The sequence below is a fragment of the Cupressus sempervirens genome, chromosome 5 (assembly GCF_028749045.1).
Source record: "Cupressus sempervirens isolate cs-2001-9-10 chromosome 5, ASM2874904v1, whole genome shotgun sequence".
NCBI lineage: Eukaryota > Viridiplantae > Streptophyta > Pinopsida > Cupressales > Cupressaceae > Cupressus > Cupressus sempervirens.
Genome location: NC_143122.1, coordinates 180929894 through 181001982, shown reverse-complemented (window position 1 = coordinate 181001982; position 72089 = coordinate 180929894). Strand labels below are relative to the sequence as shown.

At 34.8% G+C, this 72089-nt stretch overlaps 1 protein-coding gene and 1 pseudogene across 3 annotated transcripts; both read right to left on the bottom strand.

Moving 5' to 3' along the window:
* Nucleotides 1-30408: 30408 nt before the first annotated feature.
* Nucleotides 30409-34931, bottom strand: LOC149555012 (oligopeptide transporter 7-like). 3 transcript variants are annotated; one of them, XM_089829042.1, is made up of 7 exons: nucleotides 34807-34931; nucleotides 34007-34512; nucleotides 33126-33223; nucleotides 32191-32760; nucleotides 31838-32093; nucleotides 31342-31524; nucleotides 30409-31234 (listed from the first exon to the last, which is right to left on the bottom strand). In XM_089829042.1, exons 1-7 carry the CDS (start codon nucleotides 34814-34816, stop codon nucleotides 30617-30619), a joined length of 2241 nt encoding a protein of 746 aa, XP_089685168.1. In that variant the 5' UTR covers nucleotides 34817-34931; the 3' UTR covers nucleotides 30409-30616. The 3 variants fall into 3 exon arrangements, with proteins under 3 accessions (XP_089685168.1, XP_089685167.1, XP_089685169.1); XM_089829041.1 differs by having other exon boundaries at nucleotides 34623-34907; XM_089829043.1 differs by lacking the exons at nucleotides 34007-34512; nucleotides 34807-34931 and adding an exon at nucleotides 33338-33988.
* A 12981-nt stretch (nucleotides 34932-47912) lies between these two features.
* LOC149555011 (putative xyloglucan endotransglucosylase/hydrolase protein 10 pseudogene) lies at nucleotides 47913-49740 on the bottom strand (annotated as a pseudogene).
* Between the last annotated feature and the right edge of the window lie 22349 nt (nucleotides 49741-72089).

Sequence of the window (72089 nt, the reverse complement as noted above, 5' to 3'; positions counted from 1 at the left end):
CCTCATCAAAGATCGCTACCCTATGGCATTTAGTGACCCTTAGGGACATTTTGATTCGGTGTGCCCTAGAATGTCTGAGCACTCAACGAGATAGGATGAGCTTGGCTATAGGGTTTACCCAGCCACTCAAAGCTAACATAATAGACATTTTGATACCATGATGAAAGGTGAGAGAGATTTGGTAGTTGGCAACTTTGTACTGGCCAACACTACAAGTTTCAGCATCACCTGAGATGGCATCGCAAAATTAAAATAGAGTAAGATCTCCAAAAATTGAGAGAGTTTATTATAGGTCTCTACAACATAGTCCTATAGGAACTATAATTGCACCCATACCTTGCATGAGCTCTGAGATATGCCCTATCAAAGATTGTTGCCCTATGGCATTTAGTGACCCTTAGAGACGTTTCAGTTCGACATGCTTGAGAATGTTCAAGTTCTCAATGGGACAATAAAAGCTTGGGGCTAGGGTTTACTTGGCCACTCAAAGCTAATATAATAGACATTTTGATCCCACGACCCTTTTTCCACTAAGTTGCAAATTTGAGCAACTTGTACAACTGTCAACAATGCAACTTTGCACAAAAAGTGCAATTTTTACATTTTTCACTTGATTCCACTTCTACGACTTGGAAAAGGTTCAACAACACTAAAATAACTAATTTCCAAATGCTTAGCCCTTCACCAATTCCCAAATTCTTATAAAGTTGTCAGCATTTTTGCAATTTTGCTTTGACAACTTTTGCAATTTTTTGCAATTTTTGACATCTTAACTCCTAGACACCTAAAACTTAACCTAATGACTCTAAGAACCTTTATAACCTTCTAAGAAACATAAAAATCCTTTTTTCCTTGAAAAATTACCTATATTTCTTATTTTTGACCCCTTGGTTCAATTTGGCACTCTGCCTTATAATGGCACCTAGAGTCCAATTAACCTTAAATCTTGGGTCTTATTACATCATTTTGCAACCTTGTTCCTAATTCACAACTAGGATGACACCTATCTATTTGTCTTGGTGCCCTGCACCAATGATCATCCAACTAGACAAGTTTGGAGTGCTTGGGCACATGAAAATGCATTAAATTTTTGCGCAAGGCACCAAGGAAAATTGATAAAGATCCTAGTTGGAAATTAGGTACAATATTTCAAATTTTTTTAATAAGACCCAAGATGTAAGGTCAATTGGACTTTAGGTGTCAATTATAAACCTAAGTGCCAAATTGAACCAAGGGGTCAAAAATGTGAAAAATAGTTAATTTTTCAAGGAAAAATGGATTTTCATGGTTCCTAGATGATTTTAGAGGTCCTTAAAAGCATTTTGTTAAGTTTTAAGTGTTTAAGAAGTCAAATGTGAAAAATTTCAAAAACTTACAAAAGTTGTCAAGCAAAATTGCAAAAATGCTGACAACTTTGCAATTTTGTTGCTTAAACATGTAAAAGTTGCAACCACCACTTGAAATGTGGTTATAACCATTGTGATGGAAATATATATATGAGATGATTGTACATACCTAAAGTGGTGTTGGTTGTATGAATTTGAAGTGTTTTGGAGCAATAAAACCTGAATTTTTTGCCATTTTCCCTTTTTTTTTGTTGTACTACAGATGTTTACAGACCGTAACATGTGAAAGAGTGATATGGTTGGACAGATATTTGAATAAACATTCATATACATTTTTTTTCAGGTTTTTATCTATTCATTTGTGCAAGTTATTGATGTTTTACTAAGGGTTGCCTAGTTAGTCTTGTAACATGACTAGTTTGCATTCATGAACCTCTAACTTGCAACCCAACAATAGGACCAAGCTGATTTTTGGTGGGAAGCAAGTTAGAGGAGTATTTTCACATATGGAAAAGTTTCAAGGGTAGGAAATGTGGTTTTCTATTTTTTCTTGCAGGCCCTAGGCTGAATATCACCATGTTTTTAGCCTTATTTTAAAGAAGTGGTCTAGAATTCCCAAACTTGTCACTGTGACCCAAGGGAAGGGTGGAATCATTTTTTGGCATGGTGAGGAAGAATCCCAAGTGTCTATGTTGATTATATGACCCCATCTCTTGGCACTTTCTTTGGAAAGCCAACCTAATTAGGCCTATTAGGACTGTGAACCTAGTTGGTGTTTGGGTATGCTAGAGTAGAATCAACCCATAAGACTATGGGATCTTCAAGAGTCTAGAAAAGGGTATCTAAAAATGTATTTTTTTTCCACTTTGTTTAGAGATTTTGGGAGTTAACCTTGAAAACTAGAAATAGACCTACTAGGATTCCTAGGCCTAAATTTGGGAACTAGGTCTATTGGTGGTGTTTGAACCTTGAAATTGGATGAATCCTAGTGGGATGGGTCTAAGTATGACAAAAGAAATCTTTTTTTCAACCCTTGAAAGCATTTTCTCTAATTTTCCCTATTTGACCTAGTTGAGGGCTAGTGTCCCTAAAGCCTAATTGAGAACCAAGTTTGTTGTGAACCCTAGGGAGAGGGTAAGACCTTAAAGAGGTGGAGTCCACTTGGAAAGATAGAGGTCAACATTAGGAAGAGGTTGGTAACTTTTCTTGGAAACCTCTTGCTTTGAAACCCAAGCCTAACCTAGCTAATTAGGCCTGTGGACTTAGTCAGGGTTATGATATGTTGGAGTGGAGTCAATCTCAGCAAATTTGGGATTTGAGAGAAATTTAAAAAGGGTATCTAAAAGTGTGATTTTTTCCTTAATTCTTTTGGAAAGTTTTGAAGTTAGTGGCAAAAATTAGGGATTGGAGACCTAATAGGATTTTAGGTCCTTCCTTGCAATTTGTGTTGTGGGTTGTTGGGAGTGCAACCAGTGATAGATTTTGCTTAGTTGGGTTGTGACTAAGTAGTTTCTAATCTTTGTTGGAAGTTGTGTGACCTAGAATCATAAAATCCCTATTTTACCCAAATTTAGGGAACTTGTCCATAAAGGCTTGATTTGGGTCAAATTGCTTTGTGCCATACTTGTGTATGGTGAGTCTTAAAACCCTCATAGCGGCTCCTTGCAAAGGTATACACTTGTTGAAGTGGAAAAAACCAATTTTTCAATCCTTTGAACATCTTCAGTGTCAGTTTTGGGGTTGGGTCTTAAGGTTGTGCATCCATTGTTAAACTTTGCATCAAATTATATGAAACTTAAATACCTCATTCAAGATCTCATTGATGATAAGAAAGTTCAAGTGGATGGACTCATGACTAATACTGATCATAAGGTTTTCAATGAACCCAAGTACCCAAGAATGAACAAGTAGAAAGTTCTAGGAAGAAAAATAGGATGCAAAGATCAACTACATATGATTGATCCAACTTGTGAGAACATAAACATGATTAGGTCTAAAGGGAAAAAGGAAGGCTACAAATCAAACATTGATGAACCACTTATGATTATCCTTAAGGGTTTGGATTCTTCTACACAATCACAACCTTACAATCTTGAGACTAAGAGCAAACAAACATAACAATCTATGGTCATCCTTAAAGGATTTGACCCCCAAACCCATACATATGCTAAAAACTTGAATCTTGTGACTAGCAGTGAACCAAAGATCATATACTTTGGTCTTAACACTTCGAAATAGACAACGTCTGAAAAATTTATAAGATGGGTTTTATAAGTTTATGATTTGGATATAAATTTGTTTTGGAGTTTATCTAAAATAATTACAGATGACAAAACAAATAAAAGATAAAAGCACGTTATTCATAATATCATTATTGGTAACAATGTTCCAAATGCAAAGAATTATTTGTTTGAGCTTCTAGCAATGATCAAGCAGCTTATTGAATGGCTTGATGAGTCTTAGAAATTTCTCTCATTGTATCCTTGCTTTTGCCAGTTTGAAGTTTCTGGTTAAATGCACACAATCATGACTTTACATCACAAAGCATTCACATTCTAACAATTTTCATGTTCTTTCATTACATTTGATCTAAACAACAAATTCAAAACTTTCACTTATTCAAATGACTAATCTAAAAATGGGTCCTATTAAAGAATCTAATATAAATTCAAATAATGTATCTAGATTCTAAACAAATCAAAATTTAAAATCTGTGATTTAAGCTTATCTCATCACTTACACATAATAACAATACCCACCTTTTCATGTGGATAGTCTTGGGGGAGAGGTTGCAACATTGTATTTGGATCCAATTGATCACTCTCTCTCTCTCTCTCTCTCCCTCTCTCCCTATTCAATCTAATGAACCAACTGGATCTACTCTACATTTTACTGTCTCAAGTATTGCCTCATGGTCTGACTCACAAACTTTCCAAAGAATATTATTATGTGGGTTTCCACCATATTTTATCAAGTGGATATTTGATGCAACAACAAGGTTTGAATAATGAAGAATCCTCCTCTCTATTTGCCAATCCTCAAATAACCACAAGTTAGGGTTCTTCATAGAATAACATCTAAGCCATGTACCAATTACAACCACTACAGCGATATGGTACTCTAAACCTTCACCATCTATAACCGAGTGATCTCATTTTTGTTTGGCTTGGACATAATGACACAAATAATAATCTATCCCTTCTTCATTGTCTTCAGGTGCAATAATAGCAAAAACATGGCCTATAGTGACAAATGTACAAAATGCGGTCATTAATTCAAAAAATACTTAGGTAAAAGTTATAAAGTTACATATTGAAATTACGAAGATATATAAATATATATATTACCAGGTTGCACTAGATCAAACAAGTGGTCAAAGTCAATAGATGAATCCATCTCTACCATTTCCAATGCTTATGGGGGATGATAGGTGTCAATTGGGTCCAAAACCTGTATATCCCATTTGTCCACCCATTCAATTGACTCATAGTCATTCCAATTTTCCTCTGCACATGATGGACAATAGCATGCCATTTTTTATGTGTGGATACTCCATGAACCTGCATCAAATCTTTTAAAAGAGTGCAATTCACTGAATCCTGTTAGTGTGTAGCAATCCTCATATGGTGCCATGTTAATATTATCTATCAACCAAAAAAATCTACAAACTGTAGACTCGCCTTCCTTACCTTGACCCCATTGTAGTGTTACACCACTGGATGATGGATTTTGCATCTATCAATATTGCTCCATCTTTGTACTTAAGTTCTTCAGGAGCTAAGGCTCTTTTGATGCATGCACCTGTACCATTGTACTCTCCCTTTCCATGACCGGCCTCTATGAACTTCCACATATATTGAATTCTAAACAACTTGTGCATCCTGCTCAACCAATAGAACATCTGTGTATTCTTGAATGGAGATGCGCACTTGTTTGACCAAATAATGTGTTGACAATATGTTATGCCCCTATTAGCCAAATCTCCATAAAATAGTTGAAAAAAACCATGTACAAACTCTGTAGAATGTGATCGATCATCGCTGATGTAAAAATGGTACTCCCTCAAAATCTTCCTGTCATCCTCTATACTTTTTGGTGAATGCATGAATGTTATGTGAATTAAATATGGAAACCTATTGAGAAGTATAATACTTTGCTTGCACCTCATTTTGTGGTTGTAGTGTGTAGTTCTCTGTGAAGTCTACAATTGAAACAATGGTATCCAATAGAAACTTATCCTTGCACAAATTGAATTGAAAATTCAGCCAGCGAACTCTATGTGTATGCCTTGCATACTTGTAAATAATCTTTTCACAAAAAATCATCATGAACTCATACACTAGAATATTTTCAATGACTAAATCACATCTTTTACCCTGTTTTCCATCTTTTAAAGCATATGTCACTATCTTAAATTTTTCATAATCTAGTATTTCATTTCCAATTGCATGTGTACTATCCATATGTTCACAAGTTGATAAAAGTTGCAAAGAACCACAAAATAAGCCTATACCATCCAAGCATGATGTCTTGTAAAATTGTTGACCATCCACTATTTCACATAAAATGTTGGATATGAATTTCCTTAAAGATCTTGGTGGCTCATTTATGTCACAATACTACAAAACAAACTTAGAATGCAAAAACACACATATATGCTTGAAAAAATCAAAATGGTTAGAAAATTCAATATGTATCCTACAACAACAAGTTGTGCATGTGTGATTTATCTTCACAAAAAAAGGTTTACCCATCTCAAAAAATCTTTAACTTATTTGAATTTGAGGATACATACCAATAAATTTTACAAACAATTGAGTCTGAGTTGAGTCCAAAAAATGTTTCGCATGTGGGTCACAATTTTGGCTACCAATCCTCCTTCTTACAACATCTCTTTGATTAGGGAAAACATGTGTGTTATTTTCCAGAAATCTTTGATCAATAATTTCAAAGCTTCACTAATTTCTTTATCCTTCTGTGGTAATCTACCACTAAATGTCCATAACTCATTTTTTGTTGGATCTTCCAATCTCTCATGCCTTAGCATGACTCTCCTTAGAGTACCTCTACCAATTTTCAATATTTTTCTTTTCTTTCTCATGATTCGAGCTTTCTTCATTTGGGTACTTACTATTATAGATGTAAGTACTCCTCTTGTGATACGACTATCTTTGGTGCATGATTTAGAACCCACTTTGTCATAAACACTCATTAGATTCTTTACAATGTTTTTTTCATTTGAATTGTCCATTGTTCTTAGCCCAAGAATCTTCATGATAGGCCTTAATTAAAATTTCCTCATCATTTCAACAAACAATTGCCATTGACTTGTAATATTTAATTCTTCAAAGAATAATCTTCACATACGATTAACTTTTCTTTGACAAGTACACTTGCTAATCTTGTCAAGCATTGATTTCAAAATGTTAGTATCAATATCAATCAAATATTTTGGTCTTCTAAAATGAATTCTAGAAGGTGTTATAATCTCTTCCATTCCCTCAACATTTTGAACATCAACATAAGGTTGAGTGTTTTGCATACCTTGAATCGAAGATGATGTGCCTTGGCAATAAGATGCAAAAGATGGAATATCACCTACTTGATATGTTAATGGTGCGCCTTCAACATGACATGATGGAGTGTGTACATCATCGGATCTACAAATTAGTGTCTCTTCAACATGAGAGGGTGATATGACTCCAACATTGGAAGATGGTGTAGCTTCACAATTCAATTGTCTTCTTGAGCATAATAGTCTCATTCGTTCTCTTTGTCTTTCCAATTCTTCTTCTTTGTTTCTTTGTATCGGTGGTTCTTGACCCTCTTCAAAATTCAATTCTTCATTATTGCTTTGCAATTTTCTTTGTTCACATAGTAGTTTAATTTTATCTCTTTTAATTTCCAAATCTCTCTCCCTATCTTCATTTGAGTTTTTGGTTTCTTCCTTGGCATGATGATGATTTCTACATGTCAAATTATTCAAACATCTAAATTACTTACAATTTGTAAATTACGTATCATTCAAATACATATAAAAATTACAATTATTTCAATGAATACACAATATATATGAAACAACTTGCCAAATTTATAACCATTTCCAAATAACAATTCATTCAAACATACAAATTTCAATGAATTCACTATATATTAAACAACATGTCAAATTATAATCAAATTTGTCTCTATATATCAACAAACAATATTTAAAAAGGACTACACTAACCTTTTCTATAGAAAGAATATTCAAAAAGCCGATCCAATGATTGAATTTGGTGTTTGCTAGCTTTAAAAAGTCTTCAAATAGTGTTTGCTAACTTCCAACAGTTTGAAACTTGTGTTTTCTATCAGAACAAAATGCACAACAGATAAAAAGTAGAATATGGATCAAAAGGGACCCAAAATTTCTTTTTTTGACTATTTTTGGTGATTTCACATAGTGCATACACACTATGTCAAAACACATCTCTTCCTATCCCACCATCCCCATCCCCTACTCTATCTCTCTCCCTACTCTCTCTCTCCTCTCCCATCCCCTACTCTTTCACTCTCCCTCTCCCATTGCCTACTCTCTCACTCTCTCTCTCTCCCATCCCCTACTCTCTCACTCTCTATCCTCTCCCATCACCTAATCTCTCTCGCTCTCTCTCTTCTCTTCCATCCCCTACTCTCTCTCTCACTCTCTCTCCTCTTCCATCCCCTACTCTATCTCACTCTCCCTCTCCCACCACCTAATCTCTCTCACCCTCTCTCCTCTCCCACCCCCTACTCTCTATGTCTCACACACTCCCATCCCCCCTCTCTCTCTCTAGCTATTCTCTCTCTCCACTCTCCCATCCCATACTATCTCTCCCCTCTCCCATCCCCTACTCTCTCTCTCCCCCTACTCTCTCCCCTCTCCCATCCCCTACTCTCTCTCTCTCTCACTCTCCCTCTCCCACTGCCTACTCTCTCTCTCTCACACATCCCATACTCTCTCTCAAGCTCTCTCCTCCCCCATCCCCTACTCTCTCTCTTTCTCACACTCCCATCCCCCCTCTCTCTCTCCCTCTCCCACCACCTACTCTCTCTCTCTCCCATCCCCTACTCTCTCTCACTCTCCCTCTCCTACTCCATCTCCCACTGCCTACTCTCTCTCTCTCACTCTCTTTCGCATCCCCTACTCTCTCACACTCTCTCTCCTCTCCCATCCCCTACTCTCTAGATCTCTCACACACACTCTCATCCCCCTCTCTCTCTCCCTCTCCCACTGCCTACTATCTCTCTCTCACTCTCTCTCCCTCTCTACTCTCTCTCTCCCATCCCCTACTCTCACGCTCTCTCTCCCACCCCATTATCTCTCTATGCCACCCCCTACCTTCTCACTCTCTCTCACTCTCTCCCATCCCCCCTCTCTCTCTCCCTCTCACACTCCATCTCTCACCACCTACTCTCTCTCTCCCTCTCCCACTCCCTCTCCCACCACCTACTCTCTCTCTCATCCACTATTCTCTCTCTCTCTCAGGCTACTCTCTATCTCCCCTCTCCCATCCCCTACTCTCTCTCTTTCATAGACACACACTCTCATCCCTCCTCTCTCTCCTCTCTCATCCCCTACCCTCTATCTCTCCCTTTCCCACCGCCTACTATCTCTCTCTCACTCTCTCTCCCTCTCTACTCCCTCTCTCCCATCCCCTACTCTCACTCTCTCACATCCCCTACTCTCTCTCTCACATTATCTCCCATCTCCTAATCTCACTCTCTCTCCCCCATCCCATACTCTCTCTGTCCACCCATAATCTCTCTCACATTCTCTCCCATCCCCTAATCTCTCTCTCTTACACACATTCCCATTCCCCCTCTCTCTCCCTCTCCCACTTCCTACCCTCTCTCCCCCATCCCCTACTCTCTCTCTTTCACATACACACACTCCCATCTTCCCTCTCTCTCCTCTCCCATCCCCTACTCTCTAGATCTCTCACACACACTCCCATCCCCCTCTCTCTCCCTCTCCCACTACCTACTATCTCTCTCTCACTCTCTCTCCCTCTCTGCTCTAGTCTCTCTCCCATCCCCTACTCTCACTCTCTCTCTCCCATCCCCTACTCTCTCTCACACTCTCTTCCATCCCCTAATATCTCTCTCTCTCTCTCTCTCTCTCTCTCTCTCTCTCTCTCTCTCTCTCTCTCTCTCTCTCCATCCTGTACTCTCTCTGCCACCCCTACTCTCTTTCACACTCTCTCCCATCCCCTACTCTCTCTATCTCTTACACATGTTCTCATTTCCCCTCTCTTTTTCCCTCTCCCACTCCCTCTCCTACCACCTACTCTTTCTCCCCCATCACCTACTCTCTCTCTCTCCCCCCTCTCCCATCCCCTACTCTCTCTTTCACACACCCACACACTCCCATCCCTCCTCTCTCTCTCCTCTCCCATCCCCTACTCTCTAGATCTCCCACACACACTCCCATCCCCCCTCTCTCTCCCTCTCCCATTGTCTTTTGTCTCTCTCTCACTCTCTCCCTCTCTACTCTCTCTCTCCCATCCCCTACTCTCTCTCTACCACCCCTATTGTCTCTCTTACTCTCATACTCTCTCCCATCCCCTAATCTCTCTCTTACACACACTCCCATCCCCCTCTCTCTCCCTCTCCCTCTCCCACTCTCTCTCTCCCATCCCCTACTCTCTCTCTATCTCTCTCTCCCCACTCCCATCCCCTACTCTCTCTCTTTCACACACACACACACACACCCATCCCCCCTCTCTCTCTTTTCTCCCATCCCCTACTTTGTCTCACTTGCTCTCGCTCTCCCACTCCCTCTCCCACCACCTACTCTCTATCTCACTCTCACTCTCTCCCTCTCTACTCTCTCTCTCTCTCTGCCACCCCCTACTCTCTCTCACATTTTCACACTCTCTCCCATCCCCTACTCTCTCTCTCTCCTCTCCCATCCCCTACTCTCTCTCTTTCACACACCCACACACTCCCATCCCCCCTCTCTCTCCTCTCCCATCGCCTACTCTCTAGATCTCTCACACACACTCCCATCCCCCTCTCTCCCTCTCCCACTCCCTCTCCCACCGCCTATTGTCTCCCTCTCTCACTCTCTCTCCCCCATCCCCTACTCTCTCTCCCCTCTCCCATCCCCTACTTTCTCTCTCTAACACCCCTACTCTCTCTCATACTCTCACAATTTCTCACATGCACTACTCTCTCACACACACACTCTCATCCTCCTCTCTCTCTCTCTATCCCTCTCTTGCTTCCTCTCCCATTGCCTACTCTCTCTGCCATCCCCTACTCTCAATCTCTCTCTCCCATCCCATACTCTCTCTGCCACCCCTACTCACTCTCTCACACTTCCTCTCTCCTATCCCCTACTCTCAATCTCTCTCTCTCCCATCTCATACTCTATCTTTGTCACCCCTACTCTCTCTCACACTTCCTCTCTCTCCCATCTTGTACTCTCTCTGCCACCCCTACTCTCTCTCCCATCCCTTACTCTCTCTCTCTCCCCTCTCCCATCCCCTACTCTCTCTCTCTCTCTCTCTCTCTCTCTCTCTCGCTCGCTCTCTCTCTCTCTCTCTCTCTCTCTCTCTCTCACACACACACACACACACACACACACACACACACACACAAAAACACCCCCATCCCCCCCTCTCTCACTCTTGCTTTGCCTCTCTTCTTCCCTCTCTATGCACTATTTAGGTCTCAATAGTGCATGTGTACTATAGCACGCATGCACTATTGAGACCCAAACTTAAAAAGCTTTAAATATTGCATGCGCGCTACAGTGTGCATGTGCTATAAGGCATATGCACTATTCAAACCTTTGCATTCTACCAATCTATCCCAAAGGTTTGGAGTCTATAAATTGGTCTTGTGTGCTCTCCTTCAAGATTCCACATGGTTGAACATCGATAAGATCAGGTTACATGAAATTGTAGGTCTCTGTGTTAGCTTTATAACCATATAATTTATTTTTTATTTGAACTATTTCAAGCCTTTCATCTATAATTTATTTTGAATGTATGTCCATTTTTTGTGAAAAACCAACATGTACTAATTGGGTTGTAGATTTTATCTCATTCATCAAATTTTGCAACAACTTAGTTTTTTAGAAACTAGACTCCATTCTACACATTTTGAAAATAAGAAGTTTTGATTTTAGATTAGTTTTCAATCATTTCTAGGGGGAGCACACAGATATTTCATGTTTTTGGGATGTGTCTAGTTAAAAAATTCATTAAAAAAAATACACATTATAAAATTACCTGAAAAATATGGGATAAACTACATAGTGTTAAGTAACATTTGATTGGAGTGATTAAAGAATTTCAAAAAGAAGTTAAAATTTTAGGGGGGCCACACTTTGTACTATGTTATGGTTTTTTGGAATAAACAGTACCACTTTCTGTGGCCCCCTTTTTTGAGGACCTAAAAGTACTAAACCATTTTGAAAAAAATTAGTAGTTTAGAAACTAGATTCAAAGGACTACTACTTTTGTTTTTTTCATATCTTAAAATTTTGACCGTAACTATCTTCAAATTCTTGTTGAAGTTTAGAAATCGCTGATTTTAGAAAAAAAAAGGTGTCCATTTATACCCCCTTTTGGCACCACAACTTGGTGCACTTACCCTTCTATCAAAGCCAAAATTTCTACCTAGTTATTTGTAGCTTCACCAATAGCTTTGGCTATTTTTATATCTCCTTCCCTTCATCATTATGTATACTACAACCCAACCTACCTTTTTAGGATTACCTCTCTATGTGCCATAAAAATTAAGCTTAAATCATCCCTTCTTTAGATCCTTCTATACACATTATTTTCTACTATTAGATCTAGGGGTTTCCTCCTTACCAATAAAGGGAGGCAATTTTAGGCCTAGCCAATTGTTAGATATATAGATGGAGTAATTGGGGGGGTGAGGGGGAGGATCAGTTACCACAAAAATATTTCAGATCCCTTGGATGTTAACAATAAAATTGACTGGTGCTAATATTTGGTAAACACACAAAAAATGTTGTAACTTGGTAAAATTAGAGTGTGATTTACTTTTAACTGATCTTAAACATTCATAGTGATTAATCTTGTAAACATAAAAGAAATAACATGAACACATGAGACACTAGGATTTAACATGGAAACCCAATATGGGAAAAACCACCAATGTAACTAGTTACTATTTTTCACTCTTCTGTAGTGAGCCCTATTAGGAGCCAGCCTGGTTAAAGGTTACAAAACACACTATTAGGTGTGACCTTATTAGAGGATTTAATCACCCTATTAGGAGTGGCCTTGCAAGAGGTCTTAAAAAAATTCAATGGAATTGTCACATTGTTAGAAGATTTATAATTGGCTATTAAACCAACTCTGTTAAGAGATTTTGGAATCACTGCTACAATGGTAAGAATGAAATAATGAAATGACCTGAATGAAATGCAACTAAATTGCTGATTACAAATCTCTATTATGTTTCCTACTAGATCCTTCCTAATTGAATATTACTTTGCTACTCCACAAGGATATTTGACAATCCTTCAAATTCACTCACATACTTTCCTTCTCAATCAATCAATACACTTGCATACGATTTCTCTCACACTAGAATCTCAACTTGACCTTTCATTTATACCATCTAGATTATCAAGTCGGCTCAAATACAAATTACAATGACTAATAAACATTACCATAATCAGCTAGAATCAATATTTGAAATAATTAAATTTCATATCCCTAATCAACAAAATTCTTCACTGGCCGACTGTGCTTGGTAAACACTGGTTCTAAAAAGATTTCCTATGTTGACCAACAGAAGCTTGGTTAACACTATGAACTTGCAAACTCCTTTGGCAACCAAGTAAACTTGGTGAACACTAACTCTGACCAAATTTCCTTTGTTAACCATGAGAACTCGATTAACACTACTTTTTGCCATAATTTCTTTTGATGCCCAAATGAGCTAGGTAGACACTGTCTTTGCAGAGTAATCTCCAAGAATGCTCGGTAGACAAAAAAAAACTATCTTGCTGACCAACTAAGCTTGGTAAGTATAGACTGACAACTAATATGACATTTATGCAACATCAAAGACAACACACAATTAGACAATTGTACCCAACAATCTCCATTGATGGCAATACAACATGTCATAACACAATAAAATTTGAAAACAAGACTTTCTCAGATAGAAAGTTTCTCCATTTAGATTTTTATACCACAAGCTTCTCATGCAGTAATATCTCTCTCTGTGAATGAATTATATAACTTCTTCTCAAAAAAAATTTCAAAAAGATATGATAGTTAACTCTCCTCTTTGACAACACATACCAAATGAGTATCAATGTACCTTGAGTATTGATTCATATGCAATGTTCTCTTGACTATATTGCATCAACTAATAGATCTTCAACTAGGTTCTTGTTGATAGATCACTAAAACTTTATTAAGTGAGCTTCAGATAGGGGAATGACCCTAACTTAGCTCTTAGATACAAGAATGCATCCTTAGGTAATGGCTTGGTAAATAAGTTATTCCAATCTGATTTCTTTATCCTGCACCAATTCTCTGACAAAATGATATTTTATAGCAATATGCTTGGTTTTGGAATGCATCACCGGATTCTTTGATATGTTAATTGCACTTGTATTATCACAAAACATGACAATTGGTTCTTTGATCTCAACCTTCATGCCTTCCAACAACTGTTTAAACCAAACAATATTAGAACAGTTTATTGCTGCTGCAACATATTTTTCTTTTTCTATCGATTGGGATGTGCAATTTTACTTTTTACTTGTCTAAGATACCAACCTTTTACCAAGAAAGAATGCTCCACCACTTGTGCTTTTTCTATCATCAATATTTCTTGCCCAATCAGCATTAGTAAATATTTTTAAGTCCAGATTTCCTCCAAGTTTATACCATAAGCCATAGTCTTTAGTACCTTTCAAATATCTCAAGATTCTTTTGATTGCCATCATATGATTTTCTCTAGGTTTTGTCGAGAATCTTGCTACTATACCAACTGCAAGAGCAATATAAGGCCTTGTATGAACTACATACTATAATTTTTCAATCATTGATCTATATAAGTTCTAATCTACCTCTTTTGAATCATCATTTTTGGTAAGCTTTAATCTAGTACACATGGGGGTTCCAATTCATTTTGAATCTTCCATACCATAATTCTTGAGTATCTCATTGATATACTTAGACTAAGTGATGTAGATACCATTCCTGCTTTGTTGTATCTGAAGTCCAACAAAGAACTTAATCTCACCAAACATAGACATGTCAAATTTTTTTTTCATTTGCTCTAAAAATTCTTTGCATAGATCATCATTCCCTATAAATAAATATCATCCACAAATATTTCTACCAAACAATCTTGTTATCTAGTCCATCCTTGATGTACAAACTATTATTATCATTGGTTCTCTGGAAACCAATCTATATAAGGTAGTTTGCAACCTTTCATACCATGCTCTAGGAGCTTGTTTTAGACCATAAAATGCTTTGTGTATTTTGTAAACCATGTCCTTTTTGTCTAGATCAACAAAACCTTCTAGTTGTTCAATGTAGACTTCTTCATCAAGAATACCATTGAGAAATGCAGATTTAACATACATGTGATATACCTTAAATTCTTTATGTGTTGCATATGCAAGTAAGGTCCTCACACCTTTCAATCTTGCAATAGGAGTAAAAGTTTCACCATAATCAATTCCTTCTTCTTGAGAGTATCCTTTACATACTAATCTAGCTTTTTTTCTTGATACCTTACCATCTTCATTCAATTTATTTCTAAATACCCATTTTGTTCCAATCACATTTTAATCTTTAGGCCTAGGTTCAAGAGTCCAAGTTTTTTTCTTCTCTACTTGCTCTATCTCTTCATTCATAGCCCCAATCTAACTTTCATTTTCCAATGCATATTTAACATTTCTAGGTTCAAAATCAGCAAGTAAACATTTATCTTTTATCTTACTTCTTGTCATAGTACCTTCTGATTTATTTCCAATAATTTGGTCTAATGCATGATGTCTCCTAACATACTTGGCCAATATAGGTTCCTTTCCTTTTGAATGAATTGCATTGTCATCCTCTTGAACTTCAACTTTTGGTTCTGGTTGCTCAAACTTCATAGGCATTGGCTCAATAGCTTCAGAATGTGACTCGGGTCCTTGTGACTCAGTTTGAACTTCTTGTAACTCGATGATTGAGGAAGACTCAAGAGTAGAAGTTTCATTATTGACAAATGTGTCTTGCAATGTATCAGGTTCAATGTAAACAAATCTCCTACAATTGTCTGGTTCATTTTTATTTCTTCTTCAGTCCTTTCTACAAACTCATCAATTCTCACATGTGCACTTTCTATGGTTTTGTGAGTAGACAAATTCAAACATCTATATGCCTTACTTCTACAAGAATATCCTAAGAATATACCTTCATCACCTTTCACAACAATTTTTTTTTCTAGATTCTTTCAAGATATAAAATTTACTTCCAAATACTTTCAAGTAACTTACATTGGATTTATAGCCATACCATAACTCATAGGGAGTTTTATATGAGTCCTTCTTAAACTATACTCAGTTTAAGTTATGAACTATGGTGTTGATAGCTTCCTTCTAGTATTTGATAGAAATGTTCTTTTCAATCATTAGAGTCCTTGCACAATCCATGATAGATCTGTTTCTCCTTTCAGCTATTCCATTTTTCTTAGGAGTTCCAGGGGTTGATACCTATCTTTTGATTCCTCTTTTAATGAAAGAGTTATTGAATTCATTTGAGATAAATTCACCACCTATGTTTGATCTTAAGCATTTAAATCTTTTCCCTATTTCCTTCTCTACACTTGCTAGATACCATTTGAATTTCTCAAATGCTTCTGACTTCTCTCTTAAATACATAACAATCATCATTCTAGAGCAGTCATCAACAAAAAGAATGAAGAATTTTTCTCCACTATACCTTTCTATTCGAATAGGTCCACACAAATTAGTATGCACAATTTCCAAGATATCTTCAGCTTGATAGTTTTTTCTTTTAAAATTGGTCTTTCCCATTTTGCCAATCTGACAATTCTTGCATAAACCAACATCTGATTTCTTCAAATTAGGAATGCCTCTTACTTTCTTGAATTTTCTTATTTTCACCATGTTATCAAAATTACATGACATAACCTTCTGTGCCATAACCAACTTTATTCAACTTGAGCAATAAAACATGAGCAATCACAAAGATCAAGATAAAATAGGTTACCTTTTGTTTGTTTCCCTAATCTAATCAGTTTTCCTTTGTCATCTAATAGTCTTGCCTTGCCATGCATGAATTCCACCTTGAATCTAATGTTGATTAGCTGTGCCACACTCAATTAGATTATGTTTTAGTCCTTCAACCTAGTAGGCATTGTCACATAAAATTTCTTCAGTTAATTAGATTTGACCTTTCCCTTTTATGCAACAAGGTTCATTTTTTCCAAACCTTACACTACCACCATCATAGTCTTCAAAGTGTTCAAACTTTGTTTAATCACCAATCATATGATGTGAACATCTACTATCTTTGATCCATGTATCATTTTTTCTCACATTGGAGATAAGTGCCATCTTATCTTCTTCATCATTAGATTCATCTTTTATAGCAACATAAACTATTTCATCTTCACTATTATCAGAATCTTTAGCCATAAAGCATGTCTTCTTACCTTTGTCCTTGAATGATTTGTGATTTTTGAAATCCTTCTTGCCATTGCACTTATGACTTTTCTTCTCATCTTTGTTTTCTTTTTTTGGGCACCTAGTAGCAATATGACCAATTTCTTCACATGAAAAATAGATTAGGGGAACTTTATCTTTGTATTTTCTGCTGCCTCTAGAATATTTTCTTACAAGTAGAGCTTCAACAACTTCAAGATCACTGTCAAAAGTTTCCTCTGATTCTTCTTCACTTTCTAACTGTGTGTCCTTTATTTTCTTTCCTTTGTCCTTAAGTGAAAGGTTAGCCTTAAATGCAAATTCAATATTCTTGGAAGCTAGAACATAATTGTCAAATTTATCTATCTCAAAGGTTGTCAATCTTCATACTAAGGTATCCAAAGTTATCTTATGATTTGTCTCACACCTCCTTTCTTCAATAGCAGATACTCTAATTGCATAGATAGAAGATACTCTAATTGCATAGATAGGAAGAAATGTTTTGAGAACTTTACTTACAATAGTTTCTTCCTTGATATCTCCTCCAAAAGCTCTAATTGCATTGACACTAGCTTTGATTCTTTCCACATATTTGGCAATATTTTCATCTTCTCTCATTCTCATTTGATCAAATTGTCCTCTAAGGCTTCCAGCTTTGGCTCTCCTCACATTTTCATCACCACCATAGATGTCCTTTAGCTTGTTCCAAATTGCAAAGGTGGTTTTGCGGTCCTTGATATCATCAAATTCCTCATAGCTAAGAGCATATGCAATGTCTATCATCATAGTGTTATGATTCTTTTTCTTAGCAATATCTCCAACAGATAATGTACCAGTAGGAGTTGTGTATTCTTCATCAAGGTATTTCAATCCTAAATCACCAATGGAAGCTAGATGAAGTCTCATGAGTCCTTGCCATGCTGAAAATTTATCTTTGTTAAGTTTTGGAATTTCTCTCTTGTAAAACATCCTGATCTTTAGCTTAGGTCCTTAAAACCTTTGCTACAAGCACCAAAATCTCTAATGCCAACTGTTGGAAATATAGATGGAGTAACTAAGAGGGCGGGGGTGGATGAATTAGTTACCACAAAAATATTTCAGATCCCTTGGATGTCAACAATAAAACTGATTGCTGTTGATATTCAGTAAACACACAAAAAATGTTGTAACTCAGTAAAAGTAGAGTGTGATTTACTTTTAACTAATCTTAAAAATTCATAGTGATTAATCTTGTAAGCATAAAAGAAATAACACGAACACATGAAACACCAAGATTTAACATGGAAACCCAATATGAGAAAAACCACCAATGTAACTAGCTACTATTTTTCACTCTTCTGAAGTGAGCCCTATTTGGAGCCAACCTAGCTAAAGGTTACTAAACACACTATTAGGTGTGACCTTGTTAGAGGATTTAATCACCCTGTTAGGATTGGCCTTGCAAGAGGTCTTAAAACAATTGAATGAAACTATCACCTTGTTAGAGGATTTACAACTGGCTATTAAACCAACTCTGTTAAGAGATTTTGGAATCACTGCTACAATGGTAAGAAAGTAACAATGAAATGACCTAAATGAGATGAAACTGAATTGCTAATTACAAATCTCTGTTCTATTTCCTACTAGATCCTTCTTGATTGAACATTACTTTGCTGCTCCAAAAGGATATCTGACCATCCTTCATATTCACTCACACACTTTCTTTCTCAATCAATCAATACGCTTGCATACTCTTTCTCTCATACTAGAATCTCAACTTGACCTTTCATTTATACCATCTAGATTATCAAGTCTACTCAAATACAAATTACAATGACCAATAAATATTACCATAGTTAGCTAGAATCAATATTTAGAATAATTAAATTTCATATCCCAAATCAAAAAAATTCTTCATTGGCCAACCCTACTTGGTAAACATTGGTTCTAAAAAGATTTCCTATTTTAACCAACAGAAGCTTGGTTAACACTGCAAACTTGCAAAATCCTTTGGCAACTGAGTAAACTCGGTGAACACTGACTTTGACCAACTTTCATTTGTTAACCATGAGAACTTGGTTAACAATACTTTTTGCCATAATTTCTTTTGATGCCCAAGTGAGCTCGGTAGACACTATCTTCACAGAGTAATCTCTAGGAATGCTCAAAAGACAAGAAAATTTGTCTTGCTAACCAACTGAGCTTGATAAGCACAAACTAACAACTAATATGACATTTGTGTAACATCAAAGAATACACACAATTGGACAGTTGCATCCAATAGCCAATGACCTCACATCTTGTCATCCCAATGAGTCATCATTGTTAGTCTATAATTAGAGTTCATCAATTGATTATTAGTTAATTCAATAATAGAGGGTTTCATTTTGTTGACAAGTTGTCAAACCTCAAATTTTCTATCTTAAAATACTCTTATATTCCTTTCCTTCCATTGTTCCCAAAGAAATATGGAAGGAGAGGAGATCTATATTATTTTTTAGATACCATCCAATTGTAAGAAGGGATAGGTCATTATCATGTTGATAATAGAGTCTGGGAAGACCAAACTCCATCCTAGCTAAGAGCATAAACATTTCCAATAAAAGTTAGAATAAGGAAAACTAAGGAATAGATGATATGTAGACTTCTCCTTTGATTCACATAAAGGTCATCTACTAGGATCCTGATATCCTAATTTCTTGAATCTTTTTTTTGTAAGGGCCCTCTTGTGAAGGACAATCCAAGTAAACACTCATAGCTTGGGAAGGTAGAACTTTTCCCAACTTAATTTTATAGGCATTTGGCTTATAGAATAACCTAGTGAGGATTTTATCATCTTGTAACCCATCTTGAAGCTATGTTATCCACTTTTTCAACGTTCCTAGATAAGAGCATCCTTGCCCCCCTAAACAAGATATTACTAGAAAGAAATAGATTCTTCAAGAGGTCTTTCTCCCTAGAAAGAATATCCTCCCTCTCTAAATCTTTCCAATGCCTTACAAGCCCATCCTCTTCAAATTCCACATAACCCATGACCATTCCTATTTGGACTCCAACTAATCCATGGAATGGGAGAGGGATGGGTATTTATCTAGGGCCTTATAACCTCCCCATGAATCGTACAAGAATAAAGCCTCTTCCCCATCTCCAAGATTCCATGACAATTTATCTTGGATGATAGATTTGCATTGTAGCATAAAATTTGAGACTCTTGATCCTCTAAAGGGATTGGCTTCTAAAAAAAATAGACAAGATTAGGAGAGGATAGTTGTTTGTGAGTCAAAATCTTTACCCACTTAAGATTGGAGAATTTATGCATAACCTAGCTCCTAAAGCTAGCACTTGGATTTTAATATTCTTAATCTCTACCCCTCTTAGATCTTTTGAGCTAAAAACTTGAACCCAATATAAAAGAGAGAACTTCCTTTTCTCCACATTGTCTTACCAAAAGAAAGATCTAAGATGTTTATTGATTTATGTAAGTTTTCAGCTTGGAAGATCTATGAAATAAAGTTGATAGATAGGTTGGGTCATTAATATTGATTGAACTAGGGTTAACCTATCAGTTGATGGGAGCCACTTACCTTTCCAACTAGCCACTTTTCTTTAAAGATTTTATATAATCAGATCTCAAAGCTTAGTTGATCTCAAACTAGAATTCAAAGGTATCTCCAAGTACTTACAAGAGAGAGAGAGAGAGTCTTTTTTAAACTCCATAATGACACATATCTACTACTCAATTCTTGGTTGAGTATTAAAGAAAAAGATATATGATTTTCCCCTATTAATCTCTTGTTCAGAAGCCAAAGAGTATTGTTTTAAAATACCTTTCAAATTTGAGGCTTCCTCAACTAAACTTTGGTCATATATTATGGTGTCATCTACACAATATTGATTAGTTGGGTCTAGAGTAATAGATCTATGCCCTTGATATTACCCAAGTATCTAGCCTAAGAGATATATCTTTCTAGAGCATCTCCCATAAGGATAAAAAGGAAGGGGGAGATTGTATCTCCCTATCATAATCCTTGGGAAATACTAAAGAGACCTACTGAAGCACAATTAACCAAGATAGACAATTTTAGAGTTGAGATACATTCAAAGATTGGCTTCATCCATTTCTTAGAAAATCCATAAGCTTCTAGACATTTAAATAAAAATATCCAATATAATCTATCATATGCTTTCTTAATATTTAATTTGATAAGGATGCTTAGAGTTTTATTATATTGGATAGAATGGATAGCCTCCTAAGCTATGATAATACCATCATATATAGACCATCATGGAACAAAAGCATGTTTTTCCTCATTGATAAGGCTAGGTAAGATAGTTTTAAGTCTAATAGCTAGGATCTTGGTAAAGAGCTTGTATAGGGTATTCCAAAGAGCAATAGATCTAAATTCATCAAAAAATTTCATCTTCCTTTTTTTAGGAATGAGGGCAATGAAAGTATTATTCATTTCTTTAGAATTTTTCTAAAGTTCTTAACTCCTTTCAAGGATTTAGTTATGTCATCTCCTATAAAATCCCAATATTTCTAAAAAAAGATAGCAGGGAAACCATCTGGTGGTGGAAATTTATTTGGGTTCATTTGGTTGAGAGAAACTTCAAGCTCTTTCTTAGTGAATTTCTACAACACAATTTTATTTTGTTCTGAGGAGACTAAGTTTGGGGATATTAACAAGGACATCATGTTGAGCTTTAAAGTTGGAATAAATTGTGTTGTTATAGATACCCTCAAAGTAAGAGATAGCTTCTAAAATAATTTCTTCTAGGGGTTCCTTAATGATAGCATCAACTCCTTTAATGGATGTTATGTAGTTAATCATGCACCTTTGGTTTGAGCTATTATGAAAGAACTTAGTATTTTTATCACCTACCTCTAACCAAATTTCCCTCAAATTTTTTCTCCAAAAGATCTCTTCTTTGGCTAGGATATCTTTGTATTGCTGCATCAACTTCTTTTCTTCTAAGAACTGAGGTTCTCCCCTCTCATGTTTTATAAATTCATTGTTGAGAGACTCTAGTTTTTCTTCCAATGTGATCGTATCCTTGAAGATATTTCCAAAGTAGTCTGAACTCTATTCTTTCAATTTTCACTTAATTACCTTTAATTTTCTCACTACTTGGAAGAGTTTAGAGCCAAAGACCTTTGTTTCTTCCCAACATTTCTTTATCAAATTAAGGCAATTGTCATCTTTAAGCTACATTTGTTCAAGCTTAAAAGGACAACTATTGGGACACTTATCCTAAAAAAATTTTAGTTTAATAGGAAAATGATATGAACTTGAAATAAATCTGCCTTTTGTCTAGAAATAAATAGAATCAATTAATAGATCCCCATGGATAAAGAATCTATCTAGTTTTTCTTAAATATTGTTGAAACCCATCCTTCTATTATTCCAATCTTGTTAACCTAATCAAGAAATTCCCTAGAAGCAAAGGAGAGGTGTTTTCTACCTCCCTTCTTCTCTAAGGGATTAATGATCACATTAAATTTTCCTCCCAAAATAGAAATCCCCTCTCCTACCATACTTATCCTTTCTTCATGTTCCTTCCATAGCCTAACTTTTTCTTGATTGTTGATTGGACCATATACATTGAAGAGATTATAGAAGACCTCAAATCTAATGCCTTTAAGTGATCCTTGGATCCAATACTTATGAGATCCTAGGGAAGAATTAGAAACATTCATTGGGTCCCATAATATAGTAAGACTACCTGAGGCTCCTTCTTCCTAGGAGTTCCTTACTTCCCACCAGTCTAAAGACTTCATAAATTTATCTATACCTACTTTAGCTAATTTGGTTTCTTGAAGAAGAATGATATCAACTTTAGTAGTTGAAATGTGACACTTAAGAAGTCACTACACTTGTTAGGGGCATTAAGTCCCATAACATTCTAGTTTAGGACATTCATGATAATATGAGAAGGACCTTCCCCTTCCCAACATAAAAAATATCAGTTAATTTCACTTGACCTGTAGCTACACCATCTTTGGTCCTAAGCTTTTGAAGGGATTTGTGCCCCCACTTTTTTAAATATTTGGAGCAATTTGGATTTGTCTTGCTGGGAAGAGAGGCAACAAGACCTAGAGTACCTAATTCTTCCACTGACAATGGATCTTGATCCAAAATTTCTAGATCTTCATCTAGGACTAAGAGGGGATCTTCCCCTTCCACATTTGCACTATCAAGTATCTTATTAATCAGGATTGATTTATGTCACTTAACCTCTTCTTCATTAAAAATATCATCTAGAAACTGATCCATGAGATCATCTACCACCATATTATTTAGAGCTTCCATAAGAATATTTACTTCTTCTTCTACTATGCCAGGAAATTCACATGTTTCTTCCCTTTGAGGGCTAAAAGGAGGCTCCAAATTTAGATCATATTATACATCGTTGTCCAAATCCGGCTCTACTGAATCTTTACAATCTTGACTAGATGGCTAATTTGTTCGTCATGTAAAAGGATCCTCTTCTCTAGGGTTCTCTGGTCCAATAATCACCAACTTCCAAGGAGGAGGAAAATCCCTGATCTCTTCTTCCCAATCTTCCTCCAATGAAACTGAGAATCCACCTCCTTATTAAGGGTAATATGAACACTAGGGGCATCAGATTGGATTGATGGACTACTGAGAGTCGGGGTCAAAAGATCAACATAGTTAAGTTCCTCTCAAAAAAATCCTTCTACAAACCTAAGTTCAATAGAGATTATTTTTCCATTAATCTTTATATCCTATATATTTGAGGTTTTGGATATTAACATCTAATTTCACAATAATTATCAAACCAAAGCTTTTAAAATTTGACTCAACAAATCCTTAAAAAGGCCCTACTTTGGTACAAATGAGTCTGGGTGTATCCTTAACTAAGAGTTCTATAAGAAGGTTTGGAAGCATAATTTCCCTCTCAACTTCAAAATTAATAGAATTTTTGGAATTAAAAAGGGTCTCTAATCATTAAACTTAAAGGGTTAACCATTAAAAATAGGAGCATCTCCATTCCAAAGATTATTTTTAACTCTAAACTATCACAAGCTATACATAGAAAATCATTATCCATAACTACTAAATCTATATGATTATCTAAATAATACCTAATCCATTAAGCAATTAAAGAGATGCCCATACTTTGACTAGTCCATCGGGGAGGAAATTCATGATTCTAACATTGATGCTAAATATGTTCAATCATAACATTGACATTGAATATGTTCGTGTTACCTCAAAGATTTAAAGACAATTGGTCTGGCTTACTTTTCTCCATATTAAATTTTGCAGGTCTCTATGTTCCCCGAGCTAGGGATGTTAGATTTGAGCAATCTGAAAGGTTAGGGCCCAAATTTGTAGTCTTAAGCAAATTACCATTCCAAAGAGGGGCGAAAGATTTTATCCTCTTTTCAATCTTTCTATTGTTATTCCTTAGAGAAGCCCTAACCTGATATCTAATATTTCCTCCATCTATTCTTCTATAAATTTTTGTTTTGAAAGATTGTCTTCTTTTGGATCATCTAGAACGAAACTCAATCCAACCATTTTTCTCTAAATCTCTAGCAGGGAAAAGATTCAAGGACTAGAAAAAAAGTTAATGCATATTAAGTTGTTTTAGGATTGGAAGAGAGTTGTTTGGCCGATTAAGAGACTTGTTCATGAGAGAAGATGGCATGGCAAGGTTGAGGTGGAAGAGTTTGGTTTTTTTGATCAGTTTGTGGAGCCTAATATAGAATCTACAGAGCAATTACAGATTGTTCCTAAGGATTTTCCTAACCTTGTTGATGTTGGGATAGAGGTTGGTTTTCATGATTAGTTGGCTGAGCCTGACATGGAAATTGTAGAGCACTTGGTTGTGAATGATCTAGTTGCTGTTGGTGGTGAGTTGTGCATTGCAAAGCATCTTGTTATGAGCAATGAGGTTGCTAGTGTTGTAAGTTTGGCATGTGTTGATGGAGATCTACATATTGCTACTGATGTGGAGTTTTTTGATGCTAATGTGATGTATTTTGCTACTAATGTGGATTCACTAAGTGTTGATGTGGATGAGGGTTTGCTAATGAAGCATTATGTTCAGTTTGTTCTTAGGAGTAAGCATGTTAATTGGGTGGTTGAGATTCTAGTGTTTGACAGAATGATGCAAATGTGGTCATCTGATGTGCAGATTGCTTTTCTTGTCCCTATTGGAGTGGAAGCCTTTGGTGAAGATGAAGTTGGTTTCTAATCTTTCTTTGGGCATCAAAGTGTGGGACACACTTTTCTATCTACTTGGGGAGTCTGATGTAGGAGCATCTTGGCTTTTCTTGCAATCCTGCATGTTTGGAGGGATTTTGATTAAGTATTGAGGAGCATCGAACTTGGATTTTGGTGGAGATATGTTTTCATGGTTAGGGTGTTGGAGACACATTGGAGAACCTTTCCTCATGATTTCATAGAGATTGGATGGACTGAGTTGAAGTTTGAGCTATTTGAACCTTACTACTGAAACTACATTTTTTTGGTTTCTGGGTGCCTATTGTAGAGCATGTAACTAATTATCCTTAATGAATGAGAAGTTGTGCACTTCAAGGATTGAAGAGGGCCTAGATTATTTCCTTTTATCAAGTGCACAAGCTCTAACTCTTTATAAGTTGGGAGATATAGCAATTCTCCTACAGTATCAATTTCTGGCAGACTGTGCGATAGTTTTCTATACCTGAATACTACCTATGGTTTGAAGCACGAGTTCTAATTTCATTTAAGAGTTTGTAGAGGACCTAGAATACTACCTATGGTTTGAAGCATGAGTTCTAATTTCATTGGAGCTAGGAGATATCGCGATTTTAGTTGGATATCAATTTTTGGACACTTAATTGCTATTGTAGGCCGACTTGTGGCTTAGATTAGTATAATTAGGGGTCTTGGGGAGTCTTTTAGTCATTAGGGAGTTGGGGATAGAAGGAAGGATAGATGTGAATTTGAAGAGCTAGAGTTGCGGCTTAGGAACTAGAGGATCTCTTGGTGGACCTGCAAATACAAGTGTGGATTCTTCTTGGTCTTCTTATCCAGTTGTGTATCTGAACTAGTTGAGATTGGTTGTAACTTGGATCTTGTAGAACTAATTTTGTAATTTGATGTTTGTATTTGGCCCTAACCTGGAAGGCCTTACAACCGGGCATACTGCATGTAATCAGTTATATATCTATGAATCAAGAATTGTAACTCGGTATCAAATCTTGCATTATTATTGCTTGTTGTTGTGTTTTCGTTGTGTGGTTGTATAGCTAGGGGCTATGAAATCTCCTTTGGGGACTCTCCTGCCTTGCACTACATCATTATGGAAGAACCTCTTACACTTAGAATTGAGAAATAGAAAGTCTTGAGCACCGGATTAACTTTCCTCCACTCCTCCTAAATCGACTTGCTCCTCTATTCCAAACAAAATCACTCATAAAATACATAAGTTTTTGAGAGACAACTATTTGTACATTTATCATTTGAATTCAAAAAGTGGCATCATTACTGTCTCACCAGAAACAACACACATTTTAGAAATGAGCTTTGGACAAAAAGCATGGTTAATGAGTATTTTATAATAGAAAAGATAAGTTGTACAAGAGAAGCTCTTGACTTATATGCATTTAATTATTATCTTTGAACTACCTTCCTTTTAGCTTATGCAAAGGGTCTTATTTTAATACTTTACAAGAAATAAAAATTAATAGTATATTATGGTGTAGGAATGACATGTTTAACAAATGCATATGTTTGATAGGCAAGACTATCAATGGATATAAAAGAGTGATAAAGAGAGAGAGGGGTAAGGGTTATATAAAGATGGTAGAGAGATATAAAGATGAAGATGAAGATAGGAAGTGATATATAAAGAGAGATAGAGAGGGAGGGTTATATGGACAAAGAAAGATGGATAGATTGTGTGTGTGTGTGTGTGTGTGTGTGTGTGTGTGTGTCTGTGTGTGTGTGTCTGTGTGTGTGTGGTGTGTGTGTGTGTGTGTGTGTGTGTGTGAGAGAGAGAGAGAGAGAGAGAGAGAGAAGTATGAAGAGCAAAAAAAGTGAGATAGAGGCAGAGAGAGAGTGTAGACGAAAGATATAAACATATAAAGAAGAGAGAATGAGAGAAGTAGAGAATGATATAGAGAGAGAGATAGAAAGGGGGAGATATGTAGGGATATAAAAGTATAGAGATAGAGATAGAGATAGAGATAAGGAGAGAGATGTGGGAAGAAATATGTAGATGAGATATTTAAAAGTATACTAAGGGGGTGATGGAAAAAGTTGATTGATAAAGAAAGAAGATGTATCTAGATATGGAGGGGGGAGAAGAAGATAGAGATAGAGATGAATATATAGTGTGAAGATGAGAGCAAAATATATAAAGAGATAAAGATATAGATTAAAAGATAAAGATAGAAAGAGATCTAGGGAGATATAAAGGGTGGCATAGAGAAGAAGAGAAAAACAGAAAGAGATATAGATGGTAAGATATATTGATAAAGAGATAAGGAAATACAAAGAGGATGATAAGAAGAGACATGCAAAAGAATAAATACTCAAATGATCTTCCATGTACTTCTACGACATACCTATTGCACACTAAGGTGTGATTGCTAGTTTTAACTCTTTTCATATAAAGTTAAACAAGTCCTATCAAAGCTTGGGAGGAATTTTAAGCAACTTTGTTATATATGTCCTTTTGTGAAAAGGTCAAACTTCTCATGTGAAATTCTATTTCTCTCAATTTCCAACAACCTTACCCATTTTTACAAATTTGCCTACCTACTTCTTTTTCTCATCCACCTTGATTTTTTTAACCTTTTCTCATTGTTGGAGTGGTAATTTGATTTTAGCAATTCTTAACTTGTGAAGAAAAAAAATAAAAGTAGACTTTTTGTTTTGTAGAATTTGGTTCACTCTATAAAATTTCTTTATAAGATTAATTAGAATAATTTTAATAATGTTTTCGTTTATCTATGTGTAATTAGTCTAGACAATAGAATAAATATTTGAACTATTTTATTTTTAAACTAACTTTCAATTATTAATTCCTTTTTCCTATTAGATAATTGTAATTTTCCCTTGTTTATTATTATATATATATATATAAAAGGAAGACTCAAGACTCTTTCCCGAAGGACTCTGGCTCCGAAACGAGGGGACTCTTTATCTGGTCTCTGATGCTTTCTCAAACCCTAAACTTTACAGATGTTGATAGCTCATGTCAGATCTAAGGCTCTAATAAACAATGGTTTTGCAACTGATGAAAACAGTGTGAATGGATTGTAGAGTACCATCTGTGGATTGGGCTATGTGCAGGCGGATAAGTGGCCGTCAGGAAGATGGAAATCGACCTCATGTTTTAGTTTAACTAGCAATTATATCAAAATCGCGCGATTGGAGATGGTGATGGCAGCGAACACAACATAACCCATGACAGGTAAAGGGTAAGTGATTAACACAATCAGGTCGTGTGTAGAAGCTTTTCACAGCAGCAAACGAATCAAAATTACGCAATTAGGGTTTAGGCTGACGAAGTGACATTATCCGCGGGACACGGTGACATAAAGATACAGATTGCGCGATCTAGGGTTTCATGATGACAACAGTATGTTAATTGCGCGACAGAGAAATCACATGGAATCGCCAATTTCTCCTCGTCAGTAGTCCGTGTAGAGAAAAAATGGTGCCATTTGCCTATGTATTTGCTTGACATCGACTTCTCAGTCAATAAAAAGGTTTTAGTGGTGGTTCCGGCAGCATAAGCTTTTATCTTTTTGTGCATATTTCTGTGACCATCCAGCTGATATACTTCTTTTCAGGCTCTGAGCAAATAATCATGGTTTCAAAATGTCTAACGTACGATTTGTCTGAATTTTTTTGATCGTATGAAAACTCTTGAAGTTTCTTTGCTTTTGCCAAAACCTCTGACTGCAGCAATCGAATCATCAGGACTAATCGAAAAGATTTAGTAGCGCTAACAGATGCGTCAACATCAAACTCTGCCAGTTCTTTGAGAGAATAAACAAAGAATATTTATGGAATTTATCATTTACACTAAATTGTAATTTCATTACTGACATTATTTACCTATTTATGCCGGGGCTTTATATCTAAACTATTTTTAAAATCAGAAGTCTTTTCTGATGTATGCCTTCGAATAACAAAATAAATAGCAATTGAACAATAAAGGAACAACTAAGCTCAAAGGCAGTAGCTCGTCTGGTTGAGAGCGGAGGCTTAAGGCTGTGGGGTTACCTCATAGTCTCGGGTTCAAACCTCTCTCTAGATTAGATTGGTGGGACCATTGTACAAGCTCACTGCCCCACCCGCAGAGGATTAGTCTTGCTTCAGCTCGGCTCTTCTAAACGCTGGGCCGGGCCGCGGGATACCTCTGCGTTAGCAACTAAATTGTATTTCGCTACACCGGGCTGGGCCATGGGGATACGTCTACGTTAGCGAACACCATAAAAAATAAATAAATAAATAAAAATTGACAGAACACAGAATATGCTGTTGAATTGAGCGTGAGTTGGCATCTGTACCTTTGCCTGAAAGTTCTCTATATTTGTATGTTTTGGTAATACTATGTGATATATAATGCAATTCTCTGCCTTGTGCTCTGAATATGATTAATTTCCTTTGTCTACCAGATATTGCAGTTCATTTCAGATTTTACGCTCAAAAATACTCAAAAATACAGATTGCCCATATTTCCAGCCAGACTTCTGCTGAATCCAAAATTAAAGGCATTTAAGGGTATTAAATTTTATTCCCGTTTCAGGGGTATTAAATTTTATTCCCGTTTCAGGTTTCTGTTCAACATTAGTTTTAGATTTCAGGAGTTATATTGCAATTGCATTTTTGCAATTGACTTTACAGCTGTGACATTAGTGCTATAAATTATATAATTTCAACTGGAATTTTTTTTTCAAAATATTATAGTTTTAGAAAGAAAGAGAGAAATTATATTGATGAGAGTAGATAATCAATATGGGAAGAACAAAAAAAAATAGGTATAAAAATATATCATGAATGAATAAAAGAAATTATATTAATGTTTGCTGATGATCAAAAGGGGAAGAACACAAGAAAATAGATCACTCATCTGTTTCCTTATTTGACTAACGAGGTAATTATATGATTATATCCCGAGGATATAAGGCAGAGACTCACTCAATTAGAGCTCTTATTTTTCATTTCCTTAAGAATCCTTACGCAACGCGTTAATATTTTCCTTGAGACTCCTTAAGCTACGTGTTAATATTGATTTCTGGTGTACATTAAAAACATATCTACAGAATACACTCTACAAGGAAGAAGATTGTTGGTTAAATAAAATTATACAGTGAAGAAGGCTAAGCTAGATTACATGAAAGAATAGGAATTAAACCAAAAAGACTACAAGAAAGGAAAAAGTAAATAAAATACATAACAGAAATTGCTTACAAAAGTTCTAGAGAGCTTTCTAATGAGCAAATTAGATAAAGCCTGTAAGACAATTACATTTGGAATTTCAAGAATTGTAAAAGCTATTCAAAACTTTTGAAGTAACCGATTGATTTCACTTTTTCCTTTCCAAAAACCAAATTTTCCTTCAATTTTGCCTAAGAAAAGATTGGACAATCATCAACTGATACGTTCTTCGCGGTTGGGCAGGAAGCTAATGGGCAACCATCTAAATGCGTTCCCCACCACTCCAAAGATACATTCTCCAGGCCCAAACAAACATAGAGAAGTACACCCATGAATGCCAAACCTGCATCCAGTCCAGCTGAGAGCACGTAGTTATGTCTCTGCCACCATTGTCTGTGATATCTGTATATCACAAAGCTGAAAATAAATCCCATAATCAACCAGCTAGTGAAATTTACTGCAGTAGCAGGAGGCATGAGTGATGTTGCTCCAATAAGTACTGGCATATTTATATTCTTTATCCATGTTTTCTCGGGCCACAACTTCTGTAATAGCCATGCCAAGATTGGGGCTATGGCTCCTACTAAAAAAGACCAGTTAACAGCACCATATTGACCAAGCCTTCCGAAAATTCGCCCTGGACCAATCAGTCCCCAAACCACAGATGCATCATATATCACTTGGTCCACTGGACAAACCCATGGACTGTTATCTGGTAATACTGCTGTGTTGCACAGATTGGGAATGTTATCAATCATCCACCACGCTGTTACCATGTATACCAGTGCAGCAACACTTGTCCCTACCATCTGCATAAATATGTACGGTGAGAGAAATGTCAAGGAGTATCCTCGATCATTACAACGAAAGTAATTAACTGAATCATAGAAATGGCATGGGATGCTGAGAGCTTTACTTGTGCCATGAACATGGAACGTGGAGGGATCTTCATGTAGTGACCAAGTTTGAAGTCTTGGAGAAAAGTTAGGGCTTGGCTGATGCTGATATCACTCAAAATCTTGAAACAGATATTGGCCACTGGTCTGCCTGGGGAGATGTAACCAAAAATGTATTCAGAAATGACATTCAAGCCCAGGCTCTGCATTGGTTCCAGAGGACAAAGAGTAGGAGAAAGTTAGATGAAATCTTTTCTAGCATTTTGATGGGTCATGAAATGTGATCCCAAATTTTGATGTGTGAGCATTTTGAGGATGGATCATAGAAGGTGATCCAAAATTTTGACGCTTCAACATTTTGATGATAAATCATGGAATGTGTTCTGAATTTTTTTATTAAAATTTTCACACAATTAAACTATCAACCTCATGAACTGTGGAAATATTAAAGTACATTTATGCAAGAATTCGCAGCATGATTACTGTCCTCTTTTCCAAAATGGATGTCTTTGATACCTTATCCGTAGTAGCTTTTATAATGCCAATTGGCAGAGTAAAGAATATGGCAAGGCAACATGAAAGGAGCACTCCCCACCACCGCAATTGAAGCTGATCCTTAAACCATTCACAGACTGTAATGGTGACTGCTAAAGTCAAGACAAGAATTATGAAAAACCACCACTCTGGTACTGCTCTGTACTTTCTCATGAGCCTAGAGTGCACATCCATTTTCCTCTCTTTGAAGTTATCCATCCTGAGATTCCATATGTCTCTGCCATTACAAATCATGAATCATTAAGACTATCATTTCCAAATCTAAAACAACGATGTCGGAATTATATCAGAGGGAAGGGGACAGAAATTATTACTTTCCATGGAAGATGACTGCATGCATGACTGTAGCAGACAATGCTGCAAAGGCTATGCTATAGGAAAAAACAAAAAATGTGCTCAGATGTAACTGGCCATAATTCTCATAGGCCTGCTCGTCTAAATGAAGATTGGAATCAACTATGGCAGAAATGTTGTAAATTTGTCCTGTGGATGTGAATAGATCCTTGGAAAACATGGGGAAGACTCTAGCATCATAAACACCGAACCAATAGGTCAATGGTGTAATTACATACATTATGAGCACAAAGCCAACGGCCACATTGGCTACAGCAAACCAGGGTGTGGCCAGTGGACTTCCCAGATATGAACAGATAGTTGACCAGTCTAGCCCAACAGCACCCAGACCTAGCCCATGAAGACCTGAACCAACTTGCTGTGCAATAACAGATCGAGGAAACATCCAGCACAGCCATGAAAATGATGTCAGCAGCGGAAAAAGATAACCAGGAAGCAGGTAATAACAAAAGCTGCATGTTAGAGCTATTAGAAAGAATTGGATGCGCGTTAAACCTCCTTTTTGTCTCTCCTCCTTTTCATGAAGTGTTCTGCAGCAAAATCATTGTTTCGAAACACGCTCAGTCCTTGGCATAAGAAGTTAACTATATTGAATGGCGGTAAGAAAGCAAAAAGGGATGAAAACAGAGAAGGAAATAAGAAACTTTTTTTCATGAGCTGCCAGTAAAGAAATTGAATGCACTGCACGATTTGTAATATAAATGCTATAATCTATATCCTACAAAAGGAGCGAGGAGAGCGATTTAAAAGATATTCTTGGTTAGAAACAGTCACAAGTAGAGATAGCTACAGAAACTTCTTCACAGAAAATGATCATAAATGCAGCCAAACTTAAGGCTAATCATCTTCATGGAAGCCCACTGACTATGGCTCTTAACATAGTAAAATAGTTTGCCTGAATAAGGAGACTTGGACCAGATTTGCAGGCCACCACATTGCAGATGGTTCTACTAAATGCCTTCGAAATATGCCAGCCCATCCAAATCCCAATATCTGTAAAAGAAGATAACAATTTAGGGGATAATTTGCACAAGGCATTTATACATCTTTCCTAAATAATACACGGCAAAGTACATAATTTGCTAATTCAAGCCAGGTTCTCATCACCTAGCAATTGCAGTTCAAACAGCAAAACAGAAAAATTCTCTGGCAGGCGAATTTGAGAATGAGAGGCATCTGATATTTATCCTCCTTCATGAGACGAAATGAGGCACAAATATTAACGAGGCACAAGAATGTTTGTTTTCTTTTATACGAAGAAGACATTAACAATGAAAGGCGTCTGATACTGCAAAGGAAGCAGCGTTTAATAAGATATAAAAATAATCACGTAAAAAGATTGAGATTGAAGCATCTCATATTACATTGTACTACGCAGGGGCAAAGAGGCTGAAACACTCAATCTGTCGCAGATATTTGAGTAGTTTTACATGGCTCAGTGAATCTTAGTTAAGCTACTAACAACGTTTGTGGTCCCATAAATCCTACATCCCATTAGATTCTATAACTTGGTTTGTATTTGAGAATAGCACATGAGCCATAAATAAATCTAACCGTATTAACCATTTGAGCTAATTTCTACATCCTATGTTATACAACTTTTGAGTAGTTTTGTATTGCTCAGTAAAGCTTAAGCTATTAACAACATTTGTGACACCAGAGATCATCCATTCCGTTCTATTAGAAATCCTGGATTTAATTTGAGAACAGCACGAATCCATAGCAATTAGCTCCTTGAGCCATTGAGCATGGGACAAAATTGTAAATTGCACTTACCTGTGACATGAGAACTATCAACAGGCCTACAAATAGATCCAGATTCCTTTTGTAGAAGATCTTTATGATATTGACAATATGGATTGCACTAACAGGGCTCGCTCCAGCACCAGTGAAAATTGTAATAAGAACATGCTCTTTGACATTGAAAGGTCCCGGATTCAAGCAAAACTTCCATTTAGTACCAGGGACCTTAAACCTAGTTTTGGGCAGGGTAGCAGCCATGAAACGCCCTAGTGGGAGCACAGCAATCTGTGCAGACACTGCCGTGATGGTAAGAGGTTCTATTCTGTATGAGAAAAACTGATTGAGGAAAGAGACACTGATACATGAAAGCAATCCCAACACCCACATCCTGAAAGTGAGCACTGGGAGAGATGGATCATCAACTGTGGGGACTGTAAGAGCTACTTGCTCAATTGGGGACACATCTTCCTTATTATCTGATTCAGTTTCGGTATTCCCCTCACTGTTGCCCCCTGAATTTTTCGTATCATTTTCAAGAACTGCAATATAACAGAAAAACAATTAATCTCGTTGGTAGGGAAAAAAGGACAGAAACATAGCTCTAAATTCTCCTTTTTTTTCTTTGATTCCAAACAAATCAATGTTTTACGTGGTGTTAGAGACGATGAGACACGGGAGTCCTCCATAATTTCTGAACCAGAATGAACCTTCTATGTGTGATTTTCAATAGAGCATAGTTAGGTTTATATGTGTGATTAATGATCTGTTTACTGGAATGTTTTTGCAATCTTAAAAGTTCTGATGCTTTCCAGTAAAGGAACAGACCCCACTACCTTCCCACATGCGAAGCTTGCAAAACGGTCCAAGACCAGTTTTAAACCAGTGCGAATCCACTGTGCAGACACTTCAATTATTGTAGTACTCCAAAACGTTGAAACTGTGTTAATATTAATTAATTGTGTCGCTTACATCTTGTCTTTATTTTTTTATTTTTATAAGAACAGTGGGAAACCACTAGAGAACAAGAGCTCTGGTTGAGCTAGAGTCCTTGTCTTCTGTCTAAAATTAAAAATAGATATATTGAATATTATGTATGAACAAGTGAATATAACTAATATAAATCAAATGAAAAATATTTTATTAAATTTTACTAAACAGAAAAAGTTAACTACAATGAAATTACAAGTATTGTTTTATTTTTTAGAAAAGTAATTATGTTATTAGGGAAATTTATCTATATTCCAAATTTAAATTTTATGAAATTTTGAGATGAAGATAAAAATTAATTTGACATTTGTGCCTAACTATATTTTTGAAATTTCTTATGATTTGTTTCCATATCCTAGATCATCATGTATAAATATATGAATATCACTGAAATTTTATTTTTATAAATTGAATGAAATGAATATGATTGAATATAAAGATATTGTAATGAATCTTATTAAATTTATGTTTGCACAATATTTTAATATAGTTTTTTATTATAAACATAAGGAAATGATGTATTAATAAATGACCCATATTTAATAATAAAAATCATGAAATGGATTTTTTACTAAGTTTTAAAAAATAAACAAACTAAATGTTAAATGGAAATTAGCCACTTGGATTTTTTTATGTAAATATTTAAATCTTTTGTGAAGATTGTTAATGTTGATCGTTGAAATGTTAAAAATAATAACTTCAAAACAATTATAAAGTAGGAATGGTGTATGAAATTAAATATAATTCAACTTTTGAAAAGATAATTGATTGTTGATAAGTTTGAAAAATGATTGAAACTCAAATGATATTAGTATTTAATAAAAAATCTTAGAGTTTTGAATCTATATATACCTTGATACATTTACCTGAACAAAGCAATTTGTTTTATCCAACATACATACTCATAATTGTTCCCAATGTTTACTTTTTAAATTTTAGTTAAGATAAAATTAAGGGAAACAAGTTAGAAAACTTAGGACATTTCCTAATTTTGTTTGGTGCTTATGTGGCACTCTAAAATAGTTTGTGTTTCTGTGTCCATTATGTAGAAGAAAGCTCTAGATGTGCTTCCTTTAGAGGGCATTCACTCAAGTGGATAAGATGTCTGAACAATTTCATACTTTTTTTAATTTTTTGGTGTCTGATATCTCTTTTTTTGTCATTAAAAAAGAATGAGACCATTTTGGTTAAAATTTGTTCATTCATACTTTGTGAGTACCCAACGGTATAGGTATGGCTACAACAATGATTCCTATTAATAATTATCTAAATACTTATTGAAAGTTGACATAGGATTTCCTTGTTTGAATGAATACAATTTGCGGGCCAAAAAACTCGCATATTCCAATATACAAATTAGAATTTGTCTACAGTAGACTTGTTGTTTTGTAATTTATATTTAGTTTGGGCGAATGCAATTTGTCGAGTCTTGACCCCTTTTGGTGGACAAAAGTAGAAAAATTATTCATTAGACTCTATAATTTGGATTGAATTAGAGTTTTCAAAGTGCATAAAATAAAATGGCAAAGGCAATGAAATTATTTTGTGTGATGCTCATAATTGCAATGACTTTGGTAATATTAGTAGGTATGGCAGGAATGGCATTAAAAGTAGCTCAACTTGAATATTACTACATTGATGATTTTGATTGTAATGATTTTGGTTTTGATTTTGATAAATGTGAGCCTCCCTCAAGGTATTTAGACAAACTTTATAGGATACGACATCGTAGCATCTTGGGGTGCCACTACCAACTCCCATCTGGAAATATTGACCTTCACCTTCTCCATCCACAGTCTGGTGGCATTCACTTATTTTCTTGGCCATCCTAAGGGCGCAACAAGCAAACGACTATGAGCTAAAGATTTTTGCATACATAAAATAGGAGAGATTGATAGAATTATTTTTTGTGACTACTATGGGTAGAGATGGTGTGTAAAAGTAGAGATTGGTGATGTTTGTTGATAAATTGATATATAATTGAGAGCATTCCTGTGATGGAAGTAATATTAGAGACACTTTCTAGGGTGAGAAATTCTGCACGGCAAGGGATAGGTAGAATAAAGGCTTAAGTAGAAACATGTGAGCGCTCATTGTCTCATGAAGCTTCTGGAATTGACAAGCAATGAAGCAGCTAGGAAGCTTCTAGAATTGATAGTCCTTATCAGTTGATGGGTTTCAAAACTCAATTTGTAATTAGGTTTGTTTTGGATATAGAGGAAACATGGGAGCAATGGGAAAACTATGCCAATCTTGCCAATCTTTTCAACTTGAATTCTGTCTCTATTTGCACATAAGGTTTCAACATTTTTATTGCCAACACTGATACATGATCCAAGGAATCCATGTGAGGGGTCCTGTAAGACTTCTATAGGCATAGAGGCTAGAATATGCTTGTGTATGGAAATTCCAATGTCAAAGTCTATAGATGTAATTTGAGAGTTTATGGAGGTAATAGGTTTTTTGCAAATGTAATCTTAAGGGCACTAACAAAAACTCAATGACATGGATAGACAAATTTTTTTGACATTGACCATAAACGGGAAAACTTTTTTGCCATAACTTTAGCTCCCCAATGTGAAAATTAACACTATTGCAATCACTAATTATTAATCTCCTATAGTAAATGATTATTAAACTGCTAGAAATAAATTCCCAGCCAATATTGAAAAAAAACACAATTGCAACTTCACCAATAAAATACATAAATAAATTCATAACACAAAGAACACAATATTTTTGGACAATTGTCCCTGGAAAAACCCTAAGGGAAAACTAGTTCTACAGATGGAAAATATATTAACTTAAGCAAATCAAGAGATACAAAATTCCTTGCCTCTCACTGGCAGAATTCAGGCAACCTCCTAATTTCTCTTGTTGATATTCTCCACTACTATCCCCAACACTATTATTGTGCCCTTGCTAACACTACACGACTTTTTGTTATCAGTGTAAACTCATTTGCTAATGCTACAAATGTTTCTACAACTCTTGTTGTTCTCTATTCTATTATGTTCTCCAAATGCCTCCCTTGACCCCCCTTTATACTACTTAACCAAGAGGTTTCTAATTGCTTCTTGATCAAGACAACTCAACCAAGAAGTTTCTAGTTGCTTCTCGATTAAAACAACCTAACCAATAGGTTACTAGTGGCTTCTACAAGGAGTCAATTAATTAACAAATATATAGCATAAATCTAACAGTTATTTGCTAGTTAATCACATATGGATTAACAGTTGTCCAAGCTACCTAAAATTAACACTTCCTCTTAGTGAGGAAGTTGTTTTGCATGACACCCAACTTATCTCTGAAGAAGATGAATTTTGCCTTCCCCAATGCCTTTGTTAGAATGTTGCTACCTGCTCCTCTATAGGTATGTACTATGGCTGAACAACCCCCCATTGTACACAATCTCTAATGAAGTGATATCTAATGTCTATATGTTTAGACCTATCATGAAATACTGGATTCTCAAACAACTTGATGCAACTCTGATTGTCACAGTGTATTACAGTAGTCTCAACCTTCTAACCAAACAAGGCTACTAACATTCTGAAGCCATATGGCTTCACATGTCGCCATTCTAGCTACTATGTATTCTGCTTCTGCTAAACTTAGAGCCATAGATTTTTGCTTCCTATTGAACCAAGATATAACTCCTAATCCCAAACTGAAACAACACCCTGAAGTGCTCCTTTTATCTATTGTACTTCCTACTCAATCTACATTAGTATAGCCCATCAACCTGATACCTTCACCTTGAACATATAATACTCTCTTCAAGTAAATTATTTTCAAAAGATATCATAGAAGAGTTTTATTTTTTGAAACCTTAGTTAAAATGGCATCATCAAACAAAATGTTAAAGGATAGAAAAGAAAATATTGTGAGGAATGACCAATGTCCTCCACCAAACTTTAGGGGTAGTATAATTGCTGAGAAGGTTGAAGATGTTATTGGTGCCCTGTCATCAATTCCACCCAAAGTTTTAACTATTCAAGATGTAAGGTCTTACTACCTATGAAAAGTAGGAGAGATTGGAGATTTTGAAATTAGGGCAACTTATGAGAAGCTATGTAACAATAAAGTCCTGAAAGATGAGAAAAAAATAGTTATTGAGAAAGAGCTTACCCATGCCCTAGGGTTCCCTAAGGTTTTCAAGGTAGAATGGATAAAGATCCTACTCAATTGCATCCATGACATGAAGATATGGTTACAAGGTAGACCAATCAAGATCAACAAGGTCATAATACGTCGAGTAATTGGTCACCCTACCTTGGATCGACCCAAAAGCATAAGGAGTACAACAAAGAGTGAAATTGAAAAGCTAACCAAAGAAAAGTGGAATGGTAGAGGAATGTCAATTGATGGGATAGAAGATCATGTAATTGAGTTCACAGTTTGTGTGATTGTACACAAGTTCTACCAATCCAGATGACTAAACATCATGTCATGCATTGCAAGGAATTTGGGATATAATATTGTTAAGAAGGATCATACTTATGACTTTTTTGAGCTACAACTGCAACAACTATCAAAGAACTTGGAGGCAATCAAGAAAGCAAAGAATACATCATGTATGTTTGGATCTTTGCTAGTTTGTATATTTTTCTATGCATAAAATTTATTTCCTACAATTGGAATAGTATCATGGGATAGGAATCAAACTTTTTTTGAGTAGATAAATAATTTAACTGGTAGCTTGGGAGAAAATTTTGAAGCCATAGTGGATAACTATTTTGAGGAGTTCAAAAATAAAACAAGAAATAAATAGAGAATACCTAAGTTGGACATTGATAAGTATTATGATGAGGTATGTTTTGTAATGGACATAGATTTTGTGCATGCCCCAACAATAATACCAATAATTTCATGGTTAAGGCTTATGCCTTATGAAGTTAATGTTGATGAGATTACAACAGTAGTGACTGCACTTTTGATTGAGGATGCTGATGCTAATGTAAAATTTTTTGGCATATATAAAACATTAATAGAAAAATTAAGTGTAGAATCTAGCATGCCTAAGGCTAAGAAGAAAATAAAGAGGAAAAGTCTTAAGGACAAGAAGAATGAAGAAGGGGAAGGATCAGGAAAACTTGTTGAGGTCATGGAAGGAAAAGGAAAAGAATTAGCTATTGTCAATCCCAAAGAAACAAAGAAAAGAAAGGTAATAATTGTTGATCCTAAGGTTAAAGCTGATCTTAGAAGAGATGTGAAGAAGGTTCTCACACCTCAGAAGCCAAAAGTGAAAATCATAACAAGATCAAAGATGACTCAGCCCCTAGCTATGAAGACCAAAGGAAATCCATCAAAGAAGAGACCAACAAGCTCACCATAGAAGAGTATAGAAGAGAGGCCGAGGAGAAAACTAATCATTGCAAAGGAGGAAGAAGATGATGAGGAGACTGAGTTTGATGAACCAAGAAAATTACAAATTGTGAAGAGACTCCTTCCAATGAATATAGATCAGGTATGTGAAAAGATTAGAGAATCAAGAAGTTTCATAAGATTCAAGGACATTAATTATGATTCTTTAAATAATGATGATCAAGTTAAGCTTGAAGAAGCTATGATTGACATGATTATTAAATTTAGACATATACCCTTGGAATGTTAAGATAAATTCCCAATGGTCTTGTACAAACAAATAGATTCCAAATGGAATTGGGCACTATGAACAAAGAAGTAAATAAGAGAGACTATATTAGCACAAGCTATGCCAAATTTGGTAAAGACACATATGTATATAGCCCTAAAATATTCTATGAATAAATCTATGCAAAGAGATAGGGCATATAAAATTTTGAAGAATAAACGTCATGAAGTTGAGCAAGACAACATCAAGGTGTGGAAAGAGACATTTGGAGTGATTACTCCAATAGTAGAAGTCAGAGAAGGTGGAGATGCAATTGAATTTAAGGATGCATAAAAAGAAGAGGTTGCAAAATTAACTGAAGAAATCAAGCAACTAGTGCGTCAATGTGAAAATAAGGAGGTTGTTACTATCAAAGACATATTTGATACACCTCCACATAACCAAAATGTTCTAACTAAGGAAGATATATAGAATCTCATGTCAGACACAACTCTACATTGTAGAAATCTAGTCTTTTTACAAGTTGTAGATTTTCCAAATATTGAGACTGCAAAGACTAACAATGTAGAGACTAAATCAGTAGTAGAGGATATTGAGTCTTCATTAGCTCTTGTACAGTTGTCGAGTCCAAATCCCGTAGAATCAATTGTCAGGTACACTTAAATAGAAGGTGACACCTACTGTAAAGAGGAAACATCAAGAAATGAGAATAAGTGAGAAGGGGAAACAATTGCAACTATCACTACCCAGTGATACAACCCCCAAATCTCAGGTTTTGACTCAATCAAATGAACTAGATGATGAGTCAGTCAGTCTAGATAAGGCAATCACTTTACCCATGTATGACATGAACAATTTGACACTTGAGAAGATGCATGAACTGCAAATCTTGTTGAGTCGTAAGGAAAAGAAAGAACAAATGAGACAAGAGCATAGGAAGAAATATGTACTACACATCCTAAGAGATATTTTGTGGATGCATTTGGCATAACTAACTTAGATGGTCAACATCCAATTTGGAGCAATTAGTATATATAGTTGATAAAGTAAAGGTAGAGGATATAGAGACTAATGATAAGCTAATGTAGTGGTCCGAATGAAGATTTGAACAAAAAAATTTGGCAAAATTCACTTAGGAACTTGTAAATAGACATGTAGAGCTTTCCAAATTAGTTACAATATTAGAATTTTTTTGAAGATCATTCGTTCATTGTATATGAAGTTCAGTGTCCTAAGGTACTTACATTGGAAAATCATTGTTCCATTGATTTATTAAATGTTGATATGAGAGAAAGTTCTATTTCATTGGGCAAGAATGCAAGTTCAAGCTCACTCTAATATAATAAGTTGACAACTGGTCAACAAAGGTTAGCCGAGATCATGGCTAGGGATATCGAGATCATAAACAAGTTGATCTTAATTTAATTCTAGTTATTACCCCATCTGTAAATCATATAGAAAGAAGTTTCTATTACACATACCATTTTTAAGAAAGACACACATTTTGACCACATTAAAAGACTAATTGCTCTAGTTGTCGAGCTAGAAATTCAATTTTAATTTTTAGAGAAGATAAAAAAATAGTGGAATAAAGGCTATGTAGACATTCTGGCAAGCCATAAATAATTTTTTGATAAGCATCACCTAAACCCAACAACCCTAAGTCGTCAATGAAAAAAACAAGGGAGAAATAAGAAGAAAAGGAGGAAATAAAAGAAGTTAAAGAAATTAGATTTTATATATTTCAATTATAGTCTCAAGGGGAGTATTTTTTAATGCAATGACTATGCATGACAAAGTATTTTTGCCATTAATGTCAAAGGGGGAGATTGTCGATCTCTAAGCTTATGTTATCTATTAGTGTCCAAATACTTAGTCATTTACTAGGAAAGGATGAACAATCATCACTACGAATGAGTCATTTAGTAAAGGTCGATCATAACAAATGACTTGTTTATTTTGCATTACATGTCGAGAAAATTGGTGATTACCAAGCACCCTAGTTGAGATCGAGCATATATGTAAGCTGAGTTATTTTAGTAGAGACCAAGTAAGCTAATAAGACAATTTTTGCTGAATGAATAGAGAACTCTATGCATATAGAAGCCAAGTGCTAGTATGAATCTTAATGATGATTAAGTGTCAACACATTCAAATGCCGACTAGTTCAATTTTGTCAAATGAGTTTGTAATTGCACAAACAATGATGTAAAAAAATTTGGCCAATGTTCGTAGAGATAGTTAATATGGAGATTCCATGTCATTACAAAAGGTAATGATCCGAAGGAATGAAGATCAACCAATTAGAAAATTAGATATAAATGACAAAAGATGATGAATTGTAAACTGTCGATTAAGGTCTAGAACTTTCATAGAACATCTATTTAAGGAGGATTCTAATCCTAGAATTGTTAGTGGGAGAGAATGTGAGCATATATGTGATGAGAAAAAGTGAACAAGGACATAGAAAAGCAAGAATGCCCAAGTCTAGAATTAGTTCAAAAAAGTGCAATCAAAGTAGTGAAGGACTAAAAGGAGATATCAAATTAGGCATTATATAGAGGAGATCCAAGATCATCTTGAAGAGAAAACCGAGGGTTAGGTACTAAATCAATTTTGAATTAGGAAAAATCTCTTAATCAAGTGATCCTAACAGGTCTATGTAAATTTCCTAACAGAGTCCTTAATTGTATGTGTTAAATCATTTAATAGGGTAGGATTTAATAGTCTTGAAGCTTTTAATAGGGGAGACCCCTCACAAGGTAGATCACATATTATGATCAAACACTGTAGCCCTAATAGGTTAACTTTATTGTTGCAATAGTGAAGATTTGTGGGTTTCATTCACTCCCCATTTTTACCTTCACATTGAATTGTTTCGAGGTTACTAAATCATTTGTGTTATGTACTGAATCTTTCATGGATGTGACGTATTTCATTTACTATTCAACATTACAATTTTAATGTTAGATCGAAGATATGAGATGAATTAGGTGTGAATTCTATAATTTGGTTTTATAAGTTAAATTTAAGATCCTGATTCACCTCCCCCTCTCCAGTATCTTGTTTACCAATAATTTTCCCAACAATTTAGTTTCTTTCTCTACTAACATTTATTCATAGTTCTAAAAGTAGATTCATCCAATTTTGTGGATTATCTTTAATGCAAAATGGGGGAGAACATGATGATTTTATCATAATAATCTATGTTATTTTAGTCATAAGTTTCAAATTAGTTAATTTAGTGGTTCAACTATAGTGATCAAATTGGTTGATTTGGTGATTTTAGCATTCATTTTAGCATTAATTTTAGTGATGTGATTTTGGTGATTTGATGATAAATAGGTTCAAGTTCATTGTTTATAGGTACAATAGATTTAGGTATAGGTGCATTATTTTAGATCCAAGTATAGGTACAATGTATTTCATTGATTCAATGATGATGCATTACATTTATTTATGATTGATTTATTATGCTTACCTATATCAAGCATGAATGGATTTTTTTCAATTATTATGTATGATGACAAGTATGTATTCTTGATCCTATGTGTACCTGTTAGTGTATATCATATTTATGAAATATCATTTTATATGTGCACAAAATATGATGGATTAATTATGCAAATGTCTTTTCCATCAAGGAAAATGAGGGAGTTTGTTGATGATTGTCCTTTATGACATAATGACATGGCTTTTGGTTAACAATGTGGAGTGACATATTTATAAGGAATCTTGTTTACATGGAACATATAACAACATACTTGATATTTAAGAAGGTTTTTTGTTAATTGTAATTAATCTGAGGTTATATATACTAGTCAGGATAGTCATAAGTTAAGTATGTTATGGGCTATTTTTACTTGGACTTGTTGAAGCCACGTATTGATCATGTACATGTTCAAATTTGAATAGTTTTATTTTTAACTCTTGGAAAAATACTAAAAAAAAAAATATCTTTCACTTTGATTTTTTTTTTACCCTATGCATTAAGACTACTACCATGAACCATTGCTTAAACATTCTAGAAGCTTTTATATCCATACCTCTTTTTGGGTTTTTGATATGTTATAGATCTCTGTTAGATGAATTCATTGATGGTCTTTTTGTGCCAAAGCATGGAGTTACAGAAAGGGATTATGAAATTTTTGTGGATTATAAAACTCTGAATAGGAAAAATAGAGTTTTTATTATCATTGAATCTATTTTTCATAAATGGCTTCCTATTACTTCTCAGTTTCTAATGGGGTTTTTGTTTTAGTGTGGAATGTCATGTATGTTCAACATGATGTAAGAATTTTTACTATGATCTGCCAAGGTAATGATTCTTTGAACAAAAAAAAATGAGGTAATCATATTTCATCTCCATTTCACATTTTTTTAGATATGCCCAATAGTAGGTCTCATCAGCTTCAAAGTTTTGAGTGAGAGTTTTATCTTTGATAAAGAGTTCAAGGAATCATGTTCACTTATAATTGTTTCTCTTATTAAAGGGTTCATAAGTAAAAAAAGAAAAGAAAATTATGTGGGTTTCTCAATTTAAAAAAATTCCTAATTAGTCATGTTAATTAAAATGAATCATCAGAAAAAATATAGTTGCAACATACAAGGATTATTTCAAGATTTTTTTGTTTGAAGGCTAAGTTGGGATTTAATATTAACAATGTCTTAATATAATAGGTAGCTAATGAAATGAATAATGCAAAGTCTAGTGAGACAAAATGATAAGGCTATAATATACAAAAGAAATGAAAACTATTTTTTTGTAAGTCACAGTACACAAATGATAAATAATTTGTGACATTTTTGTTATTAGTTAAGTTAAATAGGTTGATAACAACTGTGAGACGTGAGAACATTTTTTGGGATCATTGAGAGTATCATTTTTGGAATGGTTTTGTTGAAAGATATTTTATAATTTGTTATGTATCTCTATACAACAAATTGTGATAACCCTAGGAGAGAGTCACTGGTTTAAAAGATGGATATTAGTTGATTTTTAAAGACTATCCTTTGAATAATTTTGTAATTTTACCCTAAATAGAGGGTTTATTTAAAATAGTCCCAGTCTATTGTAACTATTGGATAGTGTAGTTCAACATATCTTTGTGTATCCCTATATAAGGGAATATGGATATGCACAAAATATGATTTGAGTGCGTATATTCATATTTTCATTATATAAGGAACATTAGAAGTATTGGTTGAATATTCATATGGTCGTATGTATGTGCATACATACAATAGTCTAAAATGTATATATGCATAGAGTTATAATATGTAATATTAGTTAAAAACAAATAAGAAGGGTTCGATGCTCCTCATAATTGGACCTATGAAATATTGTAAAAGGAGTTGGTGCTCAATAGAGTTATATGTTTGGAGTGGTTTTTCTCCTTATAATGACATCGATTTGGTTTTGAGGGTTTTCCACTCAGTACAAATTGATGTGTTATCTTTCTCTTTGCGAGTCTTCTATTTTCTGCTCTAATATATTCTTGTTCATGTTATTTCTTCTACCTATCTCATGAAAGTTTACTTTTGAATGTTCATTTGAATAGTTTATCTATGTGCAACCTGTGTTAAATAAACAAGCTCCTTTTGTAAAGACAAAAATTTCTTGTTTACTTTGATTCAGACCCCCCCTTACGCGCCTCTCATAGTAGTTCTACTTTTAACATAGGCAATACAACATTGTACAAAGGTGAGAAAAATATTTATATAGGTAAAAAAAAAAACTACAAAATTGAAAAATTAAGGATTTGTATGCCTAAAATAATTACAAATGGAAAAAAATATAATAATATTTAGAAAAACAATGCTAGGAATCAAGACATATTGGTGGCCCATACATTGGAAGTTTGTGGAATCTTCTCCCCTTCTCGAAGTAGTGCTCTTGGATTGGGCTTACAATTTGGGGTGGAAAGAAGAAAAAAAGCCTAGATTGGGAAAAGGTAAAAGGAAGTGTGTGAATAAATAGGTAAAAAGTAATTTTGAGCCAATTTATGTCAACATTTAAACTTTAAGAGAGGCATTTTTACCTAATTACTCTAAAATGAGCCTTTCTATCAAATTCTTAACCAAAGAATCATTCAAATCATGAATTTCATATTAAGAAACAAATCAAAATCAAAATTTTCATTAATTTTTTTTAAAAAATAGAATTTGTAAAAATCATCCTAATTGCTAAAAATGATTTTGAGTCAATTTCGGTGAAGGGGTATATGATCACTGGGGTATGAAATCATCACAACTAGCACACTTTTTAAGATCAAGGACAATGAACATCATAAATTTGAAATCATCATCATGGTACTAAAATTAGTCAAAATCAAAATGAAGGACTTACATCAAGGTTTTAACATCACATGGACATCCTTATGTCATCAAATCATCATTATTATATATCAGACATCAAACATTCTTTGAACCAACACACTTCACACATTGATTCAAAGAGGGGCAATCATATACACCTAAAAATGGTCAAAGCTAGTCAAAGATAACATTAATTAGAATCAAGCCTTTTGGATTAATTAAAATAAAAATTAAATAGCTATATAATTAAACTAATCACTTGATTATATAGTTCATTAAATAATTAATCCAATGTGCATGCAATATGTATACACATGGCTAATTTAATTAATCATTTGAGATTATTTACTCTGTGTTGGTAAATAGGTTTTTTCACAATAGAATTTGTCCAACAAAGTGTGTAGCAAATCGTTCACAACAGTTGGATAGGCCCTTGATATGTGGCCTTCCTCTACGTTTAGAGGGGCAGCTCCCTCGTATGATATAATTTTTAAAGGGGTTTCAAATAAAGAATCTAAAACTTCAAAGATCAAGAGAAAACTGTTCAGAATGAATGCACCACATGCCCTCACAACCTTCTTGAGTAAACAAGAATGATAACAAAGGTGATCAAGAACTATGCTTGAAAGCAACCAATATTACCAAACACATTCAGTATTCATAAACACTCACACAATACCATGAGAATGTCTACTACAACAGATAACAATTTTGATTTTAGAATAAGAAACCCAAAGCACATCTCATTTCATTTCCTTGCACCAAGCAGATAATAAAGATTTTTCGATTTCAGAGATTAAAATTATACATACTTTCCAAAATTTATCTCTTGATCAAAATTTCAGCATAGTGTTCCCTTATTTTAAAACCAAAAAGCCCCCCTTTTACAAAGCCAAAAGGAGTCCTTATATAGACATAGAGGTTAATAATTACCTCTCCGTGGTTAATAACCACCTCCCAAATACATGATTTGGGTGAGGTTAATTAACCTTAAATGAAAATGACCACTATTTGAAATGTATGGCTTGGAAGATGTCTTCAGAAGCTCGAATCATTTACTTGATATTTTTGAACCATGGTATAGTTGTAGTCCTTAATATTAGAGAGAGTGCATTCCATTGTGAGAGTAACATCAGAAGTAGTAGTGTTGATTATCTTGCTATCAGTGCAATAATCATAGATAGGATAATTACTCCTTGCCCATTTAAGCTTTCCCTTCAATGAATCATCTAGAGTACTATGTGTCCTTTTGTTCCACCAATTTTGGGCACTTCTAGACCTGCAAAACCTTCGATTTCCTTTCCATGGGCACACTTCCACACTAAAAATTTCTAAACGAAGCAACAAAAGGACTTCCATTCCAATCTATTTTAACTTTTCCACCTTGAGTAGCCCAATTATCCCCATTCCATATAGTTGCATATACTCCCATGTGTTGCCTTCTAGGAAATGCAATACCCTTATCTGCATAATTCTTGTGTACTCTGATGGGTACATCATCTACATAAAATATGATGTAGTAGATGTTCTAGAAGATAGAGTATTTTTGATAATCTTGGGTAGGATCAAACCAAAGGTTTATACACTCCCTTCTGCTGTCAATTCCATCTGCAAATATATTTGTCTACACATTCATTGGCTCTCCTGAAATAGTCCCCAAAAACTCAAAGCCCAGTTCATCACAGTTGGGCTGGTCTGAGGCCAAATAGAATGCAACCATTGTGCTAGTTGTGTTACCAGGAATGAGCTTGATTTCCATTTCAATATTTCTAAATAGAAACATGTCATTGTAACTAAATCCCAACCCAAAATCTTGGGTCAAAATCAATTGATTCTCCAATCCATCATTCAGAGTCTTAACACTAGCTGGTGACCATGTAATGTAGAGATCTTTGCTAAAATTCAATGTTTTGGCAGCTTTTTCTATCACTGATTCAGTTTATGGTCGATAAGGTGATCAACACAATTTTCGTTCAATTTGAATAAAATTTGAAAACCTACTTTCACTTGATGCCCCATTTGTTATCGGTGTTAGGAAGTAATTGTTGATGTAGTCGTTTCCTCCGAGAGTAATCTACATGAGATCTTGAGCAACAAGTTTGTCAGTTGTAGCAACACCAAGTATCTGCACCATGTTTTATATTGAAATTTTTTTTGGAGCTATCATGGAATATTGATAATATTTATGAATTGCACTCCAGTATCATTTAGAATCCCATAGCACCACTGAGCAAGGCATCCCCATTAAGTGCAAGACTCAAATATGGTAGTGCAGATTCTACCCCCGACTTCATCCATGAATTGGTCTAATTTGATGACCATGCCCATTAATTCCAATGAGATGGCATATCCAAGGGTATTCCATAAAAGATAAATCAATAGCCGAACACCATAATATGTTTCGTCAAAGCTGGAGGTGAAGTTTAAATCATGGTGTCGTGCTTTCCATTATGACCAATAGCATTCATCATTGGAGATTATCATGTCATGGGCTGAGAATAGAGATATTCTACCAAAAAGTTCACATATGGTATTGACATAGTCAACATCACAATATTAATGATTCAACTTCATTTACTTCACTAATGCACAAGCAGAGAGGAAATAATGAGCAGTTTGTTTGAGACTCACTTCTTTTCCTCACATATTCTTGCAGGTATTTTATTCAACATCTAGACATAAATTTCAGTTTGAGTTCAGTCCATGACCACATGTCCCATCAGAGAATTTTCCCAAACACCTACAAGGCATCATTAGTGTACCCTTTTCTGTGCATACCCTGCAATCGATGTCGTCCAGGACACCATATCTGGCTCAAGAATTTTGTCAAACATGTATCAATTGTGTATCCTACAAGCTTTAACATTTCACATATCGCATAAATGTCTACCACTCTGAATTCTCCTTGAGTTAATGTTCCATTTTTATCAAAAGAAATTGCTTATATCCTTCTCAAGGCTTCTAGAAAGTTTCCACCTTGATGAGGAGGCCCATCCTGGCAACTTGTGCCAAACCACAAATTGTGGCAACTAGAGTCGATATGACCAAGGCATAGGGACAAGCAGTGACCAGGATCAGTAAAGATAAGTAGAGCCAATTCCATTTATTTTTCCTTTGGATTAGAACTATCATTGTGTTGGTAACTGCTCTCTCCCCCTATGGATATGATTCAGCCCATCCCAGTCGGCAGGTTTGACATACTTAGGTGCTACTCTTGGTTTTAAACTCTACATTGAGGTAGCTTCCTCCTCCCAACACACGGGTTCTTTCTTCGTTCCAATAGAAATACTATGAAGTTTTGTGAAAGTGTTGCTGCCAGTGGACATCCTACAATTCCTCAACAATTCTTAGCAAATAATCTACCTTCCTCATCCAATTCCATTTGGTGTTCAACATGATGATCTTCTTGCTTCCAATTCTTGACCTTAATCAACTAAATAGAGAGGTTAATGATTGTCTCAAAGAGGTTAAGAAATATGCACTTTTGGAGAGGTTAATTAACCTACTCCAAAATGAGTAATTCAGAAGTTATCATTAACCTGTTTGAGAGGTTAATGGTTACGTGCTTTTGGAGAGGTTAATTAACCTACTCCAAAATGCACAATTTGAAACTTATCATTAACCTATTTGAGAGGTTAATGGTTAATGATAAACTTGAAAATGTGTAATTTGGGTTTCTCCATTAACCTGCGATAACTTGAGGCTCAAGAGTTAGATTTTGAAAATTTTAAGTGCTAGGTGGAGCTGGGAATGAGCTGGAGACATGAAGATTTAGAAACTCACAAAAAATCAAGGATGAAATGATCATTCCAATGATTAAAATGGGACATATTTCACACATAACCAGGGGATTAACAGGTTCAAAAATTGAAACACTTTATTACCAAGTAACAGCTGGCTCTATCTAGGGACAAGGACTAACAAGGACAAAGCTCAAATCCAGAATGAATAAAATAGTGCCTTATCCATTGGGCTATAAAATAGAGTCATCTAAGGGACCAATTTACAAAAGAGGGAATGAACACCAAAAGCAGGATAGCAGAAAGAAAAACTAAAGCAACACAAACTCCTAACTAGACTATATACAAGGCAGGTTTCCCTACCTTCAATGACTTAAGTTATAATCATGCAAATCCATTCACTGGCTAGGTAAAATAAATACCATGGTGTACCAATATGTGACAATTCTTAAGCTGCCATAGGTTCAAATATAAGTGTGCTAATTGAATTCTAACTTTGAAATTCATAGCACAGCCCACATCTCTGGATGAAAGAACATATCCAAATAACCAGGCTTCATAAAAAATATTAGACTTCAAAATTGACTATAGCTCTTGTGGCATGGCATTGATAACTTCATTTTCAAAGAGTTGGAGTATAAGATTCTCAAGTTTCAGAATGCATCTTTGATCTTCTCCTCTACTTGGCAAGCCCTCTAGTTGAATTTCTAGTGATCGATCATCATGGAGTCCTAAAATCATTTCTAGCACTATATGCTCTTGCCTTTCCATTGGCATGATCATGGTTGAATATTCTATAAAATTATTCCAATAGGGATGTACATCCATATTATATTGAATTTTCTCATGATCCATTTCTTCTTCCTTATCTTCCAAAAGATCATCTTGAGTTTTTAGGCACTTCTAAGTTACATGGATACCATCTTCAACATTGTGGGTCATAACTTCAATTTTCATCCCATTAATATCAAAATTTTCCATCTGAAGGGCCTTCTGATGGTTAAGATGAGAAGATATCAAACCTTGTATGGGATCACCTTCATACAATCTATGATGCGAAGCAACCTGTGGAGTCATAGCCATTGAAACTTTTCTTTGAATACCTATCTGAGAAGCATCAATAGAAATGCCTTTATCTAGAAACAAAGGATTAAAGTAAACACTTTCTCCATAGTGGAAATTACCATCCAAAGCTTTTGAGCACAAACTTGGGATAAAAACATCATTAGAGTTTCCTTCCTCAGATTCCTCCATGAGATCACCTGCTAACTCATTACTTATTTTATCATGATTATTCTCCTCATAGAATCTTTTTGAAATAAGATCTCCTATTTGATGAGAAGGCTCAAAAAGAGGATTTCTTTGACCTTTGAATGATCCATAGGATTTCAAATCTACTTCCATTGGATTAGAGGAACTTGTTGTCATATTCATATAGCTTTCATTTTTGATATGTTCAATGACATTTATGTCCTTATGAATCATTGATTTTTCTCCAAGACATCTTTCATGTAATGTAAAAGTTGGCATGCATGATAAAGAATGAAGATTATATAGTTCATGTTCTTCTCCTAAAAGATGATTTTTAACTTTTTCATCAACCGATCTTCTAATCACAAGTTCATCAATATCATCAAATGTAAAGGTCTCCATTTCCTTAAGAAAAATAGATATTTGTAGAAGTTCATTGATGCTTTTATCTCTATCAATGGTAGTGGTTTCAAATTGTGTCATAACATATGAAGTATTGATGTCATCAATAGATTCATCATCTTGAATGATCATGGAATGATGATTAGGAAGATTTTCTCCACATAAGAAGTCATCATCTGAAGTGTCTAGGCACCAAGTAGGAATAAAAGTAGTATGAAATTCACCTTGATCCACATTTTCCTCATCTTCAACCATATGTTGCACAGTTTCTTGAGAATTTGATATTTGTTTTTCTTTCCCATTAGGATTGAGCTGATTGAATAATTTGTCCTGAATTTTGAAATCTTCATAATCATGCCTTGATACATTAGCAAACCCTTCTTCTTTTATAGGCATCATTTCTCGACCATCTCCTTGATTAGACATAGAACCTTTGTCTTCTTCCATGCATGAAGATTTAGATGAGACATTTCTATCTGGTGACTAACGAGCCGGAGACATGAAGATTTAGAAACTCACAAAAACTCAGGGATGAAATGACCATTCCAATGATTAAAATGGGACGTATTTCACACATAACCAGGGGATTAACAGGCTCAAAAATTGAAACACTTTATTACCAAGTAACACTCTGAAAACTCATTGCCTACCATTACAAGACAAAAATAATAAACCAAAGGGAAAAGAGGAAAATGTGCACATGGATCAATCCAAAGCTTTTTTATCTTGACCACCCATTTTTTAGAATCAATCTTTTCCCTTCAAATAGACAAAAAAAATAAAATACAACTCAACCTTATAACTTGACCAAGATAAATCTAACTTACCCCTACACCTTGGAAAATCCTATAAATAAGAGACATAATTAGAGAAAATGATCAATTCATCTTCATAATATGTATATTATAGTCAATTTACATTGAGAATGTCATAGCATTTTAATTCATTTTAGTTTATTGTCTTCAATATAGTGTTGTTATAATAAACGAATTGCATCTTAAATCAATGTTTTCTTGATCATGTGTAGGATAGAATTTCTATCAACTTGCATCTGATTTTCATCGTAAGTCATAGCTCCATCCATCATTTAAATTATCATTTCTTAGGTTGTCACTTAGAGATCTAAATTATTATACATGAGAGCACAAACTAAGTCCTTAAGATTAGAGGTCAATAGAATGTTATTGAATGTCATTTCAACTATCTTAGTTCTAATATGTTAGATTTGACTTGAAATTAATTGAATTCATGTTCTATGAAGGTTTGTAATTGTATATTCACACACACACACACACACACACACACACACACACACACACACACACACACACACACACACATGTGCACATGCACACACCGTCCCTTCCATTAGAAATGACAACCTATGCATGTAGGCTGGGATCATAAGAGTTTTGGTAACAAAAGATTTAACCACTTAATAATCATGTTTAATATTTTTAAATATATCAAGGACAAAATTGATAGAATATCAAATGTGAAGTAAACTAAGTATAAACTATATTAATGATGATGAAATGAATAAATAGTATTAATTCATTCTTTTCTTTTTTCTAGAACTCCAACATGAATATAAAATGGAACTATCTAAAACAAATTATACAACAACTCCACCAAAATAGTTCATTTGACTATCAACACTTAATAACAAATAAAAAATTTAAAAATTATTAGTTCTTGTAGATGCATGATACTTATGCATCTGTTTGATGCAAAAAGATAGAGTAATTCAACCAATACTATTCCAAAAAAAATTGAACATATTTATATGTCCTATTATTATAAATTTATGCATATTTATAAAATATTATAAAAGTTATTTATTTCAATTTCTATTGGTTGACATGAAAGAGAGTAAGGGGAAAAATATTTTTTATAATAAACAAATATCTATTTTTTCCAAATCGTATACTCTTGCATAATTCAATGCATTGATCTTTATGGAAACCTCTAACTAAAATTAATTATCAAAATTTCATTTTCCTAAAATCAAATTCATTGTGCTTTGGAGAGAGTGACTGGGGATCTTCTACAGAGTCCAACATATATGATTAAAACTTTCCATAATTATAATTAAAGAAGCCCTTGTTGGATATTTTCTTGTATCTGATTAATGGTCATCTCTTGCTCAACCCAAGGTTGGGGATTCTTCCAGGTTTATGCCTTGATAGAATTCAAACATAGAAGACCAAATTAGATATTTTGAATAAATTATATTTCTCCTAGGTTTGTATCTTGATTTCATCAAAACATACAAGCCCAAATTAGATATTTTGAACAATTTATATTGATTGCATTAAAACATACAAGCCCAAATTAGGTAAATTTTGAATAATTTATTTTTCTTGTAGGTTTGGACCTTGATAGCATTAAAACATAAAAGGAAAAATTAGGTATTTTGAGACATTTAATTTATATTTCATTGAATGATTACAAGGGTTTGGCTCTATAGGGAGAACTTGAAATCAAAATTTGTCAGAGGGAAAAGTGATGGCCAAAGTAGTTTCCATATGATGTAAACCCGCCCCAACAACAATACCTCTATGCCTATAGTTCTAAGCCCCCTCCATAGAAGTAGAATAGATGTTGGGAGAATTCTACAGTATACCTTGTTGAGAATATATGGTGACAAAATCATGGACCACTTACAATTGCATTAGATGCTTCAAAAGTAGTCATAACACATCTAACTTATGCCACACCAATTGTTGGTTGGGCTGCAAACTTTGTAAACTCGAGCTTAAAATTGCAAGGCAACAAAATTACAAATAGTAATTTGTTACAAGCTAGGGTTTTCGTTGCACCAAAATATCAACCTATTAATGCCAGGTACAACCACTAGACTTATAGAACATAGGAGGTGGTTAACCATGTCACGAATCTCAAAGGGGAATGTTGGTGGTTAGCTCAACAATCCCCCCCTCAACATTAACCGAGGAGTTTCAAACGTATGACCAAATTCTAATACCACTTGTTACAAGCTAAGGTTGTTGTTGCACCAAAAGATTGACTTGTTAATGCCCAATACAACCACTAGACTTATAAAACATAGGAGGCGATTAACCCGTGTCACGAATCTCAAAGGGGAACATTGGTGGTTAGTTGAACATAATTAATATAAGTTGATAGTAAAATAAGAAGCTTGCATAAAGTAGAAATTATTTTTTGTAGGGGAAGTAAATGTTCATGAAGATTTTAGCATACACATATCATATAAATACATGTTTAAGGCCTGAATATATCATCCTTTTGTCAAGTAGAGGAACAAAGGTCACCTTTAGTAGTTTCAAGTAGAATCTTGAGAATAAATTTTATGGTGTACACCAAGCCCTCCTTTTGACCCTATTTTATTTACTTAAGAAGAGTGTTTCCTAAGTTACTTGTAGCTTCATACAATGATAAGTATGATGAAGATCAAAAAGTTCATTATGCATTTTTGCATCATCCAACTCAAGTTGTATGTATTCATTTGAAGGTTAAATTTGAGTGCACAATCAAGGACATAAACCCCTTGACTATATCCTTTGAGGTTAGGATGAGTAAATTATCCTCTTACTAGTCAATTGCATGTGAATCTAAAGTCTACAAGTATTTGAGTTAATTGGGTGGATGAGCCCTGGTGAAGAAAATTACTCCAACTAGCTATAGTTTCTCATTACCAAGTTAGCTAATTTGTTTTTTTAGAAATGAAAATTCACTACCATAGTGGATCTAGAAAATTGAGAAATTATTGTATGACTTAGCTAGAAAGATGATCTTCACATCTGAGAGAAATCTTGACTTGGGCCATCATTGGAAGATCATGTATCCTTCTTATAAATCATATTTCATTCAATGCATTGCAATATATTGATGAGGGAATTGTCTTTATGATCATATAAGTGCAATGATCTTGGTTCATGAAAATTCCAATCATGAAACCAACCAAAATTTTAAAACTATGATGATAAATGACACGTCTTTCTTATCCGTATGAAGGTGGACTTGGCAACCAATCTCTATAATTAGTTTGGATTTCAACCTCACCCACCCAAGTAAATTGCTACCAAATCCTAAAACATGGTAATAAAAAAAACCCAAAACATAGAAAGAAGTAACATCAATTTCAACCAATCACGAGAAATAAAATATTGCAAAAAGCTTTAGGGTTAAATTAAACTAGAAATTAAAAAATCAAGGCAATTGAGAAACATTAGAACTAGTGATTTTTATATTAAAATGAGAAAACAATTGGAAATAAAATTGTTGGTATCTATGAAGAAACTAAAGAGCAATCTACGGTAACAATCTATTTAAGAAAATTTATTATCACATGAATGTTGACAAGTTAGAACCTATTGATAAAGAGGTTAATTTATTTGAAACAAAGAATTTTTGCAACACTTGAAACTAAAATGACTCTAAAAAGGACTAAAACTAGAGATGAAATAAATGAAGTAAATCATGGATAAAATCATTAAGACAACTGAAAGATAGAGGAAATTGTTGTACAAATAAAACTAGCATAGAAATGTGAAAATTACAATCTTCAAAAAGCTATGATATTCAAGAAAGCAAAAAAGCTATTATTTGTGATATTTTAGTTTCAACTTGAAAATACAATAAACTTACAAATGTGAAAATACATAACTAAGAAGGAAATATCTTCTTAATTTCAACCTCAATAATGGAGACTTTTTCTTGGCTTCACAGACAAGTTCACATGTATAAGGAAAAAGGTGTGTCTAGAGGTACATTGTTAGACATTGTCCGCCAAAATAAAAACTATTTTGACTAAGACAATCCTCTGCTTCTTAATTCTCCTTTATCAAATTTTAATCTCTAATACTTCAATTTTTTAAATTCACTTTTATGACTCTGATGACTCCTGTGAGTTCAGAATTCATTGACAAAAAAATTAACCAAATTTTAACTCTACACCCATGGGGTTTGAAACCTCAAAATTTATACCACTTTTTCAAAAAATTTGATTTCATACTTCTTATAGTTTGAGGAAAAAAATACCCAAAAGGTGAAGCAATAATTATGTGTCAATTTGACAAATTTGAAGTCTTATGTAATTTTTTTTATAAAAGTAGAAGACTCAGGTATGCTGGTATTTATATCCCCTAAACATGATGAATTCCTCTCCTTCAACATTGCATAAAGAAAAAACTTCTAACCTTTCAGTCCTTGTATCAATTTTTGCAAAAATACACATATTATTGTTGCGGTAGCTAGAATATGACCAATTCTCACATATTTGCTATTCTCCCATATGCCAATGCCCCCACATTCTAGCTTTCTTTGGTCCCTTGCATGACAAAGCATAAAGTGCCAAAAGTCCCCTCCCTTGAACCTAAATGACACATTGGGCATGTTTACCCCACATGCCCATCAACTAACTATTGGAAATACAAATGGAAAATGTATACTTCTGAGAGGGGGGGATGAATCAGGAGTACTAATCACTAACCAATAAAACTTTCAACTTTTAAAAGAATGCATGCATAAACATATTGAAAGAACTTGTAAAGTAAATGCATCCACATAAACACTTGACACCAGATATGTCTACCCTATGAAAGGCCTACCATGTTAAAGGCTAATAAAGGATTGTTAGATCCCACCCTATTAAAAGTGTGCCTAGCTAAATGACTTTAGAACACTCACTTGGAATGTCGCCCTATTAAAGGATTTCACTATGACTGTTAAGTCAACCTTAATCTTAAGGATTTCATCCTACTGATATAGTTGTTAGAAAGTATAGTAGAATGTTTGATCTAATACACTTACAATTTGGTATTGCTGATTTCAAATCTCAATTCAGTCCATCTTGATCCTTTCTAATCTGATATGAAATTGTTGTATCCTTGATCCTTTGTTCTGCAAAATGATTCTACAATCCTTTCCTTCTTCTAAGTCACCTTGAATGTAAATTGATCAATTCACCCCTTTCACTTCCTTCAAATCTTCGCTAGCATCACCTTCTCACATACACATTCACTTATCCTCTCTCTCATACTAAATCATGGGGCTTTGTCTCCCTTTAAAAAGACACTGGTGGCTTAGGGTTAGGTATGAATCTATGATTGAAATTCATCCATTTTTCCTACTCAATTCATTCCATTTTTCTGATTGGTTGCATGTTGATTGCATAGGGAATCCAAATAGATTTGATCTTATCTTCAAAGCTTCAAGATCTATCCATAAGTCAGATCAAAAAATAGTTTACATAGTTATTTGGGCCATTACAAACAATTAGGTCAATTTTGTATTACTCGGCACTTGATAATACTGATGCTTGGCACTTACTATAATTCTGTCTTGCTCAGCATCAACTGTTCACTTGGCACTTGAACTGCTCAGCACATGAGTGACTCGACACTCATTACAACTCAGCATCTATACATAATATACTTGGCATACGTTACTAGCTTGGCATGAACTTAGTAAAAAGCTTAAGTGTGTTGACACTCAATTGTCAAAACCAATTTGAGGGTATGTGCAGGATCATGGTGTGCCAAAAAGTGGCGATGTGAAAAAAAAAGAGTTTGAAGATGCCTAAAAGCGCTTCAAAATCTTCTCTGACTTTTTTTCACCTATTTAGGAACCAAACTTGGAAGGTAAGGCCAAGCCTTATCGAATATCTGATTTGACATCGGATATCCGATGTGATATCAGATATTCAATTTTAAATTGAATATCCGACATGTGATCGGATATCTGATAATTAGAGTAATAATATTATACTGCTATTATTATTATTATTTAATATTAGAATAATAATTATTATTATTATAATATAATAGTATGATATATTATTTAATAATATTATTATATTAAATAATATTATTATTATAATTATTATTATACTATAATAATAATATTATAATGTATTATATTATAATAATATAATATAATATTTAATATATTATAATATATAGTAATGTAATATAATATATATATAAGATATCATATAATAATAAAAAGTAATATCTTATAATATAATATATAATAAAAAAGTATAATATATTATAAATTATAATAATATAATATAATAATAATATTATTATATAATATAATATTTTATATTATAATATATAGTAGGTTAATATAATATATATAAAATATAATATAAAAATATATAAAATGTAATATATATTATATGTTATATGTTATATTATATATATTATACTCATTATATGTTATTGCGGCCATATCGGATATCCGATACCTACGCATTGGATTAAATAAAATCATAGACCCGCAGGCCCTCATTTTATGCAAATTTGGGGCCAGTATTACCATTATCGATCGGATATCAGATACAAGATCGGATATCAGATACGAGATCGGATATCAGATATTTAGGTATGTTTTTTTTTCCCCAACTCATTTTTAACCTAAATTTAATAGATTTTAGGATGATTTTGTTTGTCTTAGTTGAATCTAGGAATTTTTTTGACAAAAATGGTTAAAATTTAGATTTTTTTTTAATATATATTACGTTTTGCAATTCAATAGGAATGGCTGATCAAAATGATGACACTGAGGTAGGGAATAATATTCCTTGTAACCCACCACCAAATGATCTAGTATCCCCACAAAACCGTCCACCAAATGATCCTCTACCTCCTCAAAACCCTCCTCGAATCGAGGATTTGATAAATGAAAATCTCACCAAGTTGAGAGGTTTGCATAGAACATATAATAATGTACTTGCAATGGCTCCTATGTTACCCACGTTAAACACCATAGTGAATAACATTGAAACCCTTACGAACCAACAAAATGCCGCTCTTCATTGGCATGATGAAATGCACAAAATGTTTGATGATGGTTTGGATTATGATAAGGTCACGGCCCTCAACATAACCAAAGACGATTTGGCTAGCCTTTTTGCTAACCCGAAAATGGGTATACCAGTTGACCCCAAAAAAACCAAACTATCGATTAAATGGTGCACAAATGACACCATACGTGCAAATTTTTGGGATCGTTGGTGGATGGTCTTTGATATCCCTCCACATGGCAATTTAGACATACCATTTTATTTCCTTAGAAAATTATATGCAGAATTTGTGTTGAAACTTAAAGTGAACTATTGGAGCATGAAGCCCAACATGGGCTTAGGACTAGGAGCTCCTTAGGATAGACTCTCTTCCCAGCGAAAGAAACTTGGCACTTCCCCCCCCCGATATCTCCCCCCCCTCCTCGAGTGCAGCATCCAGATATTATGGCAGACGCTAGCTCTTAGACCATCAAAGCCATTCATAGGCTGAGTAGCCTAATGATATCTCAGGCTAGGTCAGTCCTGCCTCCTCGTGTTGATGATGTTGGTGCCAGTTCATCATTGGCTAGCTCATCACACGTTTGTGTGCCTCACACTTGCATTACATGCAAGAATATTTGCCTAGGTCCCATAGGTGATCTTCCTGAGTATCATTTTGTATTAGACAAGGATACACTAGACACACGTGCAGAGGCTACAGACCCTGATGCGAGAGAGGAGGGGAATGTAGAGGCATGGACTCCTTCAGTGTCGGTACGTGTATACATTTTTTTGTTATGACATATGCGATTTAAAGTTAATTTTTTTAATAGATTAATTTTAATTTTTAAGCCATACTGACTTTACATGTATGTGATCTTCATTCATGTTTAGTTGATGACCAAGGAGGAGCTCAGATAGATAGACGATGCTACACTCTCGGCCATTTCATTTGGCCTTGAGACATCTACGGTACATTATGTTGTGTTCGCATTTTTTTTTTCTATTTGATATTGTAGCATATATGGTTGCTAATCTTTCTTTTATCTTGCAGATACCACCTACACCAGGGGGATAAAGTGCGGGGGGTGAGCTAGCATGCACTGACAAAGGAAAGGTAATTAGATGTTTTCTAATTGATTAAATATTGATGCATTCTTGTAAAATGTTTGTGGTAATCTCATTTAATTGCATTCTTTATTGTATATAGGGTGTCACTACTGGCGATGAGCCTATACAGATTTGGCATCCTAGATCATCAGGGATTTCCATTCGCATAGAGAGCCCCATTGTCTGTATAAGTATCATTTATTTTTTATTTTTCTTATTGATGTAGAGGAAAGTATGATTGTTGTTCTATATAATTTCTGTGATTTTTTCGGTACCAATAATGATTCATGTCTTGCATATGTTCATTACAACTTAAATAGGCTTATATGAACCTATCCAACCGACCAAGTTGGTTACAAAGGCTTATTTAATCAAACAAATACCAAATTACTACTTTCCCTCCAAAACTAATATGACCGTTTGAATTTGAAATTCAAATTTCAAACTATAGTTTTTATTCATTCCCTAACTTTCTAAACTATTCCATTGACTCAAAATTGGTCATATGGATTTATTAAATGCAACTAAGTATGAAACTATCCTAAGACTACCCCATATGGCTCTTTTGGCCATTTTACATATTGTTGCCCTTAGGTCCTTACTAGGAATTTTATGACTTTTGTATTTCAAAGTACATTGTTTATTACATAATTCTATTATTGGTTTTAATATATCCCAATTAACAATCAATGATGTCTTTGATCCTCTATCTTCATCTGGTACCAAGGCTCTCTTAGATGATTTAATAGGTGCCCCTACACCAAACACCCCACCTTCAAAGCAACTCTTCTCCCAAGAGTTAAGGGGTGCTATCTTCTTTCCTCCCATCCTTCTAGAGGGATGTTTGCAACTTTGAACCTGCAATGTATTACCCTGCACACCTACATGTAAATCATTAGAAACAAAAAGCATTGGATCCTTGTTACCAGTCATGGTAACCTTACTGCCTACTGATTGTGAAAAGTCATGTTTTATCCTTGACAAAGGCTGAATAACTTGTTGTCTGAGGTCATGCTGACCCTGTCTCTTATCCTCCATGGATATGTTCACTTCTTTGTTCACTCTCATCACCAAAGGAAACCATACTATTCCTATCATCACTTCTTTTTCTGTCATTGTCTGCTTGTAAGCAGAATTCTGAGTTTTGTCTTGAACAATCTCATCCTTCATAATCAAAAGAGATGGCTTCAGTGGCAGATTTGTCATATCATGTTTACTCTCCCTCTGCTCCTGCAAGTCCACAAAATCTTTCTTGCCAAAACAAATAACTCTTTCCTCATCATGACCACTCAAAGGATTTAGCTTAAACTTCACACCATCTGTGTGTACTATAAAAACATTTGATGAGCCAAAATGAATAGTGTTCCTTGAGGCTTGCCAATACCTTCCAAGGATTACATGGCAGCATGTCATTAGAATGACATCACATATAACTTGATTTTTATATTTTCCTATAGAGAAATCCACTATTGCTTGCTCCCTTACAACAATATTTTGTGCATCACTGACCCAAGATGCCCTATATGGTCTATCAATAGGATACTTCTTCAATCCTAGTTTATTTACCATTTCATAAGACATTAAGTTATCAAAGGAACCAGAGTCTATTATCATCTTACCATGGTTCATGCAATTTGTCCTGAAAAATGGATGGTCTGGTCTCCTTTTGCTGCTACATTTGTGGTCCTCTTCTCACCATCAAAGATTCTCCTTCAATTTTAGGGTCTGCATTATCGTACTTCTTTTCTTCCTCTTCTCCTTGGTCAAGGTGACTCTCCTCTCCTCCTTCCTAGAATCCACACCTTTCTCAGGGAACTTGTAGGATTGTTTGCCTACTCCTCCACATGTGAAGCATTTACCTGTGAAAACACTATTACCTCTTCCACTTCCAAATCTTCCTCCCCTGAAACTTCCTCTTGTCTCAGATGTAATCTCTTTTCCTTTATCTTTGTCTTGATTGTTTGAAGTGTCAAACTGACTTCTTACACATCTTTCTCTCATTGTTCCACCTCCTCTCTGATTTGCTTGCCTCTCATTCTTTCTTTTCAACTTCTCCTCTACCCGGATTGCCAACTGAAAACATTCTCCAAGTGCCCTTGGTACATTCAATCCTATTTCATCTTAAATATTGTACTTGAGGCCATTAATGTATCTAGCCACCTTCTCATATTCATCTTCTAGTCCTCCCCTAATACGCAGGGTATGGAATTGCTCAGTATAGGACATGACATCCATATCCCTCTGTTTCAAATTGTTCCTTCTTATCTTTATTTGGATTGCTAAATCAGATGGCAAGAATTGATTTCTCACCATGGTCTTCATTCTCTCCCAATTTGAAATCTTATTCAATCCCATTTTGATGTAGAGTCTATAGCAACTACCTTCCACAAGCCAATAAATGGCTATCACAATCCAACTTAGGATTCTAGGACTTCTCACAAGTCCTCTTACCCACTCCGGGTATACTCAACCTCCAAGCCAAACAAGGAAATCCCACTTCAAAAGCCTCACCAACTATCACCAGAAATGGAGACAATCATGGACATACTGTTCCAACCCAAAATCATCAATTTGTTTGTTTCCACCAAACTCTCAACACACCTTTGCACTTCTAGGCCTACAAACCTTGTAGCCTTCCAATTAGCTTCTTTGCACTTTTCTCCCAGTATCCCTTAACAGAATAGGGAATTATCCATTGTTCCAAACAGCCTTCTTGGCACCTACTAAGAATCCAAAAGCTTTTGGGCTGATCTTGCTCCAGCACCCTCCAAACTGCTTCTTGGTACCTAGGCCTAGTTGATCAAGTTAGGCTAGGGCTTCAAGGAAGAATGGGCAAGGTGGGTTCCCAAGACCCAAAACACTTAAGGAAATCTCCAACACACTCAATGCATCCAACTCCAACACTCAAACTGATCAGAAGTGCCTGCAACCATGACTGTCACCAATTACCTTGCAAAAATCGGTCAAGCACATGGGCTTTCTTGACCTAGGGCCGACTTGGAAAAATAGTTGCCCTTCTCTCCAGGCCTCCAACCTTTGGCATTATGTTGCCTTGTCTCCTAACTTGCATATCCCTTAGTTTTAGAGGGTGCCACTAGTGGGAATGCAAGTTAGGGATGCATTTGTGGAAGGGTCTAGGAAACAAGGCTTTTTAGACCACCTTCTACTAAAATGTAGATAACTTTTAAACCTCAAATCCTTTTTGAGTCAAACCAAAACCAAAAGTTTCCTAACTCACCCCTATAACTATTTCATACACTTAGAAATCATAAAAGTTCCATACAGATCCATACTAGTGTAACAGCCGAGCAATTACCAGTAAATTTCCAAAAAATTGTAGTTTTTATTATTTTTTCTCCAAACCACCATACACTTTGATCTCCCCCTTTCAACTGAGATCACATATGACATATATAAAGGTCTACATGACCATTGGAACAACCATATAGGAATTCCCAACCATAAAACAAACAAACAACCACTGTTTGCTAATACTGTTTAGACTCTAAATCCCCTATTCTAAGGCCTTTTGGTCCCATGGAGTCACTTGGTTTATAAACACACCAAAATTCTCGTGGGCCTTACATGTTCCTTTATTACAAAACATAGACCAACTTGTAAAATATGGACCAAACCTTTATTCCAACTTCCTAATCTACTTGAATCCTCACTTTCATGGAGTGGCAAGGTGTCCGGCAACATAGATACTTGTTCCCCCCTGCCACATAGGTTAGGTGCCCTGCACAACCTTTCCTCTCTCTCATTCTGAACATTAGTCCACCAAGTGAGTTCTATTCCTCTTAGTCTTGCTTTTGCTACTTTTAACTTCTTATCTACCTCTATGTCTTCAAGATCAAAGTAGTTCTCAAGGGCCTCTATCCACCCTAGCACTTCTTCACTATCCATTTTACCCTGGTATATTGGAAAATCAATATGGTTCTTCCTACCATTACCTTGTACTACCTTAATTATTCTCATAAATCTCCTTTCTTCGGGATCATCTATTGTCTCATGCTCTTGCCTTGCATTACCAACCTCTTCTTCTTCATGGTTCTCTCCATGATTTCTTCCTCTAACCTCTTCTCCTCTAGGTTCTTGCCTTTCCTCTTCTAAGGATTCTATCCTTGCAATAAGTTGCAGCCTCTCTCTTCTCATCTATCTTTCTTCCCTCACTCTAGATGCTTCAAATTCTCTCCTCTCTCTTTTCTCTCTTGCCAACTCTTCTCTCAATTCTTCAAGTTCTCTAGCCATTTGATTTTTAGGAGGCATTTTCACAACAAGTTTTCTTCCTTCCCAAGGGCCAACTCACTAATTCTCTTTCTTTCCTCACCAAGAAATCTCTAGACACCACTTATGTACCTTTCAACTTTGGGACACACAAGGAGGAATTAGACACTCCAAGGCTTTAACAAAGGGACCAACACACTAGGGATGACAAAGACTCCTATGATGATGAAACCTACAACTTATCTACTCCCAAAAGACCTCGTTGATGCTCTAATACCATTTGATTTAGAGGATTGAGGATCTAACCAAAAACTTGCAAATTCAAGCACAATATGGACCCAACCCCTATGTTTCAATGGTGTTCCCAAATGCACACAATGCCACCAAAGACTCCAAACTTGGATTTACATTCACCAAGTGTTCCCTCCACCTCTACACACCTTAAAAAAATTCAACCAACATGTTTCTAAGGTTTCCAAACCCACAAATCTTTAGTAGATACAAAAGAGACCAGTTTTGCCCTTTACTAGGCTATTCTCTTCTTTTGATCAGCAGACCCTATTTTCTTGTTTTTTATCCCAAACTTTCCAAAACACCAAGAAAATAAACTATCTTTTCAGATACCCTTTTTTGAGTTGTATAACATATTCAAAAATCAGATATCACTCCTTCGGAAAGATTGTACAGAAAAGGGCAGTTTGTCTCAGAATTAGGCCTAATTAGACCACTTTTACAAAGCAAGTACCCTTCAAACTTGTAATCTGATTTAATCCTTTTTCATAGTATCTAATAATGATCTAAATAAAAGGATTTTCAAGATTATAGGTCTTGGTCACACTCCTAAACACCCAAACTTCAAAACCCACCTTAAAATGGCTTAAAAATCAGGGCCTGCTTGTTCAAACCCCTAAACTCAATTCTAGAACTTCTCCTTCAGCATTCACCATGCATTTACATATCTAATATGATATTACCACTCATTAAAATATCATAAAGCACTTACAAAACAAAGGATTCTTCAAGTTGCTCTTGAAAACCAAGCACTTTCATTCAATTTGAGACAGTCCGTACAAATCTGACCCTCCAGGCCATACAATCACAATTAATAAGTTTCAAGGGATGGTTAGTAACCCCCTCAACCACCTCCAATCGGTTTCATTTGTTAACTCTTCATAAAATTTAAATTCTAGAGTTTCCCTCCAAAAAACACATAACCGTTACTATTCAAATTTCTAACTATTAAACTATGCTTTTAATGGGCTTATTGAACGTTTTGACTTGTCTAATGACAAGATATGATCATGAAAACCTACATGAACCTATCAAATGACTCATCTACCATATAAAATCCTAAAATCCTATCGCATGCCCAATTACAACTTTTTTCCACATATGAGTCCAACATTATAACTTTGTATGCTTCCATGAGCCATAATTGGTGCAAGGATTGCCCAATTGACTTCAAGAGATACTCCATGACCTCTGTGATGCCTTGGACCTTCAATGTTCCCCTAATGGGCATGGGATGCTCCTGCATCACTTATCTTCATAAATAAATTCAAAACTAATTTTCATGATATTAACAACTACTATTTTGTATCTCATAGGAGACTCCTAGTGCACATGAGGTCTAATGAGACAGTTATGTAGATTTGATGACGCGGCCACTCACTCCTGAGGAGGAGTCTACAATAGTAAGTTGTAGTTTGAATTCATGATTAAATATGTTATAAATTTAGCATGCTATGAATTATAATGTTATAGTTTAAATTGTAGATTCATCTGAAAAAGGTATTTGAACATATACAACCCACAATCAGAGAGGTACCAATATTGCAGAGGGCATACGAGAGGACTCCTGACCGATGCAGGAGGTCGACAAGAGAGGTATTTATTATAAAATTTTGATAGTATTAATCTCCATTACGGAAAAGATCATTATGCATTTGAGTAATTCAATGTTAGATACGTAGAATCATATAAATTTAGTAGTCTAACTTTGGGTTTTAGGATAGTATAGTTTTTGTAGGATGCATCATGAGACATTTTGAGATGGCATATGCCACATTGTATACGGAAACATTGATATTATACACATTCTGATGGCATGATCAGCCACATTTTGTATATGGATCTATGTATTTTGATATATATTTGAGTACTTTGTCTATGGATACATGATCTTTGATATATATTTGTGTAAAATTTTGTCTATGGATACATGTATTTTGATATATATTTTTGTCATTTATATGCACAATGATATACATATTAATTTAGTATCTAGTATTGTTCAATTTATCATGGATCATGTGTCATGCCCTAAATTTTACTAGTAAAAACACAACAATTTTTTATTTTTTTTGTAGCTTATGAAGTCACATAAGAAATTACATATTGTAAAACAAGGTTATCATTGAATAGGAGTTCAAGACTCATGTGGATAGTGTCATCCAGTTGTAACATTTTAGTCATAGGTGGTTTTCAAATAGATTGGATGACAGTCTAGTTCAAGTTAGTGTCACGAGTCAAAAGAGCAAGTTCAAGATACAACACTCATAAATTAGTGAGGTAATTCATATCCTAACAAGCCTTTGATACTAATATTCTATTAGGGTCTGTTGGTTGTATCATATGGACTAGGTCGTGATTCTAGCATGTAAGGGAAGGGGATCATAATTACTTATTATCCTCATTACCAATGTACACACATTCATTAATCATTACAATATATATTAATGTGAGAATTACTATATGGTGTGGAAGTGTAGTATATCTTAATCGATTAAACACACATATCTAGAGAATTCAGATTTAGTGCTCATCACATGAGCACCCTTAGTCAAATAAGAAAATGTGCACTTATCTACCACACTATATCGGATCTAACCATTGGAAATTAGAAAAGATATGCCCCAAAGGTAGCTTCGAAGTCTGCATGATGGAGAAGGGTCCACTTGCATTGATAGTATCCATCATTCACCACATTAGTTACACAACTTATGGAATAAACACTTTGTTTTATGTGCCAAATGTGTATCATGTGCTTGCATCCATATCTTACTAGTTACAGGTCCTCTCGAAGATTGGACCAATACTGAGTCATTTTCTCCCTCTTTACTCTATTTAGTCATCCTTATGCATTCTATCAACATTTCTTTCTCACCAAACTAGCACTCACTACAGTTTCCTAAACACAAAAATTACTATTTCAATACATAAATTAAACTCACTCTAACAAAAGACAATTACTAACTATCTAGCTTATCAACTACTAACTAATCTAGCTACATTGCCATGCTTTTAAATTTACTATTTTAATTACTATAATTACTATACTATTACATTTACTTTTTACATTATTACATCTAATTATTCACCATAAGTTCACTTTCTCGCTATCAATATTATTATTATCAAAGCATGTTAAGATTCAAAGTAGTTTCATAGTACGAATTTGTAAGCACATAAAATGAGAAACTCTTAGTAAGTCTAAGGGCCAATTCAAAGTACTTAACTCAATAATAATTCACGATCTATATTTAAACACATCCTACTACACCATCGTATTGAGTGTGTCAATTTAAATTTGTTAGATGAATTGTTTATGCAAGGATTATGTGCAAGCGTATAAATAAGGTTTGTATATAACATACCTTGTTGTTATGACATATATGTATTCATCATTTCATGCAACTAACATAGTAAAATGTGGTGTACATGAATCATATTATCATTAATTATACATAGGGTACATGAGCTGACGAGCTACCTCTAATGACATGCCTATTGACCCTTATTACATACTAGCTAACTAATGCTTTATTCCTACGCTACATTTTCAAATTGGTATATATATTCTATCGACTTTGATATTCTACTAATATCTTCAATTGAATCCACAACATTCATTATCTAACTAACATTCCCTCAAGCCAAATATAAAATTCACTTGACATTAAATCCAACATCTACACAGGTTTGTCATGCATTCAATTCTACCTAGTAACTCTTATCTATCAATGTGCTTTATTGACTAGATAAAACTAGATTTGAGTTATTATTTTAATCCACCATCCATCCTTATCCTTGATTCTCCAATCCCATCATCCCGACAACTTACTTCATATTAACCCTATTATATGTACATCCAACTATCCTAATTTACAGTCTTAACACAAATTTAATTAAACCCTCTGTACTTAACATCATGTTCAATTATATATGCATTCTTGTAAACTTATTTATTTCATTTAATTTATTTTCCTATATTGAGCTTTTCCATTACCATATGGTTTAATTGTTACATGTTTCTAAATGAGCCCCTTGATATAAACATTACCCTTAAACTAAGGTCAAATACACCAAGTGTCATTATCCTCTATTCAAGACTTGAAATGATTAAATAATTATCTAATAAAAATAAAAAATAAAATCTAAAGGGTGAATCTCCTATCTATCTTAAATCCCCATCATTCCCTAACTCTTACAAAGGCCACATTTCTTCCTACACGTGGTCCCCACAAGGTCCCACATGGGTCATGTGCAGAATTTTGACTAATCCAAGCCTGAGGACATCTTCTTCCCATCCCTCCAATCAGCAATCCTAATGTGAACAAGTCATATTAAATGTCAACTTGACATTCTCCTAAGTACAAATCCCTTGGGATTTCTATCCCACTCCCCCTTAATTTCAAGTCGACTGCCTATGCTTGGGAACATGTGACCACTACTGTAAAAAATTTCAAGTCAACTACCTATGCTTGGGAACATGTGACCATTGCTGCAAGGAGGGGACGACTAGTGCATAAGACAAGGATGTGACATAAACCCTTTCTCCTATGCACCCAAGTATATTAATGGGGATGAAACCCCTTTTCAAGGAGGCAAGTTCAAGGATAAAAGTTTTGACATGACATGTCAAAATGAATGTCAGATTTAACAATATGCCTTGGGGAGTGGAGAAAACTTTTCGCATTATGATGGCTTAGGAAATGTTGGGGACTACTCTAGAAGGGCGGTCAAGATCAATCTTGGATTTTATTTTATTTTTGAGTTAAATATTTAAATTTGTCATATTCTCTAACATGCACACTAATATGCCTTTATTTATTTATTTACTAGTTTATTATTTGAGTGTTGGATGTGACTTAGAGGTCACAAGATTGTAATGTGCACCATTCTGTCACTTAGGAAATATATTAGTCTCTATATGCTATTATTATTATTATTTTTATTGGATAGCAGTCTAGAATCTGGGAATATTCTTTAATATTTTATTACTTTGTATTAAGGAAGGGATTTATTTTCCTTTACCATACATTTTCTAGAGAGGAAAATCCATGCCTACAACAATGTATCTCATAGATTTTATTATGTCTTCTCTTACAAAAAACTTCATTTTGTTATATCATGAAATTAATTTGATGATTTCCTTGCTTAGAATTGCATTAAGCTTGGTAATTAAAATCAATGTTATCCATGCATGTGATATGAACATAAAATTTTCCTTCCAAATTATTGAGTGCACAAGAAGATTGTAAGCAATCTACTAAGTTTTAAATTTATACAATCAATGGTATCACATAACATCTATGGATTGTTATTATCAACTAGTCATTTACAATACCACAAGGAGAAAACTTTCTTTCACATTTTCAAATGATAACAATGATGTCAAAGCAAATCTGTGACTCATACCAATGCTTTCATAACAATATAAACTCCAAATGAAATATGCATATACAACCCTATCAATTATTTCCTCTACACGTACATGAGGTAAAAATGATACAATCTCCTTCCATCACAATGGGGCAACATAAGGGACTTTTCAAAATCATAAGGAACATGAACATTGAAAGATATGGACAATGAGTAGCATTAACATTGTCCAACATGATTGTTGAGAACATGAACAAGTTGGTGAATCCTCCTTCACAAATGAGGGCACAATATCAAGTTTTCTCATCCAACATCAATCTGCAAGATGATCATTCCAAGCCATTTCCATTGCTCCCTTGGACACAAATCTACATATGTAACACAAAAAAATAACAAGGACCATGGGTGCTTTCCACCCAACCATAGACCTCAAAGAGACCACCCCTGCACTAGGAAACAAGGCTCAAACTGGGATACACATACAATCTTTCAATGCATAAACATTACATTTCAAACTTGAACAATTTCCCCCCAAGGCTATTTCACAATGGCTTCACAGATGGAACCATAAACATAGGGTGAAGGTGTGTTCTAAAATGGAGACTTTCCTCCTCCAAACCCATTACCATCAATGGTAACTCCTCAAACTTCCTTTCTACACCATACTTTTCTTATCACCCCCAGCAAGATATGAAATGTTATGGCATACAATGGAGCCCATACTCCAAGGTTCTCAATACATTTTTCGAACCCAACTTAAGCCCTTCACCTTGGACTTCTCTTCCCTTCCCACAAGGGTGAGTGTAAGTCCAACGCCCATAACAATACTCAAGCACAAAACAAGAAAACAAAACCAAGTAGAAATAAAACAAGAAATTTTCAAGAGCACATCACATTTTCACAACACAATATCAACACCCATAATACAACAAGGAAATAGATGAAATCCAAACCTCATACTCACAATACTCCACACAATACAACAAGATGCACAATGGTGTCACACTAATCTACATGGAATGAACACCATTCAAGCACTCACATGAATGC

Bases quoted from the DNA above. Each gene is read 5' to 3' on its own strand.
- LOC149555012 (XM_089829041.1), bottom strand. From the start codon at position 34,659: ATGGAGGACTCCCGTGTCTCATCGTCTCTAACACCAC. The intron at 33,224-34,006 runs GTAAGTGCAATT...CTTCTTTTACAG, and splicing joins TGATAGTTCTCATGTCACAG to ATATTGGGATTTGGATGGGC. The intron at 32,761-33,125 runs GCAAACTATTTT...ATTTTGCTGCAG, and splicing joins GTCCAAGTCTCCTTATTCAG to AACACTTCATGAAAAGGAGG.